Source organism: Leptodactylus fuscus, chromosome 2 (genome assembly GCF_031893055.1).
Source record: "Leptodactylus fuscus isolate aLepFus1 chromosome 2, aLepFus1.hap2, whole genome shotgun sequence".
In the NCBI taxonomy this organism is placed as follows: Eukaryota; Metazoa; Chordata; class Amphibia; order Anura; family Leptodactylidae; genus Leptodactylus; species Leptodactylus fuscus.
In genome coordinates this window covers 115,235,487-115,307,575 of record NC_134266.1, presented here as the reverse complement: position 1 = coordinate 115,307,575, position 72,089 = coordinate 115,235,487, and the positions used below count along the sequence as shown (strand labels likewise).

Here is a 72,089-nt window from a genome sequence, read left to right as displayed (position 1 = left end):
CCGTTTCTTGGGTAGCACTGCATTTGGTATAAATTTAATCGAGCAATCATAGGTGCGATGTGGTGGTAATGTCTTGGCTGCCCTTTCCTCAAAGACCTCCCTGAACTCACATATTTCTTGAGGCAAATTGTCTATAGACAAAGACATAACGGATATGGGCAGACATCGACCATTACACCCCAGCCCCCAAGAAACTACTGACTCGGTCTCCCAGTTGATAATAGGGTTATGCTGCTTCAGCCAGGGCCACCCCAACACTACTTGTGCTGGTAACTTAGACAACAAGAACAAGTCAATCTCTTCCCTGTGGCCACCCACAATAAACTCCAGACCCTCCACCTGTTTGGAGATGACAGCTTGCTGTAGAGGGGTCTTATCAATAGCCCACACCGATATCTGAGACTTCAAGACCAAAGGACTCACCCTTAATTGCTCACAAAACTCTGAGTCAATAAGGTTGACTACCGAACCACAATCAACCAAAATCCGGCACTTCTGCCCATTTACCCATCCTTCAAGGGTCAACCCGGCAGTCTGAGTACAGGAAATATGCACACCTCCCTCCTTAGTAGGTTTTCTCCCTTTACCCTCAATAGACCTGGGGTTATTACTCTCCTTGGCGAACCATTCTCTGGAGGGGCATACCCTTGCTACATGTCCCATCCCTCCACACACAAAACAGCGTACTGTGCGGGACCCTTCACTCTTGGGTCTAGCACTTCGCACAGTGGCCCCAATCTGCATGGGTTGGTCCCCCGGGTCCTCTCTAAAAACAGAGAATTGAGGAGGGCTAAGCCCCCCAGGACTCTTGTCTCCACGCTCCCGGAGGCGCCGTCCAACTCTAATTGCCAGCTACATGGCCTCATCTAGATCTCCCGGAACAGGGTGAGAAACTAGATGGTCTTTAACCTGGTCCGAGAGCCCTGTCTCAAACTGACTAAGTAGAGCGGGGTCATTCCAGTGTACTTCTGCTGCCCACCTACGAAACTCAGTGCAATATTTCTCTATAGCGTGATCCCCTTGCACCACACGTCGTAGGTTATACTCAGCCGTGCGTACCCTGTCTGGGTCGTCATACAGTAACCCCATTGTGGAGAAAAACGCCTCTACAGTTAGTAAGCAAGCTGAGTCGGCTGGTAACGAATGTGCCCAGATGAGGGGATCATCTCTCAATAAAGTAATAATAATCCCAACTCTCTGTACCTCAGAACCGGAGGAAAACGGCCGTAGCCGGAAATACAAAAGACAGTCCTTTTGAAATCGGAAAAAATCTGACCTCTTACCTCGGAAGGGTTCAGGTAAGCTGACTTTTGGCTCCAGAGGCCGACCCACAGGGGCGCTACTCACCTGCCTCTGTATGCCCTCCACCTGAGAGGCTGTGTGTTGAGCCAACTGCTGTAACTGAGATATGCCAGAAGCTTGGATGGCATCCATTCGTAGCTTGATCCCCTCCATCTCAGTGGAAATCTGCCGCACCGCCTGGTACAACTGTTTCAGGTCCGTCATAATGCAAACGAACCTTTTTTTTTTTTTTTTTACCGGCTGAGTGTACTGTTATGTCAGTCCAGGTAGCTGCAACGGGGCTAAGGAATAGCAGTAGGGAATCTCGCCCTGCACTACTCCCACTAGCTATCCCGGTCCCTGCCTCACGGGTGTGGGTCGGCTGTACTCAGGCTAAGCCTGACCCCGACAGCTCCTCTCTCACTGATACCGTAGGCCTAGAGGGAAGTGGGAGAAGGAATGCCCTATAAGATCTCTAGGGACTGGAGACTAAAGGGGGTCACCCCTAACGAACAAGTGAAGCTGCTACTGACAGGGACTGACAAGGGTGTGCGCTGACTAACAACACAAGCAGCACACAGGAAACATGTGGGAAAGGTTCCCCAAACCAATATGGGAAGGAACTTTACACTAGGAAACAAACACAGAGAAACTGAGTAGAAATCAAAGGATAAGGCAATTCACTCACACAGTCAATTATACACAGAGGGAGGATTGGTGAACACAGAAGAGAAAACACACAAACCAACTCGTTCACCCAAACCTCCCAAAAACCAACCACGGAACTTCCTCTATCCAAGATAACCACCTACTCCTCCTGCTAAGGCCTAGCTCTGTAAAAGCGACACTCAGCACAGAACCATGGGAGGCATGGGTTTAAATACAGAGTAGAGACCACTCCTCCCAGGTGCAAATGGGAGGACAGACTAATCAACCAGGAAATAAAGCTGCCTACCAGCAGTGCGCGCGTGCAAGTCAGAAGGTGTGCACCAATACCCACGACAGGACAACCCCGCAGCGCCAGGACGCCACCCCAGACACCGCGCAGCCAAAATCTCCCCAGGTAAGAAAAATAGAAAGTAATGAACCTAAATACTCCTAACACACATATCTAATCCTCTGGCATGTGGTACTGTGTGCAGACGCATGTATCTAATCCTCCCTGTGTGGTACTGTGTGCTGAGACGTGTATGTAATTCTCTGGCTTGTGGTACTGTGTGCAGAGGTATGTATCTAATCCTCCAAAGTGTGGTACTGTGTGCAGACACACGTATCTAATCCTCCCCTGTGTGGTATTGTGTGAAGAGGCGCGTATGTAATCCTACGGCATGTGGAACTGTGTGTAGATGCACGTATCTAATCCTACGGCATGTGGTACTGTGTGCAGATGTGCATATCTTATGCTCTGGTGTGTGGAACTGTGTGCAGATGCGTGTATCCAATCCTTTGGCATGTGGTACTGTGTGCATACGCATGTATCCAATCCCCCAGCGTGTGGTACTTTGTGCAGACGCGTGTATCTAATCCTTCGGCATGTGGAACTGTGTGCAGAAGCGCGTATTTAATCCTCTGGTTTGTGAGACTGTGTGCAGACGCGTGTATCTAATCCTCTGGCGTGTGATACTGTGTGCTGATCTGTGTATCTAATCCTCTGATGCATGTATCTCAGTTTGGATATCAGTGTTGGGATGTGTTTGTGGAGTGACCATGTGTATTGCAGTTGGAATATGAGTGAAAGACTTGCAGGTTTATATTGGCTAAGGGGGGGGGCATTGTGTTTGGAATGCTGTATCTCAGCAACGGTACGTCCGAGCGAGTTGGAGTCTCGTCTTAAACCTTCCCGGATATCTGAAGTATCTCTGTGCCAAATTTGGTGAAGATCGGTCCAGTCGTTTGGTTCGCATTAGAGAACAGACAGACAGATAGACAGAAATTCATTTTTATAATATAGGGAGACTAGAGGGAGGACCCGGCTTCGCACGGGTATATTACATTTTATGTTTGTGTAGTGGCCCCATAAGAAATGTCCAGTTTTGCACTGATGTATTTTGTATGTGGTTTGTGTGTATGTCCATAAGCGTCATGTGGTTATGTGTATCTCATTTTGGATATCAGTGAAAAACCTGTGATCAGTTGTTATGGATACCTGGAGTAAAGCTGTATCTAATCCTTCCCCGTGTAGTACTGTGTTTAGACGCAAGTATCTAATCCTTGTTGGTGTGGTACTGTGTGCAGATGCACATATCTAATCCTCCAGCATGTGGTACTGTGTGCAGATGTGTGTCTCTAATTCTCCCCCGTGTGGCATTGTGTGAAGAGGCACGTATCTAATCCTCCGGTAAGTGAAACTGTGTGCAGACGTGCATATCTAATCTTACGGCATGTGGTACTATGTGCAGACGCACGTATCTAATCTTCTGGCGTGTGGTACTGTGTGCAGACAGGTGTATCTAATCCTCTGGCGTGAGGTACTGTGTGCAGATGCACATATCTAATCCTCCCCCGTGTGGTACTGTGTGCTGAGACGCATACCACATAATTATCTGGCATGTGGTACTGTGTGCAGAGGCATGTATCTAATCCTCCAAAGTGTGGTACTGTATTCAGACGCACATATCTAATCCTCCCCTGTGTGGTATTGTGTGAAAAGGCGCGTATCTAATCCTACGGCATGTGGAACTGTGTGTAGACGCACGTATCTAATCCTACAGCATGTGGTACTGTATGCAGCCGTGTGTATCTAATCCTATGGCGTGTACAACTGTGTGAAGATGTGCGTATCTAATCATCTGACATGTGGAACTGTAAGCAGACGCGCGTATCTAATCCTACGGCATGTGGTACTGTGTTCAGAAGTGCTTATCTAATCCTCTGGTGTGTGGAACTGTGTGCAGATGCGCGTATCTAATCCTCCCCTGTGTGGTATTGTGTGATGAGGCGTGTATCTAATCCTACGGCGAGTGGAACTGTGTGTAGACGCGCGTATCTAATCCTACGGCATGTGGTACTGTGTGCAGATGCGCGTATGTAATCCTCCCCGTGTGGTACTGTGTGCAGATGCACATATGTAATCCTCTGGCATGTGGTACTGTGTGCAGATGCGTGTATCTAATCCTCCCCCGTGTGGTACTGTGTGCTGAGACGTGTATGTAATTCTCTGGCTTATGGTACTGTGTGCAGAGGCATGTATCTAATCCTCCAAAGTGTGGTACTGTGTGCAGACACACGTATCTAATCCTCCCCTGTGTGGTATTGTGTGAAGAGGTGCGTATCTAATCCTACGGCATGTGGAACTGTGTGTAGACGCGCGTATCTAATCCTACGGCATGTGGTACTGTGTGCAGACGCGTGTATCTAATCCTCCCTGTGTGGTACTGTGTGCTGAGACGTGTATGTAATTCTCTGGCTTGTGGTACTGTGTGCAGAGGCATGTATCTAATCCTCCAAAGTGTGGTACTGTGTGCAGACACACGTATCTAATCCTCCCCTGTGTGGTATTGTGTGAAGAGGCGCGTATCTAATCCTACGGCATGTGGAACTGTGTGTAGATGCATGTATCTAATCCTACGGCATGTGGTACTGTGTGCAGATGTGCATATCTTATGCTCTGGTGTGTGGAACTGTGTGCAGATGCATGTATCCAATCCTTTGGCATGTGGTACTGTGTGCAGACGCATGTATCCAATCCCCCGGCGTGTCGTACTTTGTGCAGACGCGTGTATCTAATCCTTCGGCATGTGGAACTGTGTGCAGAAGCGCGTATTTAATCCTCTGGTTTGTGGGACTGTGTGCAGATGCGTGTATCTAATCCTCTGGCGTGTGATACTGTGTGCTGATCTGTGTATCTAATCCTCTGATGCATGTATCTCAGTTTGGATATCAGTGTTGGGTTGTGTATGTGGAGTGACCATGTGTATTGCAGTTGGAATATGAGTGAAAGACTTGCAGGTTTGTATTGGCTAAGGGGGGGGGCAGTGTGTTTGGAATGCTGTATCTCAGCAACGGTACGTCCGAGCGAGTTAGAGTCTCGTCTTAAACCTTCCCGGATACCTGAAGTATCTCTGTGCCAAATTTGGTGAAGATCGGTCCAGTCGTTTGGTTCGCATTAGAGCACAGACAGACAGACAGACAGACAGAAATTCATTTTTATAATATAGGGAGATATAGGCCTCTTTAAGGCAACTGGATTCCAGCAGGCATGAAGCACTTGTCCATGGCTCTATATGGGGGTGGTGGTCAGGATGAATAAGAAATTATTAGTATTCTATGAAGGTTCCCAGGTTCTCTCTTTAAGATAAAAGCCCTTCCAGGCCACACATTTTCCCTCCACATTTCTTTGAATCCAGGATTTCTTTCATCTCAAATTCATCTTTCACCTCCGAAGAGAAAGGTGTGTGAAAGGAAAAAGGAGTTAGGAATGGGGAGTGTAGAACGAAGATGCATGTTGTAGGTCACTGGGTTGATCTATTTTAGAATATAAAATGGACCAATGGACCACTAAAATGGAGCTGTTTCTTTTTCTGTATTGCTTTTTGGTTGCGGCCCACTACGTGAGGCTTTAGCCTAAAGGAGAAATCTAGTTTGACGTTCAAGAGTCCTTCAGTATTGCAGACAAACAGGATTCTGTAAAATTTGCCTTTAGGATGGTCAAAGGAGTTTAACAAATGGAAAGAGATAATACTCGGCTGCAATTACAGAGTAGTTTTTCTCACGTTGAAATGGAGAGCCTCATTCCATATTATTCATTAATATACACCCAGGTCATTCGATGATGACCAAAGGTTGCTAAGCACCTTCCTCATGGTCCCTGAGGCTAACTAGTAAAATAGGCTATAGCAGGAGTCAGCTTCTGTGAAACTACAACTCCCAACATGTTCCATTCACTTCCATGGGAGTTCCAAGAACAGCAGAGCAAGTATGCATGCTGGGAGTTGTAGTTTTACAACAGTCAGAGGGCTGAAGGTTGCCTACCCCTGGACTACAGGTTCTTTATTAACCTTGTTAACCATATAAAGACGGCTAGGAAATACATACAGACTGATCAACTACAGAAGGTAAAGGGATTGTCCAATTTCAGACCATGGACCGTAAATCACATGACCATGGTCAGAATTTCATCCACTGGCAGTAACAGAATGAATGACAACAAGCTGAGATCTAGAAAACCGTGAGGAATTGATACAGAAAGTATATAGGAAAGTTGTATAACTTTTCACTATATAAACAATAACATTTGTTTCTCAATATTGGACTGAAAGTGGCCAACCCTTTTAACAATTGCTAATTATGTGTATTACATGTTTTCTATTTGTAGAAAAAAATGTAATTCTTAAATGGGTTGTCCAGGAGAAAATGGACAACCCTTTTAAATTTTAAATCAGATGGGGGCATAAGAACCAGGACAATACCGGAGCATCAGCATATTTTTTTTTTATTTTTTTCACTTTAAACTGTTAAAGTAGTTGTCCAGTTTTGCCTGGACATCACCTTTATCTATAGCCAGCCATTTAAGGGGTTTCCAGTCTTGGAATTCATTCATTGTCACTAGTCATTCAAACATCACCTACTGTTAAGTATATTGGAAAACGATATAACTTTTCATTATAAAAACAATAATAATATATAATTTATTGCCTGAAACTGGACAACCCATTTAACCCTTTCATATCACATCAATATCACATTTTGATTTTGTGAAAAAAAATAAAAAAAATAAAATATATACATATATATATACAGTATATTTTTTTTTTCTATTGCAAGAATTTAGAGGTGAACTATACTCTGCAGACTCAGGGGGTCCTAAGTGTCAGACCTATGTAGACCCAATATTGATGGCCTATCCTAAGGTTATCTTATGCTGATCCAATTAGCAAATGAGGAGGGATATTTAAACCCTATTTCTTCTCATCCACGTACCTGCTATTTGGTTACCCTTTAGCGAGGATCCCACACCCTGATTGTTTGTGCTGGACTGCTCTAATATTGACATTTGGCTTGCTACTAAGATTGCACTTGTCTTCTGATTTTGGGTCTGATATTACCTCTTGGACTGAGTTTGGCTTGACATGTTCATTCTTCTAATTTATTCTTCTGGTGTTGATCTGCCTTGTGAGTTTATCATGGGTTCTGGTTAGACTTTAGTTTGCAGAACGTTTATTTTTTCGAAAAACAAAGCCATTAAAAACAAAAAAGCCATAATGACACCCCAAAACGACATGTGAATCCACTTGAATGTGTGTGCTTTGCCTCTCACTTTTCTCACAGTATGTTGTCTGGTTTCTTCCTAATGTTAGTAAAGGCTAAGAAAATGCTGTATACAAAACTGTGTGTGAAACCACGGCCACTTTCATCCACACAACAATTGGTACACAATCAGTAAAAATATCCTTAAATGGTACCTTTATTTATAAAACTATTTCTCATAAATGAACAGTATAATGCTGGGTATGATACGGATTGTATGTAAACAGAATAAAAATAAGGAAGAGAACAGCTTAAGTGGAGAAGGAAATAGATTTCCCTAATAAGATATATTACAAAGATTCTTATGCTGTCCCAGGTATGGCTTCCCACTGGGAACTATATAAATTGCATCGAGTATTATATCTGTAATACTATGTCTAGTTCCTTGCTGCCACCTAGTGGTCATTGATATATTAGGTTTCTGTAAGTTTTCTATGGATGTAATTTACTAAATGTTTTGTCACTGTGACTCCTCTTTCTGATATCACCTCCTGTTTTCCTGTTGCCTTTTCCATCTGATATGCATCACTAGAGAGGATTTTCCTTTTGACCTCTATATTATCATTTCTCAAGGTACCGTCAATAAATCACCAAAAAAGCACACCCATTGCATTTTCCTCACTGGACTTCCATATGCAACCTATGTTGCTAAGGGGAATGAGTATAGAGAGTTCACTATCTTCCATTGCTTGTGCAAGAGATTGTAGCTCATACTCACATCGTTGGATCAATAGTAGAGATGAGCGAGTGGTATTCGATCGAATACTACGGTATTCAAAATACTCGTATTCGATCGAATACTACTCCTATTTGCAGTAAAGATTCGATTCAGAACCAGCATTGATTGGCCGAATGCTATACACTGTATAGCATTCGGCAAATCAGCGCTGGTTCTGCAGCAGGCTCGTCCTTGCTAGTCAGGAGAGCTGGCAGCTTGCTGTTACGAGGGAACCGACTTTTTCTCATAGGAATGCATTGACCAGCGTTGATTGGCCAGTGTACAGCATTCGGCCAATCAACACTGGTTCTGCCGGAGGCTCGTCTATGAGGAGGCGGAGTCTAAAATCGGACCACATTGGAGACTGCTGTGGTCCGATTATAGACTCTGCCTCCTCACAGACGAGCCTCCGGCAGAACCAGTGTTGATTGGCCGAATGCTGTACACTGGCCAATCAACGCTGGTCAATGCATTCCTATGACAAAAAAGTAATCTCCCTCGTAACAGCAAGCTGCCAGCTCTCCCGACTAGCAAGGACGAGCCTGCTGCAGAACCAGTGTTGATTTGCCGCAGGCTCGTCTTTGCTAGTTGGGAGAGCTGGCAGCTTGCTATTAAGAAGGAGCTTACTTTTTATCAGCGCAACTGCAAGCGCTGTGCAGTTAAAGCGCACGGACCCCATAGTCTATAATGGGGTCCGTGCGCTTTAACTGCACAGCGCTCCTCCTCAACACTCCTCAACTGCACTTTGTTCCTCCTAAACACTGTCCTCCTGCTATTCATGGACTTGGTGACTCTCCTTAAGTCGAATACTGGTTTCTCCTGCAACAAGCATTTTTTTCCGATAGACTATAATGGGATTCAATATTCGATCGAGTAGTCGAATATTGAGGCTCTACTCGAAACGAATATCGAATCTCGAATATTTCACTGTTCACTCATCTCTAATCAATAGTTAAAGGAAACCTAAGTCTGCAGGTACATGCATAGTCTACAAAGCAAGCTTAGAGCTTTCCGCCATCTTGGAGAAACCTCATGGCCGTATATGCTTCCTAACCACCTGTGAGCAATCATCTTAAAGAGACAGTACCCTTCTGAGCAAAAAGTACAACATGCACACAACTCAGGTACTGGGAGAAGAGTCCACATTTATGAAAGAACAAACTGTATGGCCCAAACAGGTGAGTAAACCTACTCAAAAGAGTTCTGCAGTAACCTAGATGACTTGTGGAAAAGGGTTGAACTCCACATCGCAGCTCTTCCATGATTTAACAATGACGCAACATTGAACTTTTAAACCGATTATTTGCTGCCTATGATCACTGCCAGCGACTGTCAGCAAAGTACACCACTTTCCTGAGTAACTCTGATATTGGGGATGTCTCAGTAGAGCTAGCGAACAGAGAGACTTTACTTCAAAGAAAAGACGCCTCAGTGCGAGATGCAGGCAGAACTCCACATTGCAAACTTATAAGAAGTTAGGTCACATAGATCTTCTTCAACCAAACTAACATTTTCATTGTACAGACCATCTTATTCCAGAAGGTTCAGATGTCAGGTTATGTCCAGCTGTCCTCTTCTCACATGCCTTGCCAGAGGCAGTCATCTAGGGTCTCATCTGCCCTGCTATTCTGGTCAGACCCCAGCAAGGTGACCCATTTTCTGTAGATCTCGGGCTGCCAATCCAACATCAGTCTCCAATTACTTCCTCAGTTGCTGCCTGATACCTTTTAGCTCACTCTCTACATTCATGGGGTTGGTGGAAGCTGTCTCTACCCTTTGTCTGGTCTTGTCCCCATGGAAGAAGACAAATCCTCCATTCTGTGTCCAAGGAAGCTGAGTAACAGACAGCTGAATACTAAATCTACCTATATAAAACCCCCATTTTGCTCAATAATTTTAACATAGATTCCCAGGCTTCCATTTCATTGTAGTGTAAATCTGGGTTAAGTAGCATGCGGAGCTGTAACATAGACTACTGAATACGAAATATACCTAAATAAATCCCCTCATTGTGACATAATTGTGCCATACTATGCTAGATTTGCCTTTCAGAGTCACAGAAAAGCTGGGTAACATATCAGGTAACGTGTAATAGTTGACTGTTGAATACTATATATACATATCTAAATGGATCCCACTCCTTGCTCCAAAATCATGCCAGAGTTTACCAGATCTGCCTTTCAGGGTTCTGTGTTGTAGTAGGGATTACTGAATTATTAATTTACCAGAACTAATACCCCTCCTTTTTCCATTACATACCTCCCAACCATGCCGGATTCTGCAGAACAGTCCCGGATTGTGGGTCCTGTCCCACGATCCCAGTCGGCAAGAGGTATGTCCCAGATTCAAATCATCTGTGTCTGGAGAGGACGCAGATGAGATGAATACTGTTATGGGGAGGACTGGAGCCTCCACAGTGCTCCAGACCACCGCTGGCTATTCAGTTGATCTCCGTTTCCTAGTAGTAAGTATTCCTCCTGATCTGATTACCTGTGTTCTGACCCTTCTTGCCTCCTGAGTCTGTTCTCTGCCTTTTCCTGTTATTGACTCAGCCTGCCTGACGTTTCATTGGGATTTCCTGCTGTACTGTGTTGCCCTCTTGCTGACCACCCAGACCGTAACAACTATGATTTACTCTGCCACTATCTGCAGAACACAAGCCACAGCCTTCTGGATCCCTGGACCAACACCTCAACATCTGCTGGTAAGAGAGCTCAGTGCCTGGTTTGCTGTGATTTGTGGTGCGCTGTGTGTTTGACGTTTCCAACCTGTACTGCTCTGCCCAGCAGTGCCGCCACGTTCATCCCCACCATCTGGGGCTCTGGTGAACACCATTGTGGTATATCTAGTACTGGTTCTACTTTGGCTCTGGACTGCATCTGCTATCCTAACAAATACAGTGTTGAGGCAGGAGTGGACAGCGGACATAGTTTAATGTCCCCCTCTAGCCAGAGAAGGGGGGTGGGGGGAAGCCCCACTTCAACCCCCTCCAACTACCCCCACGGTATAATGTCAGTAGGACAGTCACAGATTTCTGGTCCTGTCCCAGTCGGTGGGAGGTATGTCCTGGTTTTAACTCATCTGTGGCGTAGGGCGCAGATGAATTGAACACAATGATGAAGCAGGAGCTGTCTGAAGAGGTATGTCCCAGACAGCTTGAAGAGGTATGTCCCAGACAACTTCTGCTTTAACAATGTGCTGCTTTGTCCTCCAGCCCCAGAAACTGTAAGCACGTTGTGATGACGTCATGACTCGAGATGACTCATGTCATTGTCTCTGCATTTCCCTGAACATTCCAGGTAAAGATACACATATTGTCCTCACCTACACAAAGCCCCTATCCTTCCACTACCTCAATTATGAGGTAACCCCCATAATGAATAATACTCCCAAGTGCATCTTTATATTATGGGGGGGGGGGGGGGGTAGCCTCAGTGGTAGCAGCAGTCAGAGACAGACACAAAAATCAGGTTCAACAGGGTTTTAAACCTGTGAATTTATTTTGCAACAAAATAAAATGAATTGGCAGACAAAATAAACAGGTCTTAGCTTCAGGCAAAAATAGTCAACACAAACATCTGCCCGACTGGGCAACTAACTAAACAAGAGCACTCTACCTATACGTGTGGCTTGCTTCAGCCACACAGGAAAACCAAACAAAGACAGAAGCTGTGGTACACACTGGTCTCACCAGATATCAGGTTTTACAGACAGGACCCGGCACCTCTTCTCTCCCCCAGGAACTGCTCAGGTCTAAAGTCTTGTCAGGCTTTATAGGCCCGCAATGAGGCCCAGCTCCCACCTGTGCGTGAGAGCTCCTTCCTGCAGTGGAATAAGAAGGGTTAAACTCAGGTGAGGTTTTGCTACAGCCATGTGATAACCTTACTCACCACACATAAGTGAGGAATCTGAGGGAGATATATCATCCTTCCAGAACTTTTTCTATCACTTTCTCATGTCTCCCAACAGTCCTCATCTTGGCGGGACTGTCACGCTTTTGTAGTCCTGTCTTGCTGTCCCGGACAGCTTAGCGCTTGTCCCGCTCTGCCCCTGAGTGTTTTCACTTGTCCCCGATCCCGCGGCTCTCTGCTGTCTCCTCCCCCCACTGCTCACTCTCCGCTGAGCTGACAGAGGAGAATGAGTTTGTGACCTATGAGTCCTCCCCCTCCTCTACAATCCAGTCCAGCGTAGAGATGAGCAAGGCTGAACTACCTGCAGCATCTCCCTGTGTAAATAGTAACACATGTCTGTGTGGGGTGAATGCAGGGTCGGCATTACGGGGGGAATACTTTCCCTATTAATATAGGGAAAGTATATGTCACAAGCACACTGTGTGTAGCTGCAGCGCCTAATACATAACAGCCAGAGCAGGAGCTGAAGGTATTGATCGAGGAAGCTCCACTCAGCGCTCTCAGGAGGCTTCCCCCCACCCCCCTTCTCTGGCTGCCCTCTGCCCACCAATGAGAGAGTGAGGAGAGCTAAGGAGGTGGGGCTTATCCGTACACAGAAGATGGACCCTGCCGAGCTCCTGCTGTCCTGCAGAGAAGAGAAGAGGACAGCTCAGCAAAGTGAAAGCAAAAAAATTACTGGGTGCATGCTGGAGTTACTACTGTATGGCCAGGGTCGGACTGGCCTGCCGGGGAACCGGGGAATTACCCGGTGGGCCCCGAGCCCGACTATTAGTTTTATCTAAATGCACTTGTCAGGGGCCCGATCAGGATCTTCAGGGGTCCGATCGGGATCCTGACCGTGCCAAAATGGGCCCCTGTACCAATCACTGCGAGTGTGTGTCTGCTCCCTGCACTGTACCCTGCCGTCATGTTGCAGGAGCTGTGCTGCCCCTCCCCCACACAGATCGGAGTGTGCAGGGGGAAGTCTGCCGGCTGCTGTAAATGAAGAGCTCTCACCATTGCTAGACAGGACAGACAGGACACAGCCAAATGTAAGTACATTTTTGGGGTAAAATATGTATATTTAACCCCTTAAGGACCAGGCCATTTTTTGGTTTCGCATTTTCGTTTTTCCCTCCTCACATTTCAAGAGCCATAACTTTTTCATTTTTCAGTTCACAGAGTCACATGATGGCTTATTGTTTGCGGGACAAATTGTACTTTGTAATGGCACCATTCAATATGCTGTGCAATGTACTGTGAAGCTGGAAAAAAATTCAGAATGAGGTGCAATTGGAGAAAAAATGCATTTGCGCCATTTTCTTATGGGTTTAATTTTTACAGCGTTCACTGTTTGGTACAAATGACATGTTACCTGTGTTCTACGCGTCAGTATGAACGCGGTGATACCAAATTTATATAGTATTTGAAATGTTTTGATACTTTTAAAAAAATGATAAACTTTGCAAAATAGAAAAAAAAATTTGTGTCATCATGTTCTAACACCTGTAACTTTTTCATATTTCCATGTATGGAGCTGGTTGTGGTGTCTTTTTATGCGGGACAGGATGACGTTTCTATTGATACCATTTGGGGAAAGATCTGATGGTTTGATCACTTTTTATTAAATTTTTTATAGGAGGCAAAGTGTTGAAAAAAACGCTTTTTGGCTGTTTTTATTTTTTTTGCCGCTACGCCGTTCGCAGTACGGGATAAATGTTTTAATATTCTAATAGTTCGGGCATTTTGGAGCGCGGGGATACCTAATATGTTTATGTTTAATGTTCTTTAATTACTTTTATAGCTAATCTAGGGAAAGGGGGGTGATTTGAACTTTTATATTTTTTTATTTTTTTAATACTTTTAAAAACTTTTTCTTTTCTTCTGTTACATTTATGATCAGACCCCTTAGGTACCTTGAAACCTAGGGGGTCTGATCGCTCATACTATTCACTGCAATACTACAGTATTGCAGTGAATAGGAAAATCGCAGCACTTCTATTAGACGAGGCCTCTGGCATCGTCTAATAGATCTCGTGCAGAGACAAGCCTGGAAGCCTTCAATAGGCTTCCGGCTGTCATAGCAACCGATCACCGCCCTCATGTGACGTTCAGGAGGGCGGTGATCGGCGAAACATGGCGGCGCCCATGCCGCCGGCGCCGTTTACACACTGCGGTCACGTTTGACCGCAGTGTGTAAAGGGTTAACAGCAGCGATCGGCTCGGGCACCGACCGCTGCTGTTAGTGGCAGGTCCTGGCTGTATGATACAGCCGGCATCTGCCGTGTATGGAGCGAGCTCAGCGTGTGAGCTCGCTCCATACATCCCCATGCGACCCATGACGTACAGTTACGTCAAGGGTCGCTAAGGGGTTAACGTGTGTATATTTGTGTAAAGTGTCTGATATACTGTGTGAGTCCTGTATATTTGTAGATTGGTGTGTGTGTGTGTGTATGTATGAGTGTAAATGTATGTTATATGTATTAGGCCCGGTTCACATCTTCTCTTTTCGGGAAGTCCACTGTGGGGCATAATACAGTGTGCAGGGGCCACTATGGGGGATACTACTGTGTGCAGGTGCCACTATGGGGGATAATACTGTGTGCAGGAGCCACTATGGGGCATAATACTGTGTGCAGGGGCCACTATGGGGCATAATACTGTGGGCAGGGGCCACTATGGAGCAAAATACTGTGTGCAGGGGCCACTATGGGGGATAATACTGTGTGCAGGGGCCACTATGGGGGATAATACTGTGTCCAGGGGCCACTATGGGGGATAATACTGTGTCCAGGGGCCACTATGGGGGATAATACTTTGTGCAGGGGCCACTATGGGGGATAATACTGTGTGCAGGGGCCACTATGGGGGATAATACTGTGTGCAGGGGCCACTATGGGGGATAATACTGTGTGCAGGGGCCACTATGGAGCAAAATACTGTGTGCAGGGGCCACTATGGGGGATAATACTTTGTGCAGGGGCCACTATGGGGGATAATACTGTGTCCAGGGGCCAATATGGGGCATAATACTGTGTGCAGGGGCCAATATGGGGCATAATACTGTGTGCAGGGGCCACTATAGGGCATAATACTGTGTGCAGGGGCCACTATGGGGATAATACTATGTGCAGGGGCCACTTTGGGTGATAATACTGTGTCCAGGGGCCACTATGGGGCATAATACTGTGTGCAGGGGCCACTATGGGGCATAATACTGTGTGCAGGGGCTACTATGGGGGATAATACTGTGTGCAGGTGCCACTATGGAGCAAAATACTGTGTGCAGGGGCCACTATGGGGTATAATACTGTGTGCAGGGGCCACTATGGGGCATAATACCGTGTGCAGGGGCCACTATGGGGGATAATACTGTGTGCAGAGGCCACTATGGAGCAAAATACTGTGTGCAGGGGCCCCTATGGGGGATAATACTGTGTGCAGGGGCCACTATGGGGGATAATACTGTGTGTAGGGGCCAATATGGGGCATAATACTGTGTGCAGGGGCCACTATGGGACATTATACTGTGTACAGGAGCCACTATGGGGCATAATACTGTGTGCAGGGGCCACTATGGGACATTATACTGTGTGCAGGGGCCACTATGGGGCATAATACTGTGTGCAGGAGCCACTATGGGACATTATACTGTGTGCAGGGGCCACTGTGGGACATAATACTGTGTGCAGGGGCCACTGTGGGACATTATACTGTGTGCAGGGGCCACTATGGGGCATAATACTGTTTGCAGGGGCCACTGTGGGACATTATACTGTGTGCAGGGGCCACTAATGAACATAATACTGTGTGCAGGGGCCACTACGGGACATAATACTGTGTACTGGGGCCACTATGGGACATAATACTGTGTGCAGGGGTCACTAAGGGACATAATACTGTGTGCAGGGGCCACTATGGGGGATAATACTGTGTGCAGGGGCCACTATGGGGGATAATACTGTGTGCAGGGGCCACTATGGGGGATAATACTGTGTGCAGAGGCAACTGAGGGACATAATACTGTGTGCAGGGGCTACTATGGCACATAATACAGTGTGCAGGGGCCACTCTGGGGGATAAGTACATTTTTTGGGTAAAATATGTATATTTAATGTGTGTATATATGTGTAAAGTGTCTGATATACTGTGTGAGTCCTGTATATATGTAGATTGGTGTGTGTGTGTGTGTGTGTGTGTGTATGAATGTATGTGTATAAATGTATGTTATATGTATTAGGCCCGGTTCACATCTTCCCTTTTCGGGAAGTCCACTGCGTCCACTGTGTGCAGGGGCCACTGAGGGACATAATACTGTGTGCAGAGGCCACTATGGGGGATAATACTCTGTGCAGGGGCTACTATGGGGTATAATACTGTGTGCAGGGGCCACTCTGGGGGATAATACTGTGTGCAGGGGCCACTAAGGATTAGGCCCTACTGAGCAAAACACAGTTAACGCTGGGTTCACACCAGCGTCTGGTCTCCATTTTGAGGTTTCCATCTTCTGCATGCAGAAGACAGAAACCTGTCGGTTCGAGGCCGGCTCTGAGCGCCGGTGAGCGTTTTATGCTCTCTGCAGTGAAACCGTTTTTTTTTTTTAAAACCAGACACAAAGTCCTGCATGTCCGACTCTGTGTCTGGTTAAAAAAAAAAAACGTTTCACCGCGGTGAGCACAAAATGTTCACAGGTGCTCACGGATGCACACTTTTCAAACCCATTCATTTGAATGGGTTTGAAAAATGCCTGCAGGTTTCCGTCTCCTGCCTAGTTTCGGGCAGGAAACGGAAACCTGAAAGCGGAGACCCTGGGCGCAGATGTGAACGAGCCCTTAAAAACACTTTCTATTTTTTTAAGCACACTGCCGATCGGAGTGTGCAGGGGGAAGTCTGCCTGTCCCAGTGTCTCCCAGCGCGGTCCAGTCCGGCATGTAACTACCAGCAGAACTGCAGGACCGGAGCACTGGGAACAGATGAGTGGGTTTTTATGTGTGCTTTGTTCTTCACCTCCCCGGACTAATTATAAACAAAAAAAATAAATTATGCTGGACAACCTCTTTAAAGTGTGGGGCATTTGGGGGGAAAATTAAAGGGGTTGTCCAGGCATAATTTTCTATGGTTTATCGTCAGGATAGGCTATAAATGCCTGATCTGTAGAGGGCCGACACCCAGCCCTCAGACCGATCAGCTGTATGGAGCCACTTCTGGCACCAGTCCTGTACACAATACGGGGCCAGAAGCAGAAAGCTCTGTCCACTGTATATCAGCCGGCACCTTCTCTGCATCTCGGCACTTATTGAAATCAGTGGGAGCTGAGCTGCAGTGAATCTGCCAGGCAACTAAACAGTGGATGAAGCTTTCTGCTGCCAGTCCTGTATTGTGTACAAAACGAGTACGGAAACGGAAACCTCTGTGGAGTTTCTGCAAAAAGCGCTGCAAGAAAAACTGATGTGTCGGCGCCGGGGGTTTTCCCGCAGCGCTTTTTTGCTGTGGGACGCTGTGTTAGGCCTTATCCTTATAGTGTGATGTACAGTATATTAAGATGGTAAAGAGGAGCTCTCACCTCCTGGGGCACATGCGGTTTTATACACTGCTAGAGAGCTGACAGTGCGATGATTTCAGCGCACTTTTGGCTTTCCCATTCTGTGCCCCCGGTGAAGAGCTATCGGTGCCGGTACCGTAGCTCTTCACTGTCAGTCAGTCCGGAACGGCCTTCCTCACAGCAGCGCCTATAGTGCTGTACTGTGAGAGCGCTATAGGCGCTCAGCGTCATCGCTGGCTGGTAAGCAACGACCCCTATCACAGTACAGCGCTATAGACGCTACCGTGAGGAAGGCCGTTCCTGACTGACTGTCAGAACGCTCTTCTGACGATGAAGATCTACGGTACCGGCACAGAACGTGAAAGCCAATAGTGCACTGAATTCAGCGCACTGTTGGCTTTCTAGCAGTGTATTAAACCTCATGTGCCCCAGATGGTGAAAGGTCTTCTTTAAGGATTAGGCGCAACTGCGAGATGCAGCTAAGAAAACATTGTGGGAAAATATTGCAGTGAATCTCAATATATCTTTTCCACAGTGTTTTTCATCGAGCTTTTGTCCCCAGCACTCCGTTGTCCCCGCCTGTTTCTGTTAGATACAGGATTTCCAGAAATGAGATCTAATTGGTTTCAGTCGTCCCATGAGGTGCAGGACTCCCAGCATGGAGGCATCGGCGCGAGACTGAATGGACACTGGCAGCGGACAACGGAGCAACAGGGACAGGTGAAGGCGCTTTTTATTTTATTTTTTTAATTTACACCTCCCTCCCAGCACATGGGTCGCTCCAATTCCTGGACAAATCTTTAAAGGGTTTATCCATCTTTGTAATATTGATGGTCTGTCCTTAGGATAGACCATCAATATTACATCTGTGATGATACAACAGCCAGGACCTCTGCAGATCAGCTCTTCCAGGACAGCACGGCTATAGGTAATGGTAACATTTCTAGGAGCCACACTGTTCACTTTCCATACAGTATGTGGCAATAAGTTTAGGTAGTGCAGTGTTGCACATTGTATGGCGGGTGAGCAGCATGGCTCCTGATATGTTATGTTATTACCTTTATCTGTCGTGTCTTGGTATCGCTGGTTTGCAGGGATCCTGATAGTGGGCCCCTAGAAATAATTCCACTGGTGGGCCCTGGACACCCCAGTCCGACACTGTGTATGGCTAGTAATGTCAGGCATTTGGGGTGATTAAATTAGTTTCAGTAACTCCATGTGCCTCACATTAATAGCCGTTAACCCCATCATGTCCCTCACATTAATAGCAGTTAACCCCATCATGTCCCTCACATTAATAGCAGTTAACCCCATCATGTCCCTCACATTAAACCCTGTGTGCCTGACATAAGGGTTACTGATGTTTGAGACACATGGGTGTAATAATAATGAAGATACTTAATTATTACTTCCATGTCTCTCACATATCAGTATGTCACGACCTGAATTCTTGTGATTAAGTTGTGTGTTTTTCTGGTGGGGATTTGATCCGGTGTTCTGTGGTCTTTTGGTGGGTTGCCATGGGACCATCTGTTTGTACATTTGGTATCGGCCTTCAGAGTGTGCTTGAGGTTCTTTAGATTGAGCCTCAGGTGTTGGTAGTTACCATTGTCCTATGGTACGATTCTGGGGCCTGTATAAGGAGGAGGGCTGGCTTCACTAGTTGCCGTTTTTTTTTGTTGTATCCAACATAGAATTCGTGGCTTAGGGAGGAGGACTGTTTTTGGAACTTCAGCTAACTTGGTGTGAGTGTTGCCTTGTGTGAGTCTGGTTTGTCCCTCCACACTTCTACTCTGCCCTGTCCTTCAGTTCTGATTGCCTGTCACTGTCTTGGTGTTTGTGAGGTTTGGGTTCCAGTTTGTTTTGCCCAAGTCCTGTTAACTCTTTCCTCACCTCTCCACTTTCCTTCTTCTCATTCTCTTGTTGCGTATTGTGTTGTGCTGCGTGTCTGTTGTCCAGCACTTCCCATCCTGTTTTGTCTGCAGCTGCACCTTGGTTTCTGCAGGGGTGACCACCTTAGTATCCCCAGTCCCTAACCCTCTTGTAGCTCTCGCCCTATCTGTTGGCTAGGCCTTCATGTTAGAGAGCCAGGAGTTGTCGGGGCCAAGGCTAGCTTGGGAACAGCTGACCACCAGCCAAAGGCAGGGCCTAGCTAGCTGTCGTAGTGTCAGGGAAAGTCTCCCTCCCCTATTCCCTTAGTGGTGCAGTCTGCAGTCCGGATTTTGGGTCTGGGCATAGACACAAATGTGACACAGTAGCTGTTATGGGAGGTACACAGGGGTTAATGTGAGGGACACTATGGGGTTAACTGCTATTACTATGAGGCAGATGGGGTTACTCAGGGCTCGTTCACATCTGCGCCCGGGACTCCGTTATCCAGGTTTCCGTTTACTGCACAAAACAGGGCAGGAGTCGGAAACCTGCCGACATCTTTCAAACCCATTTGTTTGAAAAGTGTCCGACTGTGAGCGCCCTTTTGTCTCACTGTTTTTTTTTTTAATTAGAAGGGGGGAGATGGAGGGGGGATATGAAACTGGGGGAAGATGAAGGGGGCACTTAAACCGGAGGGATATTAAATTGGGGACAACTGGAGGGGGCATTAAACTGTGAAGGTAGCTGGACCTGTCTGCCTCTAGTTTCCCCCAGTTTAATGTCTCACTTCATCTGCCATTAATTTATTGTCCTCCTCCAACTACCCCCATTGCTAATGTCCCTCTCCAGCTGCCCAGTTTAAATGTCCCATCTAGTTTCCGCCAGTTTAAACAGGGGCACCAGGAGAGGGACCTAATACTGTGGGGCAGTTGGAAGGGAACATTATAATGTGGGGACATATAATGTACAGGTGACTGTAGGAGGATTATACTGTGTAGGAGAACATGAAAAATGAATGAAAATGGGCGGAGTAAACATAAAAGTGGTCGGAGTTAAAATTACGGCGGCTCGCGTTTTGTCTCTCTTTCTGTTCTTCAAAAGTTGGGAGGTATGCTTTCTCACAATTAATAATGTACATGTGCACCCTGTATAAATAGCGACACTTATTATTAATGCCCCAGGTGTTTCCTAATTAAAAGGCTTTCCATGATATCAATAAAAAAAAAATCAGTGGGGCTCAAAAACCCAGGACCTCCACTGATCAGCTGTTTGAATGAACTGTGGTATCTATGTAAGCGCTGTGACCGCTTCTCTGTTTATATAGTGTCATTCATCTTATAGCGGGCATGTAATGTAACTATAGCCTGATCCTAGAAATGTCTGTGACAAGACTGTAATTACATCACACAGTAACTATAAACAGCGTATGATATAAACAGGCGCCGTGGCTCCTTCATACAGTTGATCAGTGGGGGGACACTCATCTATTATTGATAATTTGTCCTAAAGATATATCATCAATAAAAATGAGCTGGAAAACCCCTTTAATAAAGCCCAATTTCACCTTAAAAGGGTTGTCTAGGATAACCACTTTTTTTTAATATGAGGTCAGAGAATGTGCTCTGGTGTCTCAGTGCATTTCAGTCCTGGTGCTCTGTTATTTCTGCCCCCATAGTACCATAACATCCCATGTCAGTGACCTCAGCGGTCTTGTGAAGTGGGGACTTCTGCCAGAAGAAAACACCATTGCCACAGAACCAGACTGCGGTAGGAGACATCGGAGCACAAGGGACAGGTGATTAGGTTTTTTTTTCCTTTCACCTTTGTCAGTCTCATATTAAAAAAAGTTGTTACTCTGGACAACTCCTTTAATTCATTGCCCCCTTATATTTTGTCCAATTTCCCCACCATAAATATTGTTACCCTAATGACCCTTTATATAAATGATGCCTATATATATATATATATATATATATATATATATATATATATATATATATATATATATATATGGCCCTCTTATATAAATAACCACTTCCTTATATGTATAATGTTCCTTATTGGCTCCTTATATAAATACCCCCCCTTGTATTAATAATGCCCCTAATAGCCCTTATATAAATAATACCACTTAATATATAAAGTTCTCTCTCCTAACAACTCCTTAAAATAACCACAACTCTGCTAAAAATAGAATAAAAGTAACACATGCGTCACAACTGCATGCGTCACGTCAAGTTACCAGTAGAGCGATGTACCTGATGGAGCACATGCAGATCAGCGCCCCTCCATGCCACCACTCCCAATAGTTCCGCCTAAGGCAGCCGCCTCACTTGGCCACATTAGAGGTGTGCCCTTGTATGCCCCCACATTATAATGTTACACTTCAATTGTTCAACAGTGTTAAGTCCTTCTCTTGATGCCCCAGTTTAAACAGGCAGAAACAAGAGGGGCCCATGAAACTAGGGAGGCTGGAGGGTGACATTAAACAGTGGGGGTAGTTGGAGAGGGAAAATTAAACTGGGGGTAATTGAAGGGGGACATCAAACCGTAGGAGTAGCTGGAGGGTGACATTCAACTGGGGGCAACTATAGGGGAACATGTCCTCTTCCAACTACTCCCATTATTTATTGTCCCCCCTCCAGCTGTCTCCAGTTTAATGTTCTTCTTAATGTCCCACCGTTTTAATGTCCCCCTCCATCTTCCACCAATTTAAAGAGGCTCGATCAGCAAAATCATGCTGATAGAGCCCCGCATATGCGTGAATAGCCTTTAAAAAAGCTATTCAGGCACCGTAAAAGTTATATTAAATTACCCCCCCCCCCCCCCGTTTTAAAATAATAACCTAAAAAAGAATGTGCTCTACTTACCGAACGTGCACACTGGCCGGGCATTCAGGGTGTGTCTTCATCTTCATCCCCGCCTCTTCTTCCACCGATGTCCTCCGGTCCCGTCCTCCTCCGGCGCTCGCTCGCGGACACTGATAAAAAATAAAATAGCCTGGGCACATGCGCAGTAGCATTAGTAGAAGCCGCATGCTACTGCGCATGCGCCCAAGCTATTTTTTTTTATCATTGTCTGCGAGCGCCGGAGGAGGACGGGACCCGAAGACATCGGAGGAAGAAGAGGCATGGATGAAGATGAAGACACACCCTGAATGCATGCCCAGCGTGCACGATGCGTAAGTAGAGCACATTCTTTTTTAGGTTATTATTTTAAAACTGGGGGTAGTTTAATATAACTTTTACGGTGCCTGAATAGCCTTTTTAAAGGCTATTCACGCATATGTGGGGCTCTATCAGCATGATTTTGTTGATAGAGCCCCTTTAATGTCCCCCTCCATCTTCCACCAATTTAATGTTTCCCTTCATCTTCCACCAATTTAATGTTTCCCTTCATCTTCCACCAATTTAATGTTTCCCTTCATCTGCCCCTAGTTTAATGTCCACTTTTCATCTGCCCCCAGTTTAATGTCCCCCCTTCATCTGCCCTCAGTTTCATGTTCCACCTACATCTGCTATCAGATTCATGCACCCTTATATCTGTAGGACCCCAGGACAGCCCCCCCCCCCCCCCCCCCCCCCGGGACTGCATACTGTGGGGCAATTAGAGGGGAACATTATATTGTTGGGGCATATGTTAGGGTGACTGTAGGAGCATTATACTGTGTACGGGGGCACAAAGAAATATGTATGAGAATGGGTGGAGTCAAGATGGAAGTCGGTAGAGCTAAATTTGTATGTATATTACATATATATTTACCAAATGCCAAAAAAAGTATCAAGAAGGAGTTGTTGTCTTTACAATATTACAGTGATTACAATATTATAGCCAAAGGAGAAGGTTAGTAAGAACTAGAAGTCTAAAGATGGCTGCTGAGGGCAGGGCTAGCTAGGGAAACAGGAAGAGGGAGTGGGTGCAGCCCAAGGAATCATGGGAGCTGTAGGAATGGCACAGAACAGGAAGATGCAGATGTAAACAAATGAAGATGTCAGGAGCTCCCAGAGAACCCAGAAATCACTCAAAACATTGCTACAGGTATTAGGGTTCACTTATTAACTTAATAGCACTAAGAGACTTTTTAAAAAAAAACATTTTTTGTTTGGAAAACCCCTTTAAGGTCTTCTGAGTACAAAATATCTAAATAATACAGTACAAAATATACTAAATCCCCCTTTTTGCTCTGTAATTGTTCCTTAACTTTACAGGTATGCCTATCAGGGTCCCAGGAAATCTGGATAACATACTAGTTAAGGATTGAGCCATATTGCTCATATTGCAATTCCCTAATATGATATGTGAAATTTACTTAACCTTATTGTGAGGACAACACAGGACATGATAAATCTAAGGCCCCACATTGCAGTAAAGCAGCTTTTTTTTTTTTTTTTTTTTTTGCTGCATTTTTTGAGTTAAAGCCATGCGTGGCTTCAACAGGAATAGAAAAATATAGAAAGTACTTCTACTTCTTCCTTCTACTCAAATCACACCTGCTTCTGGCTCAGAAAAACACTGCAAAATCTGCATCAAAAAAAGCTGCTTTTCTGCAACATGGGGCATTAACCTAAGCCCCTTGCACATGACCACATGAATGGTTAGCATTAGAGATGAGCGAGTACTGTTCAGATCAACCGATCCGAACAGCACGCTCGCATAGAAATGAATGGACGTAGCCGGCACGCGGGGGGTTAAGCGGCCGGCCGCTGTCAAAGCGGAAGTACCAGGTGCATTCATTCATTTCTATGGAGCGTGCTGTTCGGATCGGCTGATCCGAACAGTACTCGCTCATCTCTAGTTAGCATGTTATCTGGGTTTTTCTTTGATAGCACACTGACCCATTCATTCATTTCTATGGGCCTGTACACATGACCATGAATTACGCGTTCATGGAGAAAAAAATACTGCTCGCAGGACTTTTGTCTTCGAATGTTTTGAGCGGAAACCACACCGACCCTATTATAGTCTATGGGGTCCACGGGATTCTTTACATAACCGCTTATTAATGCATATAGGTTTCTGTTTGGGGGGGGGGGGGGGCGAATGCAGATGTGAACCCGGCATAGTAGTTAAAAGTGTTCTAAAGTCAATAAGGTGAGAATTATTTTTCAAGTCAGAGATTAGAAAATATTTTATAAACTCGTGATAAACACCTTATTAATATTTTCATGGCTTATTAAATTTCTATTATGTAAACTTTCCATTGAATTTGTAATACTATATTTCTTCTACATAGATGTCTCCTGCATCCTGTAACTGGCCCTAGTTTTCTCTCCAAACAATGTTGTAAGGGTTAACGTCACACAGCCTGTGTTTTAGACACCAGGCACTAGGTGTCCTTTTTGGCAATGAGAGAGAAGGAGAGGGGGAAGGAAGGAGAAGGAGGAGTGGAGGGAAGGAGGGGGGTGTCTGTTTTTACGTCTGGTTGCGTAGGAAAGATCATGGCGGATGGAGACTGATATCCCCCCCTTCTCTGCCAAAGCCCGGGAGAAAAAAATTGAATAAGCTAAGGGGTAAGTAAACATTAGGACTAGCGACTATGGCAAGACAGTAGTATCAACATACAAGCTGTTGTCCTGTGTCCTTGTCACTTTTACAGTAGAGTGTGGCAGAGACAGCGGGCACCAAGGCGTCCATACTGGGCCCTGCAGGGGAATAGGAGGGTTAAAAGCTAGCTTTGGAGTGAACAGGAGAAAGAGCAGGAGGAGAGCAATGGCTGCTATTCACTTGCTTATGTTATGGTTGTAGATCAGGGGGAAGGGAGAGAGGAGGGGGAGGGAAGAAAAGCAGCAAGAGGAGTACTCTGCAAAATAAGACGGGGAAGAGGCACTGAATGTGGCATTAAATATGATGTCAGTTGTTGGTTATTAGATTGTAAGCTCCGCTGGGCAGAAGTCTTTGTGTTCGTGACATGTTTGTCCGTCTGCTGTGCTGCAGTCACTGTGCCAGCACTCCCTGTTTATGCTATATTTACAGTGAGATCATCGGGGCAGAATTCCTTATGCTGTGCCCTCCTACATTGGCTGTAAACTTATGCCTGGCAACCCCTCGGTGTGCTGTAAAGACATGACTGCCCCGGAATATGTGCATATATTAATCTACATTTTATCGTATGCATATAAGCGTCATGCCAGTTCCCATGTATGTGCATTTATTACTGCCCATTCATTCTTATTCCAAACACACCCTTGTAATGACAGGTCAGATCCAAATAGGAATTATCTTCTTAACCCCTTTTGCTTAGACACATGTCTGTTATTAGATTGTAAGCTTTTACGGCAGAGTTTCTTCACTCATTCAGCACAGATTCTTACTACTCAGGACAGTTTTTGTTGCCAAGATAAGGAAGCCTGTGTTAAGATTTGCCTCCTGAAAGTTGACTGAAGCAGCCAAAATATCAAGCATGCATGCTGAGTGTGCATGTTTATGGTAGAGTCACATGGAATAGTTCTATATTCAAGGAACATTCTGCCAAGAGTCAACTTTTACAGATGTATGAGAATTAAGCATATGATTGAATTCTTGGACATTGTGTGATGCCATGTACGCCACGACAAACTGACATTCGCTAAGTCTGACAGTCTCAACCTTGCTACCCTCTTTCTTATTAGTGTATATTGACAATGACAACAAACAGGACAAGGTGATAAAGAAGCGTACCCTGTGTCAGTGTGCCCTTGCTGTCAGTAGGCAGTGACTAAAAGACATGTAATGCGATGTGATTTTCACAGGTGAACAGGGGTTGGCAATAGTAGTGGAAAGGTAGTCTTCTCTGGACCCTGATGCCTAACAGGACCTAAAGACTCCATAAGAAGTATTATAAATGGTATTATATTATAAATGGAACACTGAATGCTCAGTCATGGATGTATTATGACATTTTTCAGATGTATCTCCCACCTTGACCACATTCCCTAATGATTAAGGCCATACCTCCAACACCAAATCCAGATACACCCGTGCCCACTGAGTAGATACTGCTACAACAGTAACCATGCACATGTACTGGGTATTGAAGTGTGTCTACCATTCTGCCATCTACAAGTGTCCATACATTGACTCCCTGAATCCCAGACCCTTGTCAGGAAAAGCTCTGGCTAGTGACTAGAAAGTGGCTTCCAAATGACACTGTGGCTATTGTTCATATAGCATTGTGACCACTCATACTATGTCATGGAGATAATCTGCTGTTTTTTGCAATTTTTTTAAAATTGACCTTCTTCCTTTTACACTTTGTAGAGTGGATCCCTCCTCGCCCCTTTACTTCCTCCATCCTGTACAGCTCACTGTCCTGAAGATCTACACTGCTTATCTGTCAAGCAACTGGTGAAATTTAGGAACTCCATGGAACCATAACATTGGAGCAGTTTCTTGTCTTCCTCCAAAATTTGGGCCATTGAAGCCCAATAGTATTAGCGTTTGCAGGAACAACACTTGTCAGCCTGTGAAGTCTACGCTACAACCTGTTATCCTGCTCCTGGAGTCATGAGGAAACCAGGACATCTAAGGGGTAATTATTTGCTATTAATGATATCTGACTTTTGTCTTTATATGTTTTAAACCCCCAGTTTATCTATAATATATGGTTACCCGGCCCCCTTTGTACCATATAACCGTTCGCCACTACTGAGATGAAAAATATAAACAATCCCCACCAAGACATACACTTATCATACTGATGCAAATTTCTTATGTGTCCCTACAACACAGGCCCGCGGACCAGATTTGTGTTTTGTGGCCCGCTCAGGTCTACTTTAATCATAGACCCCTTTAACCATAGCCTGCATCAGGCCCCCTCAAGCTGCATTACGTGACATTACACAGTTTTTTTCTGTCTTTGGCTGGAAGGTCCCCAGCAATACAAACCTGTTTTGAGTTATTTAACAATATGATAACGTCCACCTTATGGTTGCCTTCAATGGCCTATAAATGTAACTACACCTAACTGGCATAACTACGATTATACAGTTGCAGAATTATTAACAGTCCTTAAGGTTGATGTGGCCCTAGGTGAAAATGAGTTTAGCACCCTTGTCCTTCAGCATAATAGAACCACAGCACACTACTACTACTGGTACTACTACTGCTACTGTGTGCCAGCTACAGTTCCCCAGGTCAAGACTTTCTGTGAATTCCCTTTTTTCCATTTTTTTTCATGCTCTGTAAATGAAAAACATTTCTGCAGTGATGCTTATAGTCTTGCATATGTGACATTTGGAAATCCTGAACATGTGAACATGGTCTTTTATGTAGTGCATATAGCTTATGTAATATTCAAGAGTCATATGTCTTTCAAAACTTTGAGGAGCCGTCTCATAAAGGTTGGTGAAACATGGGAAGTGCTGCATACTTTTCAACTACATTTAGCGCATAGGGTTAAATAAGAGAGTGACTCATTATCTTATTTTGTTTTAGCAGCAGACTGGAACGACGGTAGGAGACATGGCCGACCAGCAGACATGCACACACATCAAGGTATAGTTTACCATTGTCTGCTGTAGTCTGCTAAATAGAATTTATTCTAGAAACAGCCCCACAACTATCTATGGTTTATGCATTGTTCCAAAGCTCCTCTGAAGTTAATGGGCCTGAGGTGCAATACCAGACATAGCCTGTGGACTTTTGTGGCACTGTTTTGCAAAGAAAGCTGCTCTGTCCTTTGAATCCCGTACAACTACTTTTAGGATGATGAGTGGGAAATATAAAGGAAGCACATATACTTTTCCCTTTTCCTTAGTCCACTACTGGCTTTGGCTAAAAAAAAAAAGTGCAGCAAAATCTGGAACAAGAAAAGCAAATTTTCCACAAAGTGGAACGCAACGTTGCAGAAATGCAGCTTTTTTTGCAGATTTTGCTGTGGTTTTTTTGAGCCAAAGTCTAGAATGGCTATAAAAGGAATATAAAATATTTAGGAAGTTCTTATACTTCTACCTTCTGATCAATCCACTCCTGGCTTTGGTTCAAAAACCAAAACAAAATCTACAACAAAAAAAGTTGTGTTTCTGCAACGTGGGGCCTCAGCTTAAGGGTTTTTTTGGGTTTATAATATTAATGGTATATCCTTAGAATAAGCCATTAATATCATATTGGTGAGGGTCCAACTCTTGGCTAGATAAAGGGGTGCTGTTGGAACAAAGTTTTATTACATGATTCACATGTTCGTTTTTTTGACAGACCATTTTTTGTGACCATGAATATAACTGATATGTTCTATCTTTGTTTTGACGGACATACAGATGCAATAGAAATCAATGGATCTGTTTTTTATAGATGTAAAAGAGATTGATGTCCAAGTTACGTTTGTTAAAAACGAATCAGTGGGTTGGATCAAAAAAGAGAGACTAGTGAAATTCATCCTTTTTATTTGTTTTGTTTTTTTAACATCTTTTAAAAATAAACACAAGATGGCTAACGCTCGGCTGTCAAAAATGGAAACACAGGACCAATTCAAGACTGCTGTAGAAAAAAAAAAAAAAAGACATGCATGTCCTTTTTTTTATGGCCATTAACAGCAATGTCATGTGAATAAGGCCTAATGCTAACAATATCACACCATCAATTTTGTGAACCCAGAAATCTATTTAACTGGATGAAATTCACATGTATTAGGAAACTTCATAAAAAACTTGACAAAAAATGTTGTCAGTCGTATTACTCTACATTAACTTTTGTCCAGGCAAAAAATAATATTTTTAAATCGGCCGGGGGCAGTAAGAAAAAAATCATACTCCCCTTTCTCTGGTGTTCTGCTGCTTCCCAGGACAGTCCGGTCCTTCTCTTCAGTTGTCGTCCAGCAGAAGTCCCCGCCGTGCATGACCACTGAGGCCAATCAGAAGCCTCAGCGAATGGCATGTGACATCACTACTTGTGACGTCCTGAGGTCTCTTCCTGAGACGTCATAGCCAGCAAGCAGTTTCACTTTGCAGCACTTTGTAGCAGCAGGACCAGATCAAACTAGGATTTATTTATTTAAATTTCTTTACATCATAATAAAGAGAAGTACACACTATATTATTCACCAACCTTTTACCTCCATCCGCTCTTGTCAAGTCGGTAGAGGAGATACATGCCAAGAGAAATCCAAATACAACAGTGGAAGTGAGGTAGGCACGTATTAAAGGGGTTAACCACTTTCTAACATTGATGGCCTATCCTGAGGATAGACCATCAAAATTAGATCGGCAAGGGTTGAAAACCTAGGACCTCCACAAATCATCTACTCAGGGACTTCATGGCTCTCAGTAAAGGTTCCATGCCCGCAGCAGCTTTAGGTATTCCAGCCCTATTCCATAGACTTTAGTGGGGATAGAATGTTAGGTTCTAGTACAGCTATAGCAGAGTTAACCTCACTCTCTGCACAGGATAGATTGCTTTAGAGTGACATCTTACTTTTCAATTACTTTATATTGACTTCTGTTGTCTTCTTTGTTAAGACATCATGCTGTGGCTATTTACCTGGCTGCAGAAAGTTGGGTTAACATTGCTAGCTTGTACAGAGGTGCCTTACTCTGAATTCCGAGTGCAACCCTCCCCTGTGAAGGATGACGTCAGCAGTCATGCACAGTACATTCAGTACTGCACTTGCAAAAACCTATGAAAAGGGGTTTAGGAATGGTTATTCCACAGTGCATACAGAAGCCCACATTGCAAAGTAAACGCCCCTAAAGACCGTTCAACTCATTAACATAATTATAAAACAACTAAATTCTCAGAAACAGAGCAGCAGTCTAATACAACACATGCATATTTGGAAACAGTGTCCAGAAGCCCGACAAGGTGCTGTGAGTACATTAATGTCAATTTTCATGCTGACAGACTCCCTTTAACTACACTCTCATTTTGCCTATTGACAACGAATGTGTTCCCCTATAATGTGCTTTATAGGGACACATAATTATACACATACTGTATGTTACAGCTACATAGCAGCTGTATCTGTGCACTAAGATAAGAGAAGTTAGCACTGATTGAATAACATAAACTGAACTCTGCCACTGCTACTGCAGTGCAATTCCACAGTGATGCTCTCACACAGTACCTACCTGGCGCAGTTAACCATCTAATAGCACAGCCGTAATGTTGTATAATCGGAGTACTCAGAGGTCAGGACTCAAGGATTACACACAGATGAGTGACACTTCCAGGTCACTGATCCTCTCCATTACTGCAGAAGCATTCTATTACAGATCACCATTGTCAGGACTTCCTGTTCCTTTGCCAGTCTATGGGAGGAACTTACATGTGAGATGCTGTGGACTGGCCACTGGCATGTAGGCAATACAGGAGGAAAGAATGGCAACTTTAGGGGAACAAGTACTCTTCACTGCACAAAAGGCATATTGTGGCATGCACCATATGGAGGCAATAATATCAGTGTAAACTGAAATTATTGATATGTTTGGGAAATGCTCCAGAATTTTCTAATAGTCCTTTACAGTTTACAGTAGGTGATACAGTATCCAACACAGGCATATAAACTATAAAACATAATATATATTTAGATTATATACACATACGTAAACCTTATACTCCCCAAACACGACATATGTGCAACCCACTTAAAGCCAGATTAAGGTTGTGTAAAGGTTCCTTGGAGACAAGATTCACCACCTGTGAGACCCGGACTCACTTGACTCTTTCTTGTATATAAAGGAGAGGTTATGGAGCCAACCAATACAGAGATTTCTTTAGGGTAATATCACAACCGATGATTTGTTGTGTTTACATATGACCGCTTTAACTAGTCTAGACTAAAGAAGTCACATTTGTTGAAACGTGCAGGGAACCCTAGAAATGTTACCACAGGATTGCTATGGGATGGGTAGGATGAGCGTATTATTTTTTACCACAAATAAAGGAAAAATCTGCCTGATGTGATGCAGATTTGTCACTTTGGTTCTCCAAACAGATATTGACCCATGTGGGCATACCCTTAGACTTCAAAAGAGATAACCACAAGCATGAGCTGCCACGTTTCTTTGATTGAATTGGATCAACTAGGCACACTTGTCTTCATGAGAACTAGGGGTGTCAGAGTTGAGCATTGTATACACTCACTCATTGTATACACTCACTGTTTCCCAATCAGGGTTCCCTGAGCCCCAATTTCGTGTTCTCCACAACACAGCAACCACAGGACCTGTGATTTATCCAAGTAGTAAGCAATATACAAATTGCCTTATGTGAGCCAAGCAAGGGAAGAGCAAACAGTATGGGATTCTCTGCTTGGGCTGATAGGAGAAGATTTGTATACGTTTTTTCCTTGAGGCATTGCCTGTAAATAATTCATATATCCATTGGGTCTCTCCAGTAGGAACCAGTAAACATCCCAAACAATAAAGAAGGTATACTGGTTTCAGTCTGCTCAAAGATGTTTTACAATGCAGTAAACATAATGGAGCTAAATTCTAGCTGTAGACAAGAAATTACTTGACAAGAAGGAATGGAGGATATTGTCTGGGCAGTAGGGACTCATCCATACTGTGCCCTGACCCTACACAAATTATTTAGTATTAGTGAGTGTGATTTGTCAATCTGCCGGGCAATGCTTCATCTCATAAACCCTGGGCTACACAAGAAATAGCGTTGCTGGAGGTTATTTTGTAGCAGGCAGGGTGCTAACACTTGAGGATTTCTTTTTCCTCATTTTTATTAATAGTTTGCTGTTTTCTTTTCTCTATTGCTACTGAAAGACATTAGACAGCCAGGTATCACCGAGTGAGCTAGTGATACAAATGACCAGTTCATATACTACCGGTGATATGATTGGATTTCAGAATGTGAGTGGCGGTCCTTTTCATACACCGGCTGGCAGTAGGCGGGTCGCCATGGAAAAATGACACTAGACTTAATTAAATTGAGAATTACCTATGAAACTCAAGAGCTTGTCAGGCTACACAGCCGAGTGTGTAGTAATAATGTGCACCATATGTCTTAAGGCAGCAGATTAATGACCATTTAGATATCAGTACACCATGTTTTTAGATGAAGGTTAAGTCCACATTTCCGTTAATAAAGCCTGTTTCTCTCATCTGTCTGAGAATGAGAGCAGCCAACTTAAAGAGTTGTCCAGGAATATGGATTTTATAAGATAATCCTTTACTAGTCCCACCATGGGGAAATTCAGAATGTTACAGCAGCATGGATAATACAGTAATATAGTAGAAGAAAGAACACATACAAGCTCAGAATAGGAGATAGAAAAGATACTAGGAGTCATAGCAACTAAAAAGAAAAAAGACTTCAGGATCATTTAGTTCTCTGTGCGGATTGATCTTCGCTTAGCCTGATGTTGATTATACAGCCTGACCGCGATTGGGAGGAAGGATCTTCTATAGTGCTCCTTCTCACACTTGGTTGAAACAGTCGGTCACTGACAGTACTGCCCAGTGCTGTCACCGGCTCATACATGGGATGGGAGTTGTTCTCAATGGGAGCTGAGGTGCAGTTGCAGATCCAGTCTACTACAGAGAACACACAGAGCCAACTGCTGCTGAGTGGCCCCCTACCATTCAGATACTTATGGTCTATCTCACAGATATCAAAAGAAGGGCATGCAGCCTTGCGTTTTGTGCCCTGCCCAGGGCTGCTTTAATCATAGACCCCCGTTAATCATAGACTGCATCAATTACCCTGAATCCGTGTCACGTGACATCACTCACTTTCTGTCTTTGGCCATAAGATTTCCAGGACACTCTAACACACCATCCACTGTTTATATCTGAATGCAGTGGATTGTGGCGGAACTTCTGGTCAACAACAGAACAAACAGCTATAGGAGTTACAGCAGTCACCATTGTGACCGAACCTCTAAGCCAATCACCCTCAACTACTGTGTCTGTATCCCTATTTCTTCATAGATTATTAGTATTTTACTTGTTTTCTGTATATTGAGTATTGTATGTAGATTCTCAAATGTTTAGCATCATAGAATTATTGGTGTTCTAAGAGCTAATAATAATAAGCCTGGGGGCCTCAAAGGACCCCTCGCTACACTACTGTCTTCAGATGTAGGGAATTGGATACTTGCCTCTTCTTCCGGATGCAGTGGTGGGCAGCGCACCTCTTTTAATGTTCTTCCAGCCATGCTGTCTCCTGCTCTATGGTATTTCTTGCAGTATCTTAGTCCAGGTAGCAAGGCAGCCAGGAGGACAGTAACAGGTGCTGTAAGTGGGATAGAAATGTCAGTTTGTGTAGGGACCTTTCCTTTTAATCAGTGGGCTAATCCACCATACATGAAGTGTGTCAACAGTCAAGCAACCCCTATAACACATGAGACACATGAGACATGAGGGAGAATATATGATGCAGCCTAGCCAGGACCAAGTATACCCAATGCAACATGCTTCAGGGATGTTTCCATTAAGGTGATCTGCCAGCTAACTCTGCTTATCACTTATCAAAGGGGAGGCATATATTTAAGTCAGATTACTAGCCAAGAATGAAGTTCAGTTTGCCAGACAGTAGGGAGCTGCTCAATAGGTCATAGATATATGATAATGAACACCTATCTGAGGCCTTGTTTCTTGTTGAGGGATCGAATAAGGAATACATAAAGTGGAAAAACTGATGTGTTCTAAAAGTCTAAAAAGTTCTAAAATTGGGAGGTGGGGTAAATTGGGGGTTAAATTGACACTTGGAGATAAAGCACATATTAGTAGAAAGTCCCCAATGGTTCTATATTGAGTACTTTTCCAATGTGCAAAAATCAGAGGAGATCCCTGGCCGAAAGATAGGATTATAAAACAATGGGAGAAGGGGGATATTGGATTTTGAAAGCCATAGAGAAACCTTGTTTTCCTCAACAACTGTAGCTTATAACTAGTTATCCTCACTATTCGCTGTACTGTAGATGGAGTAGAGCACAGAATGTAGAAGTGCCTAGAGCAGGGGTCCTCAAACTTTTTAAACAGTGGGCCGGAGGCAGAGCAGGTCGCACAGACATCGGGAGCGGTTTCCCTCCAATAGGTAAAGTGAAGTGCGCTCCATGGCCTGGCCCGAGCTCCCCAGGAGCTTCATTATAAATGCACGCCTGCCGGTGTTGTCGGCGGGGCCAGACAGAAGTGCTTGGTGGGCCGCATGTGGCCCTTGGGCCGCAGTTTGAGGACCCCTGGCCTAGAGCATCACTGGTGCCACTAACACCAAGGAGACCCATTGAGGCTGGACTATAGCATGGTGAATCGAGCAGGCCTGAGATAACTGGTCAGTGATATCTTAGTTATATAGATTGAGTAGGAGGCCAGCACTATTTTTGGATAGTAGTGACTTATACACACAAGGGCATACCTAATATATTTGTTTGCCGGGCTTTGCTTTTGCTTCTGGGGCCTGATCAGTCAAACCATGGCGATGTCCCTCTTTTATTAGCAGTCAACATCTGTAGTATCCCAGTACAAGCACTGGTAGAAGGACTACATGGCTGTCTTGATAGGCCACCGTCCCTTTAACTATTTTGTTATATATAAAGTAACAAGTAGGACAGGGGTGTCAAAATCATCAGGGCCACATCAGTCATGGTTGTCTTTAAAGGGCTGTTAGTAATTCTGTGACTGTATAAATGTAGTTATGCCAGTTAGATGTAGTTACATTTCTAGTCCATTGAAGGCAACCATAAGGCTGATGTTAAAATACGGTATTGTTAATACACATAGGTAATTGTGTTGTAATTCTCTCTTCCCTAAAGGTAGAGTGTCCTATTTGACCCCCTGCATAAATACTGGTGACCCCCACAAATATTAGTTCTCCCCACCCCAAATTACATGACCCCAAAGCAATCATGTGGCAACCAACTGTGCATCTCTACTAGTGTCCTCCCAGCTATATTGTTACCTTCACTATGGTACCACAAGTGACACCATAGAACAGGAGATGGTATGGTTGGAAAGAGGTGCACAGCCAGGCGCCACATCAGCGCTTTGCAGGAAAAATAGGTAAGTGTAAAATTCACACCTGGAGACAGTACAGTAGTGCAGCAAGGGGGCCTCTAAGGCCCCTTGGTTTAGGGGCCCAGTCACAAGGAAGACTGCTGTGAGGTCTATAGCTGTTTGTTCTGTCTTTGCCTTGAAGGTCCAGAGCACTCCCTAGCTATACAATAATCAGGGTTTTCTGACCAAAGACAGAACAAAGTGATGTGAAGTAACTTGGCTTACTATTCTCAACACATAACATGGTCCCATTTTTTTGCCCCCCCCCCCCCCCCCCAGTATATGGACCGCCCGCCTTTTTTTATCCTTTTTTTGCCCCTGCACAGTATATTACCCCTTTTTTTGCACCTACACTGTGTATGTCACCCTTTTTTTTTTTTTTTGCACTCCTCATAATATATGACTAGCAGCTGATTAACTCACCTGTCCATACTCCTGTCCGGATCAGCCTCCACTGCCACCACCAGAGCACACTGTACCAGATGCTGAACGGGCCTTATGTTGTGAAACCTGGGATGTATGTTTGTACTTTCTCAGACATGGTGAAGGATGGTAGAGCCTACTAGAGAGCCCCTGGTTATGCTGAAAATCCCACCAGCTAAAGTAGGCCCACTATTGTTTAGGTGTGAGGAGAAAGGGAGAAATCTATGCTCAGCTTTAGATGACACGTGTGCAAGAAAAGACTGTGAGGGTAATTGTTATTTGGACCTTGTAGCTACGATCCTGTCTATTAGAATCTGCACAACACCGTTTCCATTATCGTCCAGTAGCTTCCTATTCCATTCCTAATCTACAGTCCTATGAAAAAGTTTGGGCACCCCTATTAATCTTAATCATTTTTAGTTCTAAATATTTTGGTGTTTGCAACAGCCATTTCAGTTTGATATATCTAATAACTGATGGACACAGTAATATTTCAGGATTGAAATGAGGTTTATTGTACTAACAGAAAATGCGCAATATGCATTAAACCAAAATTTGACCGGTGCAAAAATATGGGCACCTCAACAGAAAAGTGACATTAATATTTAGTACATCCTCCTTTTGCAAAGATAACAGCCTCTAGTTGCTTCCTGTAGCTTTTAATCAGTTCCTGGATCCTGGATGAAGGTATTTTGGACCATTTCTTTCTACAAAACAATTCAAGTTCAGTTAAGTTTGATGGTCGCCGAACATGGACAGCCCGCTCTCAAATGATCTGAAAACAAAGATTGTTCAACATAGTTGTTCAGGGGAAGGATACAAAACGTTGTCTCAGAGATTTAACCTGTCAGTTTCCACTGTGAGGAACATAGTAAGGAAATGGAAGACCACAGGGACAGTTCTTGTTAAGCCCAGAAGTGGCAGGCCAAGAAAAATATCAGAAAGGCAAAGAAGAAGAATGGTGAGAACAGTCAAGGACAATCCACAGACCACCTCCAAAGAGCTGCAGCATCATCTTGCTGCAGATGGTGTCACTGTGCATCAGTCAGCAATACAGCGCACTTTGCACAAGGAGAAGCTGTATGGGAGAGTGATGAGAAAGAAGCCGTTTCTGCACGTACGCCACAAATAGAGTTGCCTGAGGTATGCAAAAGCACATTTGGAGAAGCCAACTTCATTTTGGAAACAAAGATTGAGTTTGGTTATAAAAAAAGGCGTTATGCATGACGTCCAAAAAGAAACAGCATTCCAAGAAAAACACTTGCTACCCACTGTAAAATTTGGTGGAGGTTCCATCATGCTTTGGGGCTGTGTGGCCAATGCCGGCACCGGGAATCTTGTTAAAGTTGAGGGTCGCATGGATTCCACTCAGTATCAGCAGATTCTTGAGAATAATGTTCAAGAATCAGTGACGAAGTTGAAGTTACGCCGGGGATAGATATTTCAGCAAGACAATGATCCAAAACACCGCTCCAAATCAACTCAGACATTCATGCAGAGGAACAATTACAATGTTCTGGAATGGCCATCCCAGTCCCCAGACCTGAATATCATTGAACATCTGTGGGATGATTTGAAGCGGGCTGTCCATGCTCGGCGACCATCTAACTTAACTGAACTTGAATTGTTTGTCCAAAATACCTTTATCCAGGATCCAGGAACTGATTAAAAGCTACAGGAAGCGACTAGAGGCTGTTATCTTTGTAAAAGGAGGATCTACTAAATATTAATGTCACTTTTCTGTTGAGGTGCCCATACTTTTGCACCGGTCAAATTTTGGTTTAATGCATATTGCACATTTTCTGTTAGTACAATAAACCTCATTTCAATCCTGAAATATTACTGTGTCCATCAGTTATTAGATATATCAAACTGAAATGGCTGTTGCAAATACCAAAATATTTAGAACGAAAAATGATTAAGATTAATAGGGGTGCCCAAACTTTTTCATAGGACTGTATCTAGTCTCAGCTTAAACCAGATATCCTGAATTCATTACATATTATGCTGTTCCAGATTTCTCATACTTACCATACATCAGTAAAAATTTATCAGCAGTGATAACTGGTTTTACATAATGGTGTTGACTTTAATAAGTTTCCGCATTCACACTATTGTGGAGAAGAATAGACTTGGTATGAGGCTGTAAAGCAGTAGAGTGGTGAATACTAAGACACATTATGATGAAGCCTTTGATCACATTATTTTTTTGGCATGTGAACAAAATGCAAGAGAGTTTACTCGGAATATTAATTGCAAGCCCAGACAACAGCTCTGCAGACATGTGACATCATCCTAAAGTACAGGCTGCTTCCCATTGTTTAGTGTTGCTGGGGAGGGCCACAAGGCTAACATCTCATACAAACTTCTTATTATTATTGCATGTATAGGCAATGTTGTACTGCGCTCTTATGCACCAGCCCACAACTGAACAATCCCTTTGGGTCCCCTGGCTTGGCACAGTTCGCTCATTGTACATTATACAGACACTCCGCATACAGCATTTCAACCTGGCTATGTGTATTATATGCGCTGTAGATTATTTAAGAAATGACCCAGTTTATTTTTATATACTGTAGACACACTGAGCGGCCGAGATGACCTCTAGGTTTAGAGTCAGACCAACCAATATCCTTCCTCCCTAGGCACCATCTTTTCGATCACAATTTCAATTGCTCCTACATTTTAGAATTTGCCAACGAGTGTCAAGTAGGGCTATATATATATATATATATATATATATATATATATATATATAAGCAGCTACCCGCAACTTCGTCTGCGGTTTGGCGGTGGCGCCGAACCGCTTATATTTCTTGTCCCCCTATCTGTGCCCCCAGTCTAGTTCAACTGCCTTCAGTCTCTTGTCCCCCCCATCTCTGCCTCCAGTATGTTGTCCTCCCAAACTCTGCGTCCAGTATGTTGTCCCCCCATGTCTGCCTCCAGTATCTTGTCCTCCCCATCTCTGCCCCCAGTATCTTGTAACCCCCCCATCTCTGCCCGCAGTATCTTGTCACCCCCCATCTCTGCCCGCAGTATCTGGCCGCCCCCCCATCTCTACCCGCAGTATCTGGCCACCCCCCCATCTCTGCCCCCAGTATCTTGTCCCCCCCATCTCCGCCTCCAGCTTCATGTCCCCTCCATCTCTGCTCCCAGTTTCTTCTCTCCCTATCCCTGGCCCCAGCTTCATGTCCCCCCTTCTCCGGCCCCAGTCCACTTCATCTACCCCCAGTTTCTTGTCCCCCCATCTCTGCCCCCAGTTTCTTCCCCCCCATCTCTGCCCCCCAGTCTCATGTCCCGCCATCTGTGGCCCCAGCTTCATGCCCCCCCCTTCCCTACATTGGTCTCCATGTAGTACGACTCACCTTGGCCTGTGTCGTCCGTTGCTGTGTCTACTCGCTGAGTGCAGACAGTTCTCGTGCTTGTGTCGTGTATGTAGCAGAGCGAGCTCCGGCATCATAGGAATCAGACGCCGGACCTCACTGTGCTTCATACAGCAATGGAGGAGTGAGGGCATGTTGAGTCGTACTACACGGGGGCCGATGTAGGGGGGGAACTGAAGCTGGGGACACCGACCTGGGCACCCCCAACCTTTTGACACATTTCAGGTTTCAAACATAAAGGTATAAAATTTTAATTTTGGGGGGAAGAATCAACAAGTGGGACACAATTGTGAAGTGGAATGAAATTTATTGGATATTTTAACCTTTTTTAGCAAATAAGAAACTGAAAAGTGGAGCATACAAAATTAATTGCATTAATACTTTGTAGCGCTACCTTTTGCTGCGATTACAGCTGCAAGTCACTTGGGGTATGTCTCTATCAGTTTTGCACATCAAGAGACTGTAATTCTTGCCCATTCTTCCTTGCAAAACAGCTGGAGCTCAGTGAGGTTGGATGGAGAGCATTTGTGAACAGCAGTTTTCAGCTCTTTCCACAGATTCTTGATTGAATTCAGGTCTGCACTGTGACTTGACCATTCTAAGACCTGGATACGTTTATTTGTGAACTATTCCATTGTAGATTTTGCTTTATGTTCTGGATCATTGTTTTGTTTTAAGATAACTCTGCGTCCCAGTCTCAGGACTTTTGCAGACTCCAACAGGTTTTCTTCCAGAATGGTCCTGTATTTGGCCCAAACCATGATGCTGCCACCACCATGTTTGACAGTGGGGATGGTGTGTTCAGGGTGATGAGCTTTGTTGCTTTTACGCCAAACATATTGTTTTGCATTGTGGCCAAAAAGTTGGATTTTGGTTTCATCTGACCAGAGAACCTTCTTCCACATGTTTGGTGTCTCCCAGGTGGCTTGTGGCAAACTTTATACAAGACTTTTTATGGATATCTTTGAGAAATACTTCTTGCCACTCTTCCATAATTGTCAGATTTGTGCAGTGTATGACTGATTGTTGTCCTATGGACAGACTCTCCCACCTCAGCTGTAGATCTCTGCAGTTAATCCAGAGTGATCATGGGCCTCTTGTCTGCATCGCTGATCAGTCTTCTCCTTGTTTGAGATGAAAGTTTAGAGGGACGGCCGGGTCTTGGTAGATTTGCAGTGGTCTGATACTCCTTCCATTTCAATATGATTGCTTGCACAGTGTTCCTTGGGATGTTTAAAGCTTGGGAAATCTTTTTGTATCCAAATCCAGCTTTAAACTTCTCCACAACAGTATCAGACCTACCTGGTGTGTTCTTTGGTCTTCCTGATGCTCTCTGCGCTTTAAACAGAACCCTGAGGCTATCACAGAGCAGGTGATTTATATGGAGACTTGGTTACACACAGGTGGATTCTATTTATCATCATCAGTCATTTAGGACAACATTGGATCATTCCGAGATCGGCACTGAACTGAACCGAGTGAGTTTGCTGCACTGAAAGTAAAGGGGCCAAATAATATTGCACGCCCCACTTTTCAGTTTTTTATTTCTTAAAAAAGTTTAAAATATCCAATAAATTTCATTCCACTTCACAATTGTGCCCCACTTGTTGTTGACTCTTCCCCAAAAAATTAAAATTTCCTATCTCTATGTTTGAAGCCCGAGATGTGGCCAAAGGTAGAAAAGATCAAGGGGGCTAAATACTTTTGTAAGGCACAATGTGTATGTATATATATATATATATATATATATATATATATATTTATATATATATATATATATATATATATTAATATAATAATAATAATAAATTTTATTTATATAGCGCCAACATATTCCGCAGCGCTGTACAATTTGTAGGGTTCAAATACAGACAGATACATAACAAAGAACGTCATTTCACACAATGGGACTGAGGGCCCTGCTCGCAAGAGCTTACAATCTATGAGGTAGAGTATATATATATACTATATAAACTGATAAGAGACCAACAGTGAGCCCTGTTGCACATTTTGCACTGGGGCCCTAAAGCTTTATGATGCAAATCTGTGCATGTAAAAATTTGTGTAACAACTGATCTACACTTTCTGAAGTCTGTAATACTGAATGTATAACTTTTTCTTATACAGGTCATTTCAGCTGGGAAAAATATTTGAAGGAGACTGGATCTCAGCCAGCCCCTCCTCACTGCTTCAGACAGGTGAGATGTGTGTGAAAATCTTAAGGACATTTTTAAAGTGAAGCTTTACATACAATTGCCTAACACTGCATGCACACTCCAAATGTAATTTTTAAAATTTCTGTGATATATTTTATCTGCACATCCACATAATAGGGGTAAGAATTCTCAGTGCTGCATTTGCACACAGCTGAAACCCCTCCAAACTGAAGAGACCAATGGGTGCAACAATTTGAGGGTAAAGCTGAGGTATTTCCATGAACATCATACTCTCATTGTAGGTTAGTTTTACATGACCAAGTAATGTCTGTGAAAAATGGACTGAACCTGGCTAGGCGAATTGAACTCACTACATCATAGTGAGTTACGATGCAGAGACCTGAACAGCTGAAACTCTATTGTACTGAACTAAGTATTCCGAAAATCTAAATTTGCGGATGTGGGTGCCTGAACCAAGGTAGTGTGCTTAAAGGGGCTCTATCAACAAAATTATGATGTATGAGCCCCACATATGTGAATAGCCTTTAAAAAGGCTGTTCAGGCACCACTAATGTTATTTTAAACCCCCCTCCCGTTTTAAAATAAAACCATAAAAACATATATGTAAATTATACTTATTGTGCATGCTGGGCGGTGATGCGCGGTCTGACGTCATCTTCTGGCACGCCTTCCTCTTATTTCTTCTTCTTTTGGCGATGCCCTCCGGTCCTGGCTCGTCCCTGGCAACATCGTCCTCTTCTTCCGGCGGTATTGGTTCAAATCTGGCGCGTACGCAGTATCGCTCCCTCCGGAGCGCTACTGCGCACACTCCAGCGCCATTTTTCCCAATGGCAGTTCGCGAGCGTACTGCGCATGCACAGTACGCTCGCATAGTTCTAAGAAGAACTCAGTTTGCTCAGTTCCCGTTAGAACTACACGAGCATACTGCGCATGCGCAGTACACTCACGAACTGCCATTGGGAAAAATGGCGCTGGACCATGCATCACTGCCCAGCATGCACGATAACTATAATTTTACATATGTTTTTATGGTTTTATTTTAAAGCAGGGGGGGGTGTTAAATTAACATTAGTGGTACCTGAATAGCCTTTATTCACGCATGTGTGGGGCTCATGCAGCAAAATTTTGCTGATAGAGCCCCTTTAAACCATTACTGGTTACTATGTACAGTACCGAACTGGTGCCTTCGTCAGGCATTCCTAATGAAGTCGCCTGTTCTGTGCCATAACATGTAATAACCATTGAAGGATTTAATGCCACCACTTTACATCTACATCTAGAGGTGATCCACAGATTTTCTGATTACTTGGTACATGGGCATATTCTGTTACTGATCCGAACAGTGGGCTGCGTAGCGGGGGATTCATGACTTAGGCTTTATAGAAAACCTACAGCTATATATTTCTCACACTGCACAATTTAACCAGCAGTTTATGTGCATTATCCACACAGTGCACAGTATGGAGTGATCCAACTATCCAGGAGCTCACTACATCACAACTAACTATGATGTAGTGAGTTCAATTCACAGGGCCAAATTCAGTACGAAAAGTAGATCCTATACACTGGTCATTTTTCCCTGGACTTGGTCAAATAAATCTGGCCATACACTAATACCTATTACTTACTTTAGGTATTGTGGAATTTATTTGGTATGCAGGGATAGTTTTTAGGCTAAGGTCCCACAATGCGGGAACACAGCTTTTTTGTGGCAGATTTTGCCGTGGCGTGTAGAGCCAAATCCAGGAATTGCCACAAAAGAATTAGAAAATATAAGGAAGCTCTTATACATCCCTGCTCAATTCTACTCAATCCACAAATGACTTTGGCACAGAAAACTGCAGCAAAATCTGCAACAAAAAAATAAGGCTTTTCTGCAACGTGGGGTTTAACCTTAAAGAGGTTGTCTGGGCAAAAAAAATAAAAATTTAAAATAAGCCAGGGGAGGTGAAAAAAAAATTCATGCTCACGTGTCCCCAAGGCTCTGGGGACAGGTCTGGTCCTCCCAACGTGATCTGGTCCTTCTGCTGGGCTGTCTTCTTGAAGTGAAACTCCTTGTCAACTCTGACATCCCGGATCCGTGCCACTGAAGCCACTCTCAGATGTCACAGGTAGTAAATGGTCTCAGCCGTTACGTGCGGTGGGGACTTCTGCCAAAAGACAGCAATAGACCGGCAGGACTGGACTGTACTGGGCCATCGGGAAAAGGCAAGTAGGTTCATTTTTGCCTGGACAACCCCTTGAAGGTCTGTCTTCACCCTTCATCACATAAGTCATGATAAAATAGCACACATTATCTGCTTGCTGGCAGATTAGTGTAGGTTAGACCTACATTTTATATGGAGCAGTCCATTTAGAGTTAAGGTCTAATAATTTTTTGAAACAAACTGGATTGCACAATTTTGAAAATATTTTCCACTTTGCAACGTCTAAACCATATGCTAGATTTTGTCTAAACTAGGATTATGAATATAGTGTTGTGGCAAAGATGGAGTTTCACTATTCCTACCTGCTTTGCTCCTCTTCTGATCCGTGACGTGTTCAGTGTGTGAATTTGTCATGTTTTAGAAATGCAAGAAATAGCAAAAAAACACAACCTTCCAATACACTGCACAGCATCACATATTGCACATCTTGCACACTAGGGGTTAGTATCCCACCCGCTGGAGACCTAGTTTGCATGGTTCAATTGGTATGTACAGAGTAAAATGCATTATACTTATTACATATGATATTGCAAGAAAGGGAGATACATTGAAAGTAGGGCAAGAAAAATCCATACTTTTCAGTAATGTGAAAGGAATTACCAGTAAAGCAGTTCCTTCATATACTCTTCCTTCCAGGTAGGAGGAATATATATATCAAATATATATCCTAAAGAGTGAGAAAATTCTATCCCAAAATAAAGTTCGGTGCATTACTCGTACAATAATTCCAACAATGTCTGATTTTTAATTTTGTTATCCAATCTACTTATATTAATAAATTTATTTCTACATTGTTCACTTTTCATCCTCAGTCTTGTTCCCCTCCATCAAATGATTACAAGATTGGAATGAAGTTGGAAGCCCAGGACCCAAGAAATACAACCTCCACTTGCATTGCCTCAGTTGTAGGCCTCACAGGAGCAAGACTTAGACTGCGCCTTGATGGAAGTGACAATAAAAATGATTTCTGGAGATTGGTGGATTCATCTGAGATCCAACCGATTGGCACATGTGAAAAGAGTGGGGGAATGCTGCAGCCTCCCCTAGGTGTGTCTTGTGGAAGTACCTACCTACTTTCTATACAGCTACATGTCTATAAATTGGTGAAGGTTTGGGGCACTAGGTACTCAGTCATCTCACGTACCCATAGTGTTGTTTTTCTTGTGTTACATTGACAATCGTCTTCATTGTTAACTGCTCTTGTAACATCTGGTAAATGAGATGGTATTGTTCAGAGCTGCATGTCTTGATGTACATATCCATTTAATAGGGAACTGCAGAACTGCCTACTATTAATACTTAAGCAGATCATACACAAGCTTCCCTTTTAAAATGCATACATGCTCAGCCAAGATGGTTCAAGAGAAATAGCTGTCAGCCAAACATGTCATGTGCAACCCTGTATTGTGGCAGCTGCCATTAGTGGTCACTGCTTTCGCTCTTCTGGTATCTTTAAATAAGGTACTATAAAGCTGGTCATAGACATGAGATACCTTCCCATAATACCACCATACATCATATTCTTATCATTAAACTACAACCATATATCTGGGAAACTGTTGGCTCAGAGGATTGACATCCAGCCTATCCAATCTCTAGTGCCCATGCAAGTGCGAGACCATCACATAGGATCTGCCAATAAACATGTCATGTCATGTCAATGGTTATTGTTACACAAGGACTTCAACATGTTATAGTTTCAGGAAGGAAAGCATTCATATAAGACATCATCAGTTTATGTTGCCAAAGTCTTGTATAAGCCTGTTTTCCCAGTGCAAAATCTTAGTATTTCAAGCTACAACATTTGCTTATTTACAAGGAATTCATGTTTGTAACAGAAACTGTTTTTAGGTTTTAGACTCAATGCTTCCTCTTGGCCCATGTTCCTTCTGAAGACACTAAATGGAGCTGAGATGGCACCAGCTAAAATATTCCACAAGGTATAGCTAAATTATACTCTTTGAAATTTTGTTTTTATGCAGTATTTCTATATATCTTCTGTCAAGTGAAACTGAACTGAATTGGGATCTGTCAAGTGTCTTATTTTATGTTACCAATGTGTCTACTTTATGTAAGATGGCTTTACAGGAGTTTGATATTGATGACTATGTTTTTAAAAGGTTATCAATATCAGATTAGGGGAGTCCAGCACCTAGAACCCCCTACAATCAGCTGATAACTGCAGCACTTGCAAAAACACAGTGTACAGAGCTGGAAGCAGAGAGCTCCGCACACTTGTAGTGGCCAAACTGGGTCACTGCAGCTCAGCTCCCATTCATTTGTATGGCGGTCCAGAAAAGAGGGGTGATTTTACATGTATGTAGTTATCTTCATTTTAGTTAATAGGAGTTACCCAACATAACATTTTACAATTGCTCTTATTTGCAGTGCCTATCCTATTAGATACTGATGGTACAGTAAAACCTGTGTACAGGCCATAAAAGTCTCAGATTGGAATACCAGTTTAAAGGAGCAATGTTGTTAAAAGAATTGCACTTTGCTCTACCTAGTGCTGCGCTCCGAGCAGTTAGTGCATAACACAGGGATTTAGAGGGAATCTATCAGGTTTTTCTTCCACCATAGACTGGTCCTATTACATGCAGTCCCTTTCCATTTCAGCCCTTTGTAATCTTTCTGTTGCAACTGTTCTGTTCCTGGGAGACTGGAGAAACAGGGACAGGTGAGTATGTTTTCTTTTATGTTTCACCTTTGCTGGCCTTCAGAGAAAAATATTATATTTTCTACACAACCCCTTTAGTGTAAGCAGTCACAGGGTGCGGGGAGCTGTTTAAGTCTAGCTATCCTGTTTGCTTTTTAACCACACCTCCTTGACAAAATTGACATTTCTCTCATAGTTCCACTCCTTGGCATAATGAGGAAGATCTCAGTCGTGCCCAGGAGGCGTGATTAGCAAGTGGAGGGCATGACTAGGCTAACAGAAGGATTACAGAGGGGCAGCAATGGAAAGATCATTACCTGATCATGCATATGATGGGGCCAGAAAAACCACCTGTCTAGGTTCCCTTAAAGTAACATTACCCATGGTGTGCTGTAGGCATAACAGTACCATTTTTGCTTAGTTTACTTAAAAGGAGTCTACCACCTCCCCCAAATACCACCGCCATGTTACAGAGTACATTACAGTGATAAACATCATACCTTTGTTGTGTTTGTCACTTTTTTAAATTAGCAGAAAAACAGCTTTGAAGCCTAATAAAAATGAGGCAGTTGGTGCACTGGGGGTGTGACTTCAGCTCCCTGGAATACTGCGCTTGCCACTCGGACCTCTACCATCTCCTGCCTGTGCCACTCTATGCAGTGAGAGCAGATCCTCGCACTGCTTTCACAGCCCGTATGTCGGACCGTCATCAGACCTGGATTGCCGTTATTGGAGGCGATAGAAGAAAATGATTTGGAGCAGAGCGTCAGCAGAAGTAGTAGGTGGAAGAAACACACCAATATAGGTATTGAAACGCCAAATGAAAAGCTGCTAGGAGCTTTAAGACTATTGAAATCTGTTCAGCTCCCTTGAAAACATCTTTTGAAGAACTATATACTTTCTCATTAGTTCTGGTGTTCCCAAACTAACTTTACAGAAATGTGGTCTGCTCCCTTATACGTTTAACTGTCTCTTTACAGGAACCTCCCTCTCCAACACAGAACAATTTTGAGATCGGCATGAAACTGGAGGCGGTAGACAGAAAGAATCCTCATTTTATCTGCCCAGCGACCATTGGGGAGGTTAGGGGCAGTGAGATCCTTGTGACTTTTGACGGATGGAGAGGAGCTTTTGATTATTGGTGCCGATATGACTCCAGGGATATCTTTCCAGTTGGGTGGTGCTCTCTGACTGGTGACAACCTTCAGCCTCCTGGCACTAAAGGTATGTAGTACACTCTAAGAAAAGAACACCAATGTGGTTTGTTTGTTTTTTCTTCTGTCATTAAGCCTATCTATGTTTCAATTAGTAACGTACATCTTACTTATTATAAACAGAACATATTGTAGTAATATGTTTCTAAAACATCCATAATTTAGTATATCTTACACAAAGAAGGGATAAAGACACCCCTGGAGCCATCAGCAAAGGGGGACATGTCTTTGGGATGGAGGAACCAATAACTCCTGCAGTAGTTGTGTAGATTTACACAGACTGGTTCAGCTTTAAGAGTATATTTGTGTATATTCCGCTTTAGGAGTATATAGTACTTAGTGTGTTACTGTAGGGAGGGAGGAGTTAGGAATAGATGTCACTTCCTGTCTCATCCATCTTCATCCTCTTTCTCTCATCACAAGACCTGGAGGAAACATTTCCCTCCCGCCCGCCCTCTTATAATCACTATTTTACAGTAGCTTTTTCACATTTATCTGTATAATGTATTATTGTATCATTTCTTTGTTTGATATTGTAATTGTGTTTTTTTGTCCTTCTAAGTCCAAGGGAAGGGCAGTCCTCCAGCCATGGTTCCCTAGAGGTTTCCTCCACAGGAGTTTTTCCTCTCCTGAGTGCTGTCAGATGACTCTTCGTGAGTCGGGGGTTTGCCATGTTTAGTCCATATTTTGTGGCATTTGCCGGAACATTTAGTTTTTGAGTTATTTGTTCATGGCATTGGCAATGAGTGTGGAAATAAATAAATTTAATATTAAGTAAAAAAAAAAAATCATAAAGGAAGTCAGTCGCATGTAATAAAGTGTTACATGTCACATGGTCCATTGGTAAACTGTCACAGCTTTACTTTTGCGTTTGAGGAGTCAGGTGGAAGTTGCAGGCAAGTTATTGTGAACTTATTTTAACTAATAGAGGAGGTTAAACCTCATGGTGATGAACAGGCTGAGCCTGAGAAATGGCCAGCCTGAAGGATGTGGTAATAGGAACGTCATCCAGGGGCGGGCACAGTGGTTAAGCACAGGGTCGGTGGTGCCCTTAAAGTGTACTGGCTCTGCTAGAATTGCAAGCCGGAGCGTGCTGCCCCCCTTTATTTATTTATTTATTGCTGTCTGGCCGGGTGCTGTATGTCAGACAGCTGGGGATCTCACAGTATTCGTGAATCCCAATGGTCTAGCACTTCACCTGACTCCTTCTGTCATTATTTTTACTTCTGTGAGTTTAATAAAGCTGTGGCCATTTTGACACCCAAAATGAAGTGTTTTGTGCATTTATTCCAAAGTCAATATTTACCGTAATTTGGGTGGTTTTAGGAAGGAGTGAGGGACATCCCATATCCAAAAGTCAAGTAACCCTAGAGGAAAATGCAAATTGTAAGATATTATAACATCATTTAGTTAGTAACATAGTAAGAATTTTAAAGGGACAATTATTTTCAATGGCTAGGTGGTTTTTCCACCATAAACTGGTCCCATCATATGCAGGACCGAATAATTCTCGTTTCATTGGTGCATCTCTCTAATCTTTCTCTTGCAGCATAGGGAAGTTATATATAACACCCCTTTGGGCATCTCTGTAGGCAGGGTGTGTTGCAGTTCTCTCCTTACTATGGTGCAGTGCCTCCACCCAAATCTTGCTGGGAGATCTGTAGGAATGCAGGAGAGTCTTCCTCTTCTGCTAGGGGTCAACTTGGGTAAATCTCCATCTAAGCTCAGTACACACTCACAAGAAGAAGAAAACTACTTAGCAGGTTTATTGGAGAAAGGCAAACAATGGTGAACTTAGAATGACAAACAAAAAATTGGTGCAGCAATTTACATAATAATGCACAGGTACAATGCTACATTGAACTCCTAGTAGAGGGAATGGGCTATATGCCAGGCCTGACTGATCTAATGAAATATGGGGAATAGGAAAGGGTTAAGGTACTGTCTTTACCTAATACAGTAAAATAGTAACTCACAGATGCTAATGGATAAAACATGCATTACTATCACACACATTCTAACTAACTGCACACAATCCAGAGATGGCTGCAGCAATGCAATGAACAGTGCAAAAGTTGCTGTAGCTGTTGGCACTTGTTCAGGAACTGTTGTTACGCTTTAGAGCTAGTTCACACAGCGGCAATGAGGCAGATTTTGACAGAAGATTTTACCTCAAAATCTGCCTCCATACAATGGTGGTTTATGGAGACTTCTAGGTTGTTTTTTTTTTCTGCTAGCAGAAAAAAGAAGCAACTTGACCTTTCTTCAGGCGGATTCCACCTGAGGAAAGCAATAGAAGTGAATGGTAGTCGAAAAACGTCTAGCGTTTTTTTTTTTTTTGCAAAAAAACGCGACCGAAAATGCCTAGCTTTTTTTTTTTTTTTTTTTTTTTTTTACAGTCCATTCACTTTAGGGGAGGGGAAAACTGCCTGGCGTTTTCTAAAGCAGTTTTTACCAAAAGCTGCTCCAGAAAACGCTCCAAAAAACGCCTCAAGGTCGAAAAACCGCTTCCTAATTAGGAAGCGTTTTTTTTCAGGACCAAAATAAGCCAGGAGGTTTTTACGTGTGAACTAGCCCTTAGTCTCTTGGGAACAGCAAGATCGTTTTTGTAACAGTTCTCACTAACTTTCAGCAGTACAAAAGTTCCAGCAAAGTCTACTCACTTGCTGCAAAGCTGGTGCCAGCTTGGGTTCCACTGGGTGTTGCAGCTTTCAGGTGAGAGGACACTAATGGATTGGGTGGCAGGAATCCCATGTGATGCAGACCTGGGTACCTCTTGGGAGTCTGGTTGATCTTCTGAGTGGGCACAGTGGGTTCCAAGTCACACTACTCACACTCTCCTTACTGATCATGCCTCCTTGGCGTGATTGATATCGCCCTAGTGACATCAAGTAGTGAGAGGACTGTAATGGACATATCAGTCAGAGAAGAACCAATGGAAATGGAATTACTGGATCCTGCATATGATGGGTAGAATTTATGGTGGAAGAACCACCGGACTGCTCAGATCCCGGCTATTGTAACAGGATGTCAGTTGTATATTAGAGTTAGCAGCCAATTCTGATAACACTGACATTACTCTAAATAACATCAAAGGCATTATCCAGTTTCAGCAAATAAATATTATCGTTTGTGTAAAGTTGTACAATTTTTCAATATACTTTCTATATCAATTCCTCATAGTTTTCTAGATATCTGCTTGCTGTTATTCATTCTGCTTATTTTTAGGGGATAAAAACCAGTCCATGGTCATGTGATATACACAGGTACACAACTCATTATAGTCACAGCACAGTAATCAGACATCTGCCTGGTAATGAGCTGTGCACCCGTGTGCCCATAATATGACCATGGACCGTAAATCACATGACCATGATTTTTATTTACTGGACATAAACAGAATGAATGAGAACAAGCAGAGATTGTGAGGAATTGATATAGAAAGTGGATAATTGTATAACTTCATTACACAGACAGTAACATTTATCCCATATGTGTTACCCTCTGTAAGAATTCAAGTAACAATTGTGCAATTTGTCTTTAAGGAATAGTTTTATTTACAAAAAACTTCTCCTAAATGAATTATACAATTCATATAACACACTTTGTAATATATCTTCACATGGTGGAATTTTTAAAATGGGACTTGCCACAAAAATCCACCTTCCATCTATTTCAGTGGAATGCAGACGATTTTGCATCTTCCCAGTTTCGGTAGTGGAACCCAACCTAAAATCCACTGTGCGAACTTACCCTAACATGCAGAGGGGAGGAGGAGGCTACTGGGGGACAAGAGAAACAGTGATATGAAACTAATTGGAGAGGTGGAGGAGAGCAGTCTGATAAATGGAGAAAGAAGCATTTTAAGCTATATTACAAAGTTTCAAGTATTCACTTGTAATGTTTCATAATTGGTGGTGTGATTTAAGACTTATAAATTACAACTAGCTATGTCAGACATTACTTTGTATGAATCACTGATAACATCGTATTAGTAGGTACATTCTTTTACCATAATAACTATATATCATAGTGTTCCAAAATACCTCTACTTTTTCCTGCAGTGGCCATTCCAAAAAGTCCAGCCCCTGCTGCAGGTATTGCTTCTGGTGTTTTGCGAGGCCCTAAAACTTTGCTACCTGGTGTACCAGGACGTAGGCGCCGAAAACCAGGAAGGAAGAAGGGACAGCTTCCTAAAGTTCTTGCACATCAGCTGACAAGTCAACCGCCCAAACTTTGTGAACCTTTCCGCTTTCCCAAGAAGAGAGGTCCCAAACCTGGAAGCAAGGTATTTACCCTCAACAAACTAATGCACTGAAAATGTATCATTGTATTTTTCTACATGTAAGTGGCATTATATGTTTTCTGTTTTTGTTTTAAATAAGCGTAAAATTATAGTTTCTTATACCCCATTTAATGCGTATTAGTATTAGTCCTTTCACCATTACCCAGTTTTTATCCAATTTAAAGAGGTTTAATATATTTTAGATCAGAACAGTCGAGGTCCAACTCTTTGCATGGACATGGAATATCTGTTCGTTGGGGCCAAAGCATTCTATTCTCTTCATTGTTTACTTAAATTCATGCTGTCTACATAGTAGTATTTGCATTGGGAAAAGCAATAAATCCCGACAAAGTTGCTATATAGACAGTATGCATGCAAACAATGAAGAGGACACCGCTTCTAACTCCCCTAAATTCCCACTTCTCTTTACAGGGCCCCCTGAACCTCTGAGTGCCTCTCCCCTTGGGTCCTTTTTTACTGGTGCCCCCGGAACTGGGACCATCATTTTTGATAATGAACCCCTTTTTTCTTGGGCGCCTTTGGCACTTTTTTTTTCCGCTCCTACCAAGCGGCCCCCATTGGAAAGGCAAATAGTTCCCCCCCTTGATGTGGGTACCACTTTCTTGGTCTCCGGTCCCTTTTTCAGACCTCTACCAGCCTTCCAGAGCTCCCAGCGGGGCTTACCCGCCAAGGGTGCCTTGCTGCCAATTCTACTATAGCCCCAGTCTTACCGGGTACTAGGCCACCACTTGTCCCACCCTCTGCTTCCAGGACTTTTCCTAGCCCTGCCATTGGCCTAGGGGAAGTCCCATCCTTTTCTCCCAATCACCTGGCTGCTGATCTTGGCGGGAATTCCTCCAGATTTCCCTCAGCTGCATGAAGGTCTTCTTCCAATCGGGGCTCCTCAGGTGGGGGGGTCCGCAAGTTGCGTATGGAGTCCCTGCAGTCGGTGATGGCTTCCTTGGAAATCTGCTAAATCCTATCGTTTATCAACATCCGCTTACCTCCACATTCCTATCACAGTGTTTATTTTGTTTTGCGGTGGATTCGCGTCATTTTCAGTTTGTCACTCTCCCCTTTGTTCTGGCCTATGAGTATTTACCAAGGTGATGGCGTCTCTCATGGCCATCCTCCGTTGCTGTGATTCCATACTCTGATGATTCTCTGGTGAGGACTCCCTCCAAGATGGACAATCTGATCATCTTATGGATTACTTTTGACCTTCTTCGCCGATTCAGCTGGCTCATCAACAAGGAAAAGTCCTGTCTCATGCCTTCTCCTTGCATGGAATTCTTTGGTATGATCCTGGACACGCACAAGAGCAAGATCGTTCTTTCAGAGTCCAAGATCCTGGCCCTCCAATCCGGTGTGTCCTGCCTTTGGAGGAACTCTCTATGCTCTCTTCAGCTTTGCATACAGGTCCTGGGCTCCAAGGTCTTGACCTTCGAGACTGTCCCTTTTGCTCAGTTCCACTAGCGTCCTCTGCAATTGGCGATTCTGACCTGCTGGGACATGTCTCCATACAGCCTCGACTGCCTCATTCTCTTGCCTCCCTGCGTTTGTCCAGAGCTTCTTTGTTGGCTCTTTTGACCAGGAGTCTCATGCAAGAAGCCTCCCACTCTCTTCTCTTGTTTCAACCTTGTCAGCAGACCACATTCCTGGCATGGACATTTGAGCACCAAAGAAAAGCTCAACCTGGACGAGTTCTCACTTTACCAGAAGATGTTCACCAGGTGTTCTCCCGGAGGGGCATGTCCAACGTAAACCTCTATATTTTCTATTTGAACCACAAACTTCCCCCGCAACCTAGCCAGGTCCCAGGACCTTTGGCCATTACCGCCGACGCTCTCGTGATTGCCTGTTTGGAATTCGAGCTCCTGTAACTGTCCTCTCCTCTTCCTCAGGTTCTCAAAAAACAGAAGACCGAGGAATTTTCTAGCTGTCCAGCCTAGAGAAAAGCTTGGCCTTTCTTCTCTTAAGGGGCAGATTTCTGACCTTTCCATTCTTTTTCAGAATACCACAACCTTCCAGTGAAGGTGAAATCTTTCTTGTATGGTGTGGTACACTGTGCTTCCCCCTACCATCCTCTCTTGGAACCATGGGACCTTAATCTCATTTGTGAGGTGCTTTAGGCAACCCCTTTTGAGACCTTGCATGAGATCTCTCTTCACCTTCTGTCCTGTAAGGTTGCTTTCCTGTGGCCATTACTTCTATCCACAGGGTCTCCTGACAGGCTGCTCTGTCTCGGAAGCCTCCTTTTCTTGTTCTCCACATGGACAAAGTTGCCCTTCATCCACCACCATTTTTTTTTGCCTAAAGTGGTTTCTTCCTTCCTTATCAAGGAAGACCTTGTCTTACCATCTTTCTGCCCGGACCCCAACCACCAACGTGAGCACTCTTTGCTCCTTGGATGTGGTCCAGGAAATTAATTTCTATTTGTCTCTCACTGATTACTTCCGCTATTTGAACACCTTATTTGTTCTCCTTGGAGACCCTTGCAAAGGCCTGGCTGCTTCCAAGGCTTCCATTTCCAGATGGATTCGGTCCATTAGGAGGTCTATCAGCTCAGTGTTAGGCCACTGCCTCTCTGTGTGACTATTTCTTCCACAAGAGCTTTTAGAGCCTCCTGGGCTGTTCAGCATCAGACTTCTGCCACCTAGATCTACAAGGCTGCCATCTGGGCCTTCTTATTGCCAACATTCACCAAGTTCTACACTATCCATTCTGTGGTGTCTGCTAATGCCAGCTTGGGTTGTAAGGTTCTGCAAGCAGCTGTGCGATAGGTTGCTACCATAAAAACCTGTGGATAGGTGATAAAATGGATTTTTGTACTCACCGTAAAATCATTTTCTCATTGTATTCATTGGGGAGACACTGCACTTTGGGTATAGACCTGGAGGCTAGGAGGTTGACACCAGGAATAGCAAAAGATGTCGGTTCCACCTCTAGGCTATATCCTCTACAGACAACATATTTGCCAGTTTGTACCACAGTAGGGGAGAGGGCAAAAAATATAAAAAGAAGAACACAGAACAAACACCACCAACATCTCCTGAACCTGAAAATGGACCACAGCAGTTGGGCAGTAACCAGAAGAAATAAGGGTGGGATCTGTGTCACCCAATGAATACAATGAGAAAAGGATCTTACGGTGAGTCCAAAAATCAATTTTTATCACCTAGCCACAGGTTTTTATGGGAAAATCCCTTTAAATAGTTCAGTATCATCTGCATGGAAAAGAATTAGCATTATTCTACCAATACTTTTTCTGATGTTCAACCTTACATGTTTGGCTTTATAAAGCAGTCTTATTATACAGCAGATATATTAATGTAATTATATTTTCACTTAACAGAGAAAGCCGCGCCTTTTGCTAAACCAGGTCCCTACTTCCCCCACAAACAGTACTCCAGAACCAGATACAAGCACTGTACCACAAGATGCTGCCACCATTCCATGTGCTGCCATGCAGGCACCCACAGGTAATGACATAAGAACATTTTTCTCTGTCATATTTTTGATATTCAGCATGGTTCACATCTGCATTTGGTATTCTGTTTGGGGAGTCCTCTTGGGGACCCCCCGAACGGAATACTGAACGTATTAAAATGCAGTAAGCTAAGAAACCACACAGACCCCATAGACTATAATGGGGTCCGTGTGTGTTCCGCTACTTGCAGTACTTTTTTTCTCTCTGCATGATTTGTGCGGACACCGTGTGGAAAACGCACGGACCCCATTATAGTCTGTGGGGTTCATATGGTTTCTTAGTTAACCGCTTTTTAATGTGTTCGATATTCCGTTCGGTGGAGTCCCCAAGCGGACTTCCCGAACGGAATATCAAACGCAGATGTGAACCAGGCCTAATTCTCTATTTTACTTCCTATTCTCCTTTTCGTACAAGAGCACAACAAAGAAAAGTTTCCTCTACTATTCTTACTGCAGTAGATGTCAGAAGACCCTCTAGATCATTGTTCCCCAAACAGTGCCCTAGTAACACCTGAGATGTCAGTATTATTTTAGCATGCCAACAGCATGTCACTGGCGGTTATAACTAGGATAAATGCCATATGACATCATATGACCATATTTGATAGACTTTTCCACTTTAAATACCTAGAGTGGTCCAAGAGTTTGCAAGGTACAAATGTTTGAGGTCCTCTGCTCAAGCTATGTTGACTGCTTTGCATTGTTCCTAAACAGGTGTAATGTGTGAACAATATAGACAATAGGCTTCTTACATGCCACTGGAGATTATGTTTCTGAGCCAGTGGAATAGATATATATCTAAACTGTTTGTCTATAAAGGAGATTTCTGTCCTCATTTATATTCCCTACCTTCTTATATTTGTGTTGGACAAAAAATCAACTACGCATTTTTACCACAGTTAGTAAATTTAAAGGAGTATTCTCATCTGATACATATTTTGAGTATTCACAAGTCATGCCGTAAAGTGCAGTAAATGTGATGGGACCAGCATCCATCTCAGAAAAAAGAGGTCCCCTGCCTAGGTCTCTCGATTCTTGTCTATGGGAGATCTGAAAAAAAATGTCTCTATTCTAAGCGGCCAGGAGATGGGAGTTATATATATTTTTTTTTAGCTATAAAATTGACTGTAACTTAATATTCAGTATGAATTGAAGAACTATTCCCTTCTAATTTGCATTTTATGACTTAGGCAGGGTTCACACTACTGTTGGATTCTGTTATGAAGGTGTCCGTTTGAAAAAAAAAACAAACAAAAAACGGACACCTATCATAACAGACATTAACTGACACTAACTGGTGCTAAGGGCTCGTTCACATCTGCGTCTGGGGTCTTTGCTTTCAGGTTTCCTGAAACCTGCGGGCATTTTTCAAACCCATTCAAAAGAATGGATTTGAAAAGTGTTCAGCCATGAGCGCCGGTGAGCATTATGCGCTCTCTGTGGCGAAACCATTTTTTTTTAACTGGACACAAAGTCGGACATGCAGGACTTTGTGTCCGGTTTAAAAAAAACTTTCACCGCGGAGAGCACAAAATGCTCACCGGCACTCACTTCTGGACACGGTCTATCAGGTTTCCGTCTTCTGCCTGCAGAACGGAGACTGGACGCTAGTGTGAACCCAGCGTAACTGATGTTAATGTGTCCGTTTTTTTAACTGATCCATTTAATGGAACAGTTAAAAAAAAAAACCAAACAAACAACTGACACATTAGTATCGGTTAGCATCAGTTAGTGTCTGTTTTTTTATACTGTCCTTTTTTCTTTTCTTTTCTTTTTTTTTTTTTTTTTTTTTACTGTTTATGCTTTCTGAGCATGCGCATAAAATAAACGGACACAAAATAATGGACAGTAACTGATGGCTATATGTCCGTTGCCCATAGACCTCAATGTTAAAAAAATAACGGTCACTAGCTGTCCGTTTTTTCAAATGGACAGAAAAGTCCTGCATGTAGGAGTTTTTTGTCTGCTTGAAAAAATAGACTTCTTACGGATTGGGTGTAAACGGACACAAAATAAAATCCAACTGAAATGGAAATTTCAGACAGACCAGCCAGTGTCCATTGCTAAAATCTTGTAATGGACAATAGCCACGGACACTGCTGACGGAATCTAACGGAAGTGTGAACACCTCCTTAAAATGCCCAATTGATCTACCATGGGCTGTAACACCAAGCCAAGTTATATATCTTTAGAAAAAGTGGCACACACAAATCTTTTCTATGGTTCATTGATCTAAATCTGACCCCATGCTGTTGCAATATACACAGAGTAAAGGTTAAATCTATGTAAATATGTTACCAGATGTGATGTGCTCTATTCTTAATTGTCTTAACCTTTAGCAGTCTTGTATAGTAAGTTACAAGTGTCTGTTTCTGCTGGTGTTTTTTTTCTAGTTTGCATTTATCTAAACAAGAATGGAGATTCTGGGCCTCACCTTGACAGAAAGAAAGTTCATCACCTTCCAGATCATTTTGGACCAGCACGTGCATCCGTTGTACTACAACAAGCAGTTCAAGCCTGCATAGACTGCGCTTACCATCAAAAAACTGTCTTTAGTTTCCTAAAACAGGGTCATGGCGGGGAAATTATATCTGGTGAGTTGTTCCATGATTGTCTCAACACTATAATCCATTAATTTTACTCCTTATCACCACATTCTATGTCAACATATATAGTTTGTGGACTCAATGCAAAAGAAAAAAAAAAAACAGGCAGTCCTTACTAAAAAAGTAAAATAAATGTGCAGGTGCACCACTGCTGTGTCTACAAAAGCAAAAATGCACCTTGCAGGAGCTAAGATATATGCAAACAGTAAATGTCCTCTCTGTCCTGTTGGAGTCCTCTTGCTGCACAATCTCCACTTATTCTTTCATTCTGGTCAGCAGTGTGTGGGTAGACACATACTTGGAGTTTATATCTTCATACTGGTCACTGCCTCCTTCACGGTGATTTCACACCGATGCAATTCAAGCAGTCCAACACTGTGGTGCTATCTGCTGTGTTTTACTCTAATTCATCCCTATATGGATGTCCCTTCACTGTATGTTGTATGAATGCAACTAAAATTATGCCCATGCCACTGCTAAACACGTTTCAGGGCTACCCATGCTCCTTCATCATAAGGTGAGGTTCTTAGCACATTGTTTGAGACTACCTGTCGCCCCGCCTAATTCTCTTGCTTCCCCGAGTTCATTCAGAGCTTCTTTGGTGGCTCTCTTTCCCAGGAGTCTTACGGGGTAGTCCTTCTTCTCCTCTGTTGGCAAGTGTTGTCCACTCTTGCAATTCTTTCTGGCTGGGGAGCAGTCTTCTGAGCCTCGACTATTTGGGCAGGTGGTCCGAATCCGAGACCTCCCTCCAGATCAGTCTACTGGAACTGAGGGCCATCTTCATAGCTCTGTTTCCCTGGACCTCTCTCCTCCAGGGCATCTGGACAGAGTCAAGAATGAGGTGATTCCAGCTATACTAGTGGCTCTGGATTGGCAACACCTTGTATCCGGATCTCATGTTCTTTCTAACGGACGCTCCTTGGCCTCTTCCTCTACTAGTTGACCTTCTGTCTCAAGGACCGCTGTCCAATACCTTACCTCAGCTGCATTTAACAGATTCTGTTATAAAGACCATGTTCAATGCCCGGAAAACCCCAGCTTGCGATGGTGTGAGATTAATGACTTCTATCTGCACTCCTTTTCTCTTCCTAGGACCCTAGCTTTTCTCCAGTCAGGTCTAGACCAAAGCTTGGTCTTTACTCTCTTAAGGGGCAGGTTTCTGCCCTTTCCATTCCTTTTCAGAAGTCCCTAGCCTTCCAGAGAAGGTGAAGACTTTCCTGCAGGGAGTGGCATACTGTGCTCCACCCTATCATCTGTTTTAGTAATTCTACAGCCTAAAATATGAGATTAACTGGAAGTGCTTAACCATTCCTCAGTCCTATATGGAGTCCACTTGCTGCGCAATCTCCACTTATTCTTTTATTCTGGTCTGCTTCGGTGCAGTTCAAGCAGTCCAATGCTACGGTGCCATCTGCTGTGTTTTGCTGTAATTGTTTGAGACTTCCTGTCACTAGAGGGCACCTTGATGCCCTTGACACATGATGGCTATACAACTAGACAATTCACCTCTATATCTTCAGCTTAGCCCTACAAACCATTCTTCATTTTTTCAATTGAACTTTTGTGGGTGGCGACTGCCTCACTATTTGTCAAGCACTATTTCTGTTTGCTTTTTTTTAATTAGTACTGAACAAAGCCTATTTCAACACATTAGTGTCCTAGTAGAACTGGTGAGTTTCCTACTGAAAAAGTGAAACGTTAAGAGGGGGGACCCATTTGAATGAGCTTGCCTTGTGGATATTGGGCTCACATAATTTGAACAAATTTTGTGCTAAAACTAAGACAGAATCTAGGCCATGTCTTCTGGTTCTGTAGAAAGATCTCACGATCCTGGTCACAGGTAGAAAATGTTTTACGCCAAATAGGTCACCCTAACCTTACCTTATCACCTACTTCAGTGCTGTTTTGGTTACCAGATGGCTCGTGGGCCCCGGCCAAAAGTAATTTAGTCACTTTCTTAGTTCAAGTTGCCAGACTCCTAATTCCATTACACTGGCTTGAAAAAGAACCACCCGCAATTTTGGAATGGATTCACAAGATAGATGAGTTGGCCAGATTGGAGGAGCTGCATAGTTGGAAGCTACGTAGACACCAAACTTTTGTCGAACTTTGGATCCTTGGTTCACTTTCAGGAGACAATTTAAACCATAATCTTATCAGTAACTCAATGTAACAATTGACTTAAAATCTAAACTTTATTACTAAATGCTCAAATGGTGCAGTACCCTTGGACCTTTTCATTTTTCCACCCCCCCCTCCAGACAACATAATTAGTTATTGTTGGTTTATATTGTTTACCTTAATTTAACCTATTCAACTCCTTCTGCTCTTTGTATGTTAGCAGATTACAATTTGCTGTTTTAGAACTGTTAGTGCTTTCACATTGTACTGTTTTGTCTATTGTGCATCTTATTCCTTTAATAAAAAGAGAATTTGAAAGAAAGAGAATCTAAATGTATAGTGTACAGTGCCTATAGATTTCTATGGGGCAGGCATATGCCAAAAGTTTTTACTTGTGTATAGATTGCTACATGTATCCAAAAGTATGACTATATACTTGCAATTGTCTGTTCAGTATACATTTATGTTCTCCATAATAATAATTTTAAAAAAAATTCCCTTTAAAAATAGAAAAATGCTAACTAAATATATTTCTAACTGATAAGTCAACTGGCATAACGATTTTTTTAAATTAATACATCTAGTGTAGGGCACAAAAATGGTGTAAACTTAGCCTTACTCTTAAAAGGGATAATTGTGATCATATTTAAAGCTTTGTCTGATTCAGGAGCAATTCCTATTCTTATGTTGGGCGATGTCCTGTGTGGTACCCTCATATGGTAGTGCGGAGTACAAATAATCATGCCATAATCTGTCTCAAAAGCTAGTATAAAAAATGTATCATGCAACTACATTTGTCTTGGCTAATAAGCAGTGTCAAATAACACTTTCAAACATTTGTCTAAATAGCCAAGGCCACCACCATTCACACTGGCAGACATTTTATACTGCACAGGTCCTGAGTTTTGGCAGAACACTTGCATCTTGGGAAATTCAGCTACTCTAAATTTATTACAGTAACTTTTGAGTTCAGAAAATTCACTAAACCGGTGTTATTTGTCTTTTGGGTTGAACTCTGACTGCATAAACCTTAGGAGTTCATAGGCGTTAGATGGAGCACAGGAATAAAACATCATGGTTCCTGTAGAATTTTCATCATTGCCAGATGATTAAATGTGAAAATAAAGAACCAATGAGTCATCTTCGTTTTATGATTTAGTTACGATCAATCTTATCTTTCAGCGGTATTTGAGAGGGAGCAACACACACTGAACCTTCCAGCAGTAAACAGTATTATACATGTCCTTCGCTTTCTGGAGAAGCTTTGCCGGAACCTGCGTAGCGACAACTTATTTGGAAACCAGCCCTTCACTCATAATCCTGCAGCACAGCCAGGATCATATGACAATGACAGATATTTAACAGGTATTAAAACTAATGTTGAAATTTGTAGTTAGTTAGAATGCTCGTCATCTGTTTTTGTACCGAGCTGTTAACACTTTTCCTATTCTTAGAAAGGTGCAATTTTGAAGGTAGTCTCCATGGCCCTGGCAGAGGATCCAAGAGATACTCTCAAGAAATACCTCCATACATTGCTCCCGTTTGTCCCAAAGTACCAAAGAATGATTGCCATGCATCAGAAGGTAAGCTCAGAAAACTATACTGTTTTGTTCCTCTACTTATTTTCCTGTACTCGTGTCTCTGTAGTTGACACCCTGCTACAATGGCCAGGATCGCCACTCTGATCCTGGCCATTTACTCCCCCATATGCCTCAATAAATACTGTAAGCAAATTAGAACTCTCACAAAGTGACTGCAGGATACTGATGGATCGCTATGGTAGCCATGTATGATAGCCTATCATCGGGCTGGCTGAATAAAATTTACATAGTTCTTATGACACACAGTAAATTCTGTAAAAGTGAAAGCCAAAAAAATGATAGTAAAATTGCTGCTACACATCCTCCAAAAATTAATATAAGTTATTCAATCATTTTATGCACCTCAAAATGGTGCTATTGTGAATTTTATAATCATGTAATGCATAAAAAACATTGTTATTCTTTAAAGCTGAATGCTAGATATAGTTGCTTATACTTGAAACTGCTATAATGTTATATGATAAGATGGCGCCTGTATCCAAGATGGGTGCAAGAAAAACAAATGCTTGGCTTGCTGCCACAAGACAGCTCCCCAAGGTTACCAAGCAGGACCGGGAGTAGCTGGCTATATATGGCACTGCTTAAACTTTTTCTGTTCGATTGAGATGTACCATACCAATCAGGAATGTATATGAAAACTTGCGTTGTTGTTATATCACTTCCTTTCTCTGATACTATTTAACTCCGTGGTCTCAATAAAAAGTGCGTCAGAATACATTTTTGCTGAGAGAAGAATGAATACCAGTACATAGAGTGGTGTGATTTCTTGACCGCCTGGCGCTCAGCCTAATTAATTAGGACGACGACAGTTACCCGAGATTATTGTTCAACTAGTCATAAACGTGACTATGACCTTATCACTATTAAAATATAAATCATCCTTCAAAAAAATAAACCTCTTACAGCTACTTCAACAGAAAAATAAAGTTCTAACTTTCTGAAAGTGGGCATGAGAAAACAATTACTGTGTCTCTAAGACCTAAGTTAAGTCGTGTACTTAAACATCAAAGAAAAAAAAAATCTCTAGTAACGTTCGAATGTGGTTGTTTTTTGTTTTTTTATTCTTTAAATCCTTGTATGACTACAGGAGAAACATTCCTGAATGATGCTGGACTTCCAGGGTCAATGGAGCAGCGTCTGGGTCCAGCAGAATCTCCTAGTAGCCCAAACACATGTAGAGTCTCTAAGGAATATCGGCCTCCTTCCTTTAGGAATCACCACCAGCCTGGCAGCCTATCCCAAGGAACTGTACGCCGGTTAAGCTCAGGGGGTGAGTACCAAAATTAAGGTATGAAAAGTTAATAGTATCTCATTGTTAGGGTCAATCTCCCTCTATGACCTTTGCCTTAAGATGATACATGGAATATTACTGTCTTAGAGAAGTAATCCTTTTAGCATTCTTTAGGGCTAGTTCACACGGGCGCAAGGAGGCAGATTTTAATAGCGGATTTCGCCTCAAAATCCGCCTTCATACAATGGTGGTCTATGGAGATAACTAGCGTTCTTTTTTCCACTAGTGGCATGTTGCCGATAGAGGAAAAAAGAAGCAAACTGCCCATTCTTCAGGCTGATTCCGCAGCTCACTGAGCCGTGGCTTCTGCCTGGTGGCAGCAACCTCCGGAGTTGGCCCATTCATTTGAGCTGACTCCAAAGAGGGAAGCCGCAACTGTGGCGGTCGTGGCAGGCAGGTTTTGACCTGAGAGTGACGCGGCTCCCCGCATCACTCTTGGTGCCAATATCCGCCCCCCGTGTGAACGAGCCCTTAGAGATTCCTATCACTGGAAATATGACACAATGCTAAAGGAAATGTGTTACCGTAAAGATTCTGAGCTATTATAATGCATGTATAGCAGAAGAGACGCCAGTAACAAAGATGTAGTTAATATCTTGGAATGGACTTTCCACTCTTCTGCAGTAAGCCTGCAAACCATCTGTACTAATTCTGTGAATCTCCAAGCTTGGAAGATGCATAACAGCGCAGAGGCCTTTTGCCAATTTCTTCATTGTCATAGTCATATTTTTGGCATAAGAGGTGTCCTAACTGTCCCCTAACAACTGAAGTCCAACATGACATCCAAGAGTGAAATTCAATATTCCCAATTGTTTTCACTTGCAAGCCACTGCCAGAAGTGACTAACAGCTACCTATCCCCATCTTTACACTGAAGAGGAATGCATGCTTTACCAAGCCAAGAATGTGTGTGTGTGTGTGTGTGTGTGTGTGTGTGTGTGTGTATATGTGGTGGAGTCAGCAGAAGTAGCTGTCAGTAAAACAAGTGCTCCGTCAACAGTTATATGGCTGCTTTGGGCATTTTAGTTATCACAAATCAGCAAAACTAGAACTTACAATTTGAACAGATAAAACTGTTATAGCGCCATCCTTTAATAGACAAGAAAAATAAGTAAATATACAGAAACATAAAGCTGACTATATAAAGCCTCTGATAAATCTGAGAGAGTCTGTAATTTTCGGTTTTCAAGATTTGTATACATGGAATGCCTATCACCATGTCTTCCATTCTCCAGCAGCTTCAGTGCTGTTTAGGAACGATAATACACAGGTATGGAGACAGAATGGATACAAAAACAAAACATATATGTAGTGTTATCCATGTAGGCAGGCAGCACTGGGCCGAGAGGGATGAGGCAGACTTCTCAGCTTGCATGATACTGCTGTCTGTATTCAGTGTGCGCAGCAAGGGAAAAAAAATAAATAAAAGTGCTGTTAGTTTTGTTGTCTCGTGCTCTTTTGGATCTGTACTGTCAGGTGGGCGGTGTCAGGCAGGAAAAGACAGGTGGTGTGATTCTGAGCTCTGACGCTGTCCACCATTGATTGGAGCTATGAATCATGACCCCTTTCCCGCTGCCTGACACTGCCCAGCTGACAGTAAGTAGCATATCAGGTACCTAAACTAACTGCATCAATTGCTCAGGAATGGTGGAGGCTAGAGAAAAATTCCAACTGCATCAAAACCAGTGCAGTATTAATAGATGCTAAGACCTAAAGGTATTGCAGGTGTTAAGTCCTCTTTAAATGATATGCAAATGATGTGCTTGCGTATTTCAGTCTGCAATATGAAATTGTAGCGCAGTCACTACTGCCTGTTCTATATTGCTCAGTATTGTAAGGAAAATAGAGTGCAATAGATGGCATGTAATACTGAGTGCTGCTTACTGTGTGATCTCTGTACCCTAGTGTGTGACAGTGGTATTTTGGGGGTCACAGAATTAGTTGCTAATATTTTTTTCTCAAAATTTTTTTTTTTTTAAAGTTAGAGAGTCATACAGTATTCTATAGATAAATTAGAAATCCATATTGAAAGAGCATGTACTGTATATATTTAATGCTCAGAGTTCTAATATGAGCATTTACTGTGACCCTCATAGTAATGAGATTTCCAATAACAATGATCTGAACTAGTTTTTCCAGCTTATAAGAAAGCAAAAAAAAACAAAACAAAAAACAGGCAGAGCGGTGGCTCAGTGGTTAGCACTGTTGCTTTGCAATGCTGGAGTTCTAGGTTTGAATGTGACCCAGGACACTATCTGTGTAGAGTATAAGATAAGATAAGATAATCCTTTAATAGTCCCACAGTGGGGAAATTTCAGTATGTTTCAGCTGCATAGTAATACAGATACAGGATAATACACAGTAAATATTTCAGAAGTAGTAGACACACATATGCTGAGAAAGATATAAAAGGAAGCCCCGACATAGGAGAAACATACAAATACTGATGGGGAATTTAGATTGTAAGCCTTATGTACTGTGGAGTATCTTGGTGTTCTATAACTAATATTTTTCTGGATACTGAAATAAAGTAGATTTATTAGTTCACTGAGGGTTGGCAAACCTGCCTTGAAATCACTCTGTAAAAGCAAACAGCAAAAAGTAATAATGATATAACAGATGCTAAAAATAAGCAAAGCCCCTTTTATCCCCTTTCACCTCCTAATTGTAGTTTTTTTAGGATGATTTACTCTTTTTATTTCACCTTTTGTAAACAGAATCTGAGAGGTGCGCAAATGGTCGGCCAGGATCCCGTGACCCATCTTTATGGAACATGGAAGATGTAATGCAGTTTGTCAGAGAAGCTGATCCACAGCTAGGATCGCATGCTGAGCTTTTTCGTAAACATGTAAGTCTTGTGATCGTTCACTCAGGATTTTAAGCTACACTAGAAGACAGTACACTATAGTATTTTCTAAGAATATCATGTATTATATAGAAACTGCTGTATATTGCCTTATACTCTAATACGTACACAAAGGTATTTGGTTCTGTCAAGGAAGGTACAGAATGAGGGGGCAAGGAGTGCTGTTGTCGCCTCTGAAGGTGGCTGTTAAAGGGAGTCTGTCATCAGAACCCAGCATGCACCTGGAGACAACAGCAGCTGCTGATCCCACAGCAGCAGGGACAGTAGATACAGTGCAGCGGAGGGAGTGCCAGGGGGCAGTGTGATGTTGTGACAGCTGTAGCAATGACTGCTAGACCGCTAGGTCTTATTTTCAGGGGAGGCCTTATATTTCTTAGTTTCTAAGAAATTGCTATAGGTCTTATATTTGGGGGATGTCTTACTTTCAGGGAAACACAGTAGTTTGATTCAGGTGACCGTAACCATGTAAATTGGTGCCTCCATTGTTAAGATGTTGGTGTTTTGTTAAGATACAGAGGAAGTCTTTGGAGCAACGAGGGTATTGCTGTTACTCCAAATAGGTAAGCAGAAATGCCCTCTCTGTTCCAAAGAGCTCTTTTCCATATTGACAAAAACCTTGGTAATGAAAGCACTGTTCATGAGTGGAAAACACTGTTCGATTCAGATGACCCTAACCTCCCTTTAAGCCACCTACAAGGCAGAGGACTCAGGGAGGATAGCCCCAGTATATGCTGCACTGGTACAACAGAAGAGATATCTGTGGTTGTCAAAGGTATGAAAATTGTACAGGGCGTGAAAGGGATGCAAGAAAATGTGTCATGCATTAAGCAAAAGTCTACAACTGGATCTCTCCAAAGAGAACACTCTCAAATGGCTGGTCATGCACTAGGAAAAAAAATAGGTCAGGCTGTTCACCATGTCAAAATCCATGTTTGGGTCTACCTGTGGGGTTTATATAGCCTTTTCACCACCATCATAGTTAAACGAGTTATCCCATCAGACCAGCCCCTATTCATATGCTTTATTTAGGCATAAGAGAGAGAGAGAGATTTCTGTACTGGACCTCTAAATAGGCCAGGGCAGAGAACTACCTAACAATAGTGGGAAGCAGAAGACAAAATGTAGCATTACTTGGTGTCCATTGAAGCCAGGTAATTTCTAGAAGATCCAGATCTCCCAGAGATGTCTGCATATTAAGTGGGATACACCATTGGGATTCAACCATATGCCCTGCTAGGCAGTGGCGTAACTATGAATGGCGGGGCCCCGTGGCGAACTTTTGACATGGGGCCCCCCTTCGACCGACTCCAAAGACCCCGACCGACCGATCCCCATTCACCCACATTCCTGCGCGCACTATTATGCCCCATAATGGCCCCTGCACACAGTATTATGCCCCACTGTGGACACCCATGAACAATGATTATACTCTTTTCAGACCCCAGAGTATAATAATCAGAGACCCAGGGGGGATATCAATATGAAAAACAATGTTGCTTACCTCTCCCTGGCTCCGCTGCACTCCCTGGTGGTGTCAGCCATCTTCAATGACGTCCAGGACGTCACATGACTCAGGCCCCGGTCATGTGACATCAGAGTAGTCACACAAGTAGGCCCGAGGCCTGTCTGGAGCCCGAATAGGTAAGTAACAGTGTTTTTTATGTTCTGTTACCTCTCCTGGGCCTCCGATCATTATAATAGTATAATATTAGTGTTTGTAGGTCCTGCAGCGTCACTTACCGATCCCGGCCCCTGCCAGGATTGGAAAGTAATTAGGGCATGTTATTGTCTGAAGTAACTCTAGCCGCTAACAGCCTAGTAGGAAAAAAAAAGCTGCGGTATCGGCTGTCGCTGGGCCCCTAATGTCCCAGGCCATGTGGCAGCTGCGACGCCGGTAGTTACTCCCCTGCTGCTAGGGCATATGTATTACACTTTGCAGAGTGAAAGATAGTTCTTTGTAATCGGGGAGCCTGTCAATATTTCATACTGCCCATGGTTAGGAGAGAAGGAAACTACCGGTTCCCTTGTTCACTTTCTAATCTTGTTGACTCTCTTATATCCTTGGAAGTCGAGCAATTTTCAAATACATGTGTACATAAAATTCTGCTCACAGAACTGTCTTAGACTGAGGCCCCATATTGTAGAAAATCAGCTTTTTTTGTTGTACATTTTATTGTGCTTTTTTTGAGCCAAACCCAGGAATGCAACACAAAAAATTGGCTTCACTTACTTAACATTGAGGAACACAACACCATGGGTATAGCCCTGGCCCCTTGGAGGCTGACACTAGGAATAGAAAAAAATGTTGGCCCCACCTCTTCACAGAAAATATGATAACCAGTTTTAGCTTAGTGTCCGTAAGTGGCAGATGTTCTCACTTAGGTCTTTAGGCCACACTCATCGCACTCCCCTTTTTTTTCTCGCTCGGGGCACTTTTTTTTTGCCGGTGCTCTACTTGTCTGTCTTCTGGGACCTATTTCCAGACCCCCCGACTACCTTTTTCGTTCTTCCAGATAGACTTTATTTACTTAATGTGGGCTGTCAAATATCCCATATGTTCACTGGAATGAAAAGTCCTGCATGCAAAGCAGATGTGAACATAGACGTACAGTATTTTGGGTTTTATCTTATGTAAAAAAAAAAAAAAAAAAACAGTCCGCAATAATATTTACAAGACAACAAATGGGTCTCTATTCTTTAAAGAGGACCATTCTCCAACTCCAACAGCTCCAGCTCTTTACATGAAATAATAGGCTCTACTGATTCTGGCACAGTTGGAATTATTTCTCTAGCTCCCTTCATTCCCAAGCAATCAATGCTGTTAGTTTTGGTGCCTGATTATTTAGGTTCCATACTGTCAGGAGGGCGGTCACAGGTTGGAGCAGACAAGGGGTGTGATTTTGAGCTCTGCCACTGGCAGAATCTGATTGGTGCTCTGAAACACCCCCTGCCTGACACTAAAATAATGACACTACAGAACTGAAATAGCACATCAGGCACCAAAAATAACTGCATAGTGATCAGGAATGCTGGGGGCTAAAGAAAAAATTCCAACTGCGCTGGAAGTAGTGGAGCAGCATCTATTAACAGATGCTAAGATCTTGAATTGATGGAGGTGGTGAAAGGTCCTCTTTAAAATGGTGAGGCAGAATATCAGTCATAGTCCAGCACTGGTTTGAGCAAAGGACCGTTCACCTTTCCCCACTGGTTTCCTTAATAAGTCGACTGTTCCCACAGTTGTAACTAATCCTCAGTGCTAACTATACATATTGCTGATACCATACAGAGAACACTAGCAAACACACCTTGATATGGCACCATTCTTTCAACTTAGACCACTTAAGATCATTTGGTAGCTCATTGTCCACTCCAAGAACTACATTTGAAACCTTCCTTGGCAAATCAATCAAACTAATCCTTTGTGTGTCAGACTTTCAGGGAACTCAATGTTATACTTGTATATGTATAGAGCGATAACAGACACTATCAGAGTCATTCTCAGCAAACTGCAGTTAGCTGATCTTATTGCCCTGATAATCCAGAGAACTCAGCCCCCCTCTCTTCCAGAGAGCACTGAATGACATCATCCATCCTGGATCAGATAACAGATCAGGTGCCTTGACAACAATGTGTTATGAATCATATTACAAGCTAATATGCATAATAGATTATCAAATTATATTTTATCATCTGTTTATTTCTTACAGGAAATTGATGGGAAAGCCTTGCTCCTGCTGAGAAGTGATGTCATGATGAAATATATGGGTCTAAAGTTGGGTCCTGCTCTAAAGTTGTCTCACCACATAGATAAACTGAAGCAAGGGAAGTTCTGACCAAGACCTCTTGTCCAGTTGTCAAAGACCCTGTAAATGTTCATGCAGCGGACTCATGCATTGGATTGCTTTTCTTGGCAATCTTTGCAGAAAAAGAAGTTACCATGAGAGGAATTCGACTCAAATCCCTGACCCCACACTGGGGCTTTATGTTTGTCACTGACATTTGAAATGTTTCCTATCTTTGAGAAGTTCCTCCAATATGTGAACTTGTCCTTGATATTTCACAATAAGGGGAGAGGGAAGATGAAGGCATTACGTTTTAATTGGGCTGTAGGTTCCCCTACTCCCTTATGTACTTTGAATTAATCCAAACAATACTTTTCTTATCTTATATAGCACTGGCAGTGCACACAGCGCTGTACCTTGTAGAATAAAAGAGGCACAATGAATTATTGGCCACAAAAGCTTGCAATCTGATGACTGGTTGGAGTTACTTGGAATCTGCTGTATATAATCTTGTACATTGGGAATATAGGTGGCTTCCAATTTCTAATACCAAAATTATATTAATAATAAATGCAACAACCCTGCCCAGGCTTTGCTCATAAATACCTTTCTGTTTTACTCTGCATCTCTTGCCAGCAAGGAAACCACAAAAGGACTGCAGATTTCAGGAAAACCACCTGTTTAGTGATAAAGGCTATGCCCACATTCACAACCAATATCTTTTAATTCTCCTATTGCAGACAAAATAAAAACTGGAGCTACTTTGCAGATAGGCTCACTGAAAAATCTCTTTTTAAGCTTCTGTTATGTGTGAAAAGAAGACTATAAACCCTATGCAATCTGATCCCAGAGTCATATTAAAGGGATTCTATCATTAGAATCCTGGTGTTAGCTAAACCTGTGTCGGAATAGCTTTAAGAAAGGCTATTCTTCCCCTACCTTTAGAAGTCTCTGTGCTGCCGTTTGGTATATATTCCTGGTTTCATTATGGTTTCATTATGGTAATGAGTCTTCTCGCAGCACTGTGGATGTTCCCCAGTGCTCAAACAGCCATGAGGGCATCCCCTGTTCTGCAAGAAAACTCTCCAGCGCCCCCAGTGCTGTGAGAAGACTCATTAGCATAATGAAGAAACCAGAAATATATACCGAACGGCGTTGCGGAGAAGACTTCTAAAGGTAGGGGAAGTATTGCCTTTATTAAAGAGGACCTTTCACCATATCTGGGCACATGCAGTGTTATATACTGCCAGAAAGCTGACAGTGCGCTGAATTCAGCGCACTGTCGGCTTTCCCGATCTGTGCCCGGTGTGAAGAGCTTACGGTCCAGTACCGTAGCTCTTCTATGGTCAGAAGGGCGTTTCTGACCATTAGCCAGAGACGTCCTTCTGCCTCGCGGCGCCAATCGCGCTGTACTGTGGAGCCGGGAGGAACGCCCCCTCCCTCTGCTCACACAGCTCGTTATCGAGCTGTTATCGACGAGCATTATCAGGAGAGGGAGGGGGCGTTCCTCCCCGCTCCACAGCACAGCGCGATTGGCGCCGCGAGGCAGAAGGACGTCTCTGGCTAATGGTCAGAAACGCCCTTCTGACCATAGAAGAGCTACGGTACCGGACCGTAAGCTCTTCACACCGGGCACAGATCGGGAAAGCCGACAGTGCGCTGAATTCAGCGCACTATCAGCTTTCTGGCAGTATATAACACTGCATGTGCCCAGATATGGTGAAAGGTCCTCTTTAAGGCTATTCTGACGTGGGTTTAGCTAAAAAAGGGATTCTAATGATAGAATCCCTTTAACATCTTTATGTCCACTATTAATCTTTCAAATGTATGTTGGTGAAATGAAAGGGCAGATGGGAAAGCATTTGACTGCAGGTTCCCACTACACAGGGTATGTAGTCTGTTACAGTGGACACAAGTAGTTGCCTGGGAGTTGCAGACCCCAGATGAAATGAGGTTTTTAATTCTGACTATTTGCAGTTATTTCATTATTCCTTTTAGATATACTTAAAATGGTTGTGAAGGTGAGCCCTTTTAATAGGTTAAATTGGTTCATGATAAAGATCCTACATTTATGCATGGAAACTCTATAGGATAGTCAGTGTTGATCAAGAAGGACTCCTTAGAAATGAGGTGTACTCCCCATATAATAAAAATTCTAGAGCTCAGTACTTTCTTGGAAATGTATGAATAAACAGGACATTGCCGTATCAATAGGTGTGTCCCTACATATTCTGATAGTCATCACAGATGCTTTAAGGTGAATGGTGGCATCTAGTTGTCATTTTATTCATTCATTTCCAGGAACAGGATTAGTACAATGTAGAGTTCTGTGAAAGGAATCCAGCAATGTTACATGTATGACAAATACATATCTTCTAAAACAGATATGACATGAAAGCTGACAGGCCTTCCATAAACAAAACCTGGCTATCCTAGTGAGTTTCCATATATATTTCATTTCTCCCATACAAAGGTTTCCTCTAAGCATATTGGTACATGTTACCATTTCCTGGTAAG

At 43.1% G+C, this 72,089-nt stretch overlaps 1 protein-coding gene across 3 annotated transcripts; it reads left to right on the top strand.

Moving 5' to 3' along the window:
* Positions 1-24,914: 24,914 nt before the first annotated feature.
* SCMH1 (Scm polycomb group protein homolog 1) lies at positions 24,915-70,323 on the top strand. 3 transcript variants are annotated; one of them, XM_075264530.1, is made up of 15 exons: positions 24,915-25,059; positions 26,786-27,056; positions 27,965-28,021; positions 41,403-41,473; positions 44,472-44,706; positions 45,511-45,599; positions 47,299-47,542; positions 51,597-51,820; positions 55,173-55,299; positions 57,700-57,900; positions 61,216-61,398; positions 61,488-61,616; positions 62,722-62,904; positions 65,642-65,772; positions 69,498-70,323. In XM_075264530.1, exons 2-15 carry the CDS (start codon positions 27,032-27,034, stop codon positions 69,621-69,623), a joined length of 2,025 nt encoding a protein of 674 aa, XP_075120631.1. In that variant the 5' UTR covers positions 24,915-25,059; positions 26,786-27,031; the 3' UTR covers positions 69,624-70,323. The 3 variants fall into 3 exon arrangements, with proteins under 3 accessions (XP_075120631.1, XP_075120630.1, XP_075120632.1); XM_075264529.1 differs by having other exon boundaries at positions 27,962-28,021; XM_075264531.1 differs by lacking the exon at positions 27,965-28,021.
* The last annotated feature ends 1,766 nt before the right edge of the window (positions 70,324-72,089 follow it).

Bases quoted from the DNA above. Each gene is read 5' to 3' on its own strand.
- SCMH1 (XM_075264529.1), top strand. From the start codon at position 27,032: ATGAGGAAACCAGGACATCTAAGGG. The intron at 45,600-47,298 runs GTATAGCTAAAT...GTCTCTTTACAG, and splicing joins CAGCTAAAATATTCCACAAG to GAACCTCCCTCTCCAACACA. The intron at 65,773-69,497 runs GTAAGTCTTGTG...TATTTCTTACAG, and splicing joins CTGAGCTTTTTCGTAAACAT to GAAATTGATGGGAAAGCCTT.